The following is a 60,948-nucleotide window of genomic DNA, read 5'->3' on the forward strand; positions in this document are numbered from 1 at the left end:
AAGACGCCTGCTTCTTGGGAGAAAAGCAATGACAAACCTAGACAGCATCTTAAAAAGCAAAGACATCACCTTGCCGACAAAAGTCCGTATAGTTAAAGCTATGGTTTTCCCAGTAGTAATGTACGGAAGTGAGAGCTGGACCATAAAGAAGGCTGATCGCCGTAGAATTGATGCTTTTGAATTATGGTGCTGGAGGAGACTCTTGAGAGTCCCGTGGACTGCAAGAAGATCAAACCTATCCATTCTCAAAGAAATCAGCCCTGAGTACTCACTAGAAGGACAGATCCTGAAGTTGAGGCTCCAGTACTTTGGCCACCTCATGAGAAGAGAAGAATCCCTAGAAAAGACCCTGATGTTGGGAAAGATGGAGGGCACAAGGAGAAGGGGACGACAGAGGATGAGATGGTTGGACAGTGTTCTTGAAGCTACTAACATGAGTTTGGCCAAACTGCGAGAGGCAGTGAAGGATAGGCGTGCCTGGCGTACTCTGGTCCATGGGGTCACGAAGAGTCGGACACGACTGAACGACTGAACAACAACAACAACAACAACAACGACGACGCAGCAGAAAAAACTGCTTTGGTTTCCTGACTCGTCGGGAATATTTGACACTACAGAATAACAGAGCAACGGAGGGGTGGGACTTTCGCTCCATTGCCGGCTCCCAACAGAATATTAAAAACACGATAAAATATCAAACATTAAAAACTTCCCTAAACAGGACTGCCTTCAGATGTCTTCTAAAAGTCAGATAGTTGCTTATTTCCTTGACATCTGATGGGAGGGCGTCCCACAGGGCGGGTGCCTCTACTGAGAAGGCCCTCTGCCTGGTTCCCTTATGGTGGCAGAACCTACACTTCAGGCACCTTTTAAACAGGAACCTTTACTGTACCCTTTTCGGCATTTGCTGAAAATATTTTTGTTTAGGTAAGCCTACTTAGACCTGTAGACGTGCAATCTTTTACTGTTAATTTTAATTACCTTTCAAATGCTTTTAATTGCTTGTTTTTTAACTGCTTTTCTTGATGAATTTAAATATTTCTCGTAAGGCACTTAGAGCTTTACTACAATCAAACAGTCTATACATTTCGTTAAAGAAAATAAGGTGGGCCCTATAATATATATCTTAGATGTCAAATACCAGGTGTGAAGAGGTGTGTTTTTCTAGTCTTTGGAAATGGCAGTTTTGGAGAAAACAAGTTGGTAGTGAATTGGTTAAGTGCACCATACCTTCCTGCCCTTTCCTGTTGCAAAACTACCCCAAACCTTGCAACGGTTCCACAGTGCAGAGTTGCAAACAACTGCCAGGGCTTCTTTTCATATGGCTCCAGTGCCACATGGAGTTATTCTCTGACTGTGAACACTCAAAGGAACTGAGATTAAATATCTGCAAAACAGGTACTTGCTCTCTCCCTCTGTCGGCTCTCAAGGAAAACATCTGGAGTGCAGAGAAATCAAGAGATTAGTTAGCCCAATTAATATAATGATGCTCAGGCTTAGTTTCTTTTGTTACAGCAACAGTGTCAGCCTGTTTTAAGCTTTTCTGCATTGTCTCAGAAGTTAAGTCACAACGAATTTAAAAACAGGAAGTATTACACTCCCTTACTCTCTCCCATCCCAGCGTTTACAACTTTATTTATTTATTTATTTATTTATTTATTTAAAAACATTACCCAGCAAAATAGAAATATATTAGTAAAAAGGATATATACTTAGCTTGGAAGAGGGGTGGAACATGAGATTCAAAAAGCATGTTGTGTGCCCCATAGAAATGAACTGAGCAACATCCTCAGAACCAATTTGTTTTGGAGCAGATCTAGGTCAGCCTGTAAAACTTCTTCCTCCCACCCTTTTTACAGACCCAGGGAATCCAGAAAGTGATTTTCATATGATCATTTTAGGCAGCCCCTTTGTAGAGAAATTGGACTAAAGTAGTCCTGAAAATGGAAATGGCCTGACTGTTTATTAAGCTGCATGTTAAAGTACAGGTGGTGCTGGTGAAATCCTCTGGCAGGGTCATGTTTCTCTGAAGTTGAGCCAATTTATACAATTGTCACTGGCTCTCGAAGGAATCATTTAGCCCAACTCTTGAAGTGTGGGAAGCAGCCGTGTGGCTGTTTGCGTTGGCTGAAAGGGGCATTCCAGAAAACGGGATTATTTTTTACTTTTGCTCAAGGTGATGATGAATGCAGAGACAAAGCTTTGCCAATGGAATTGCAACAAGTCTGGGTTTGGGGGACATGGTGGGTTTTTTTTAAAAAAAAATTCAATTTGAAACCATCATTCCCTTTTCAAATTAATCAATGCAAAAGTTTGCATAGGATGCAAGGCCTCTAAAGTTGAACTACACCATCAGTTTTGTGCTGATGAGACATCAGATGAATTTCCTGTTATATATCCAAAGGGTGAACATCTGTCTTACCAGAAACTTGCTCAGCCTCAGCCAAAAGCTCTCATAGGCAGGGACACATGTCATCATTTGAGGCTACTGAACTGAAGCTCTGCAGGAGAAGAGACATGCCACTAGGGAATACTCAAACACAGCAGAGATTTGTTTTACATAGAAAGGACACAGAAGGGGAATGCACCCTTTTAGCATTATTTCTGACTTCTTCTTCATTGCCTTCCTCTGTCCTTAAAGTGCTACAATTCTATTAAATTCTATTAATTTTAAAGGTTCTCAGAGTGGCTTGCAATGGTCAATAATAAGACACTTAAGACAGTTTTTTTTTAACAATCTAAGGAACACAACAAAAAGGAAAGGGAATGAGATGTAGGAGGGGGAAATCTCAGGCATTACTTCTTAGAGTTACATAGTTCTTGTAAGTGTTCTTTCTAGTAGAGGTTAAAAAAATGTCCCTGAAGCTGATTCCTTCCTGGCTGATAGATGGGACCAGTTGGTCTTGTTGTTCTTCCTGAGAATCCTAAAATGTTTTATTTTATTAGGGATATATATATACCCAAGTTATAGCCCTTAAATGATGATGCATTTAAAATAGGGCTGTGTGATCTTCAAGTGATTAATGGGTTGATTAATCCCTTTGGAAGCAAGGCATTGGATAGAAGATATGTACAAACTTGCAACACATGAAGACATCACGTAGAAAAGTAGACTTACCATGGACAAATTTAATGATATTTGAAATTCATTTTTATAACACTGTATTAGGTTAGATTTAAGATAACTACATAATAATCATGTAATGTTTATAGTTTTTGTTTGGTTTATATGGGTGTTATTTTATTGTCTTATTTTACCTTGTGCACTTATAATTTTACACTTCTTATTTTTCAATAAAGAATGTTTAAAAGTTGGATTATGTATTCAGGTTTCAGAATTTGGATACTTTTGACCACAGAAATTTGGTATTAGCAGAGGCTAGCCTTTTCTGCCTGTGTGTTGTTCGCTGTGAGTAGAAGTGGCTGTTTTAAAACATTTTTTTAGAAATTCTTCTTCTAAAATATTTTTATATACTTTTATTTCTCATTTTGCTGCTTTGCCACCCTGAACTTCTTTGCAAGGAAGGCCAGGATAGAAATGTCATTGATATTAATCAACCTGCCACTTGTGCCTAAAACATTCCCAAGTATGCCTACCCTCCCTCAGTTTTGCCTTCTACGTTGTTGTTGTTGTTGTTGTTCAGTCGTTCAGTCGTGTCCGACTCTTCGTGACCCCATGGACCAGAGCACGCCAGGCACGCCTATCCTTCACTGCCTCCCGCAGTTTGGCCAAACTCATGTTAGTAGCTTCGAGAACACTGTCCAACCATCTCATCCTCTGTCGTCCCCTTCTCCTTGTGCCCTCCATCTTTCCCAACATCAGGGTCTTTTCTAGGGATTCTTCTCTTCTCATGAGGTGGCCAAAGTACTGGAGCCTCAACTTCAGGATCTGTCCTTCTAGTGAGTACTCAGGGCTGATTTCTGTAAGAATGGATAGGTTTGATCTTCTTGCAGTCCATGGGACTCTCAAGAGTCTCCTCCAGCACCATAATTCAAAAGCATCAATTCGACGGCGATCAGCCTTCTTTATGGTCCAGCTCTCACTTCCGTACATTACTACTGGGAAAACCATAGCTTTAACTATACGGACCTTTGTCGGCAAGGTGATGTCTTTGCTTTTTAAGATGCTGTCTAGGTTTGTCATTGCTTTTCTCCCAAGAAGCAGGCGTCTTCTAATTTCGTGACTGCTGTCACCATCTGCAGTGATCATGGAACCCAAGAAAGTGAAATCTCTCACTGCCTCCATTTCTTCCCCTTCTATTTGCCAGGAGGTGATGGGACCAGTGGCCATGATCTTAGTTTTTTTGATGTTGAGCTTCAGACCATATTTTGCGCTCTCTTCTTTCACCCTCATTAAAAGGTTCTTTAATTCTTCCTCACTTTCTGCCATCAAGGTAGTATCATCAGCATATCTGAGGTTGTTGATATTTTTTCCGGCAATCTTAATTCCGGTTGGGGATTCATCCAGTCCAGCCTTTCGCATGATGAATTCTGCATATAAGTTAAATAAGCAGGGAGACAATATACAGCCTTATCGTACTCCTTTCCCAATTTTGAACCAATCAGTTGTTCCATATCCAGTTCTAACTGTAGCTTCTTGTCCCACATAGAGATTTCTCAGGAGACAAATGAGGTGATCCGGCACTCCCATTTCTTTAAGAACTTGCCATAGTTTGCTGTGGTCGACACAGTCAAATGCTTTTGCATAGTCAATGAAGCAGAAGTAGATGTTTTTCTGGAACTCTCTGGCTTTCTCCATAATCCAGCGCATGTTTGCAATTTGGTCTCTGGTTCCTCTGCCCCTTCGAAATCCAGCTTGCACTTCTGGGAGTTCTCGGTCAACAATCTGCTTAAGCCTGCCTTGTAGAATTTTAAGCATAACCTTACTAGCGTGTGAAATGAGGCAATTGTGCGGTAGTGGAGCATTCTTTGGCACTGCCCTTCTTTGGGATTGGGATGTAGACTGATCTTCTCCAATCCTCTGGCCACTGCTGATTTTTCCAAACTTGCTGGCATATTGAGTGTAGCACCTAACAGCATCCTCTTTTAAAATTTTAAATAGTTCAGCTGGAATATCATCACGTCCACTGGCCTTGTTGTTAGCAAGGCTTTCTAAGGCCCATTTGACTTCACTCTCTAGGATGTCTGGCTCAAGTCAGCAACCACATTACCTGGGGTGTATGAGACCTCCATATCTTTCTGGTATAATTCCTCGTGTATTCTTGCCACCTCTGCTTAATGTTCTGCTTCTGTTAGGTCCTTTCCACTTTGTCCTTAATTGTGGTAATCTTTGTACGAAATGTTCCTTTCATATCTCCAATTTTCTTGAATAAATCTCTGGGTTTTCCCATTCTGTTATTTTCCTCTATTTCTTTGCATTGCTCGTTTAGAAAGGCCCTCTTGTCTCTCCTTGCTATTCTTTGGAAATCTGCATTCAATTTCCTGTATCTTCACGATCTCCTTCGCATTTTGCTTGTCTTCCTCTCCCCCGCTATCTGTAAGGCCTCATTGGACAGCCACTTTGCTTTCTTGCATTTCTTTTTCATTGGGATGGTTTTGTTGCTGTCTCCTGTATAATGTTACGAGCCTCCATCCACAGTTCTTCAGGTACTCTATCCACCAAATCTAAATCCTTGAACCTGTTCTTCACTTCAACTGTGTATTCATAAGGAATTTGATTTAGATTGAATCTTACTGGCCCAGTGGTCTTTCCTACTTTCTTCTTCAGTTTACAGCTGGAATGTTGCTATAAGAAGCTGATGATCTGAGCCACAGTCAGCTCCAGGTCTTGTTTTTGCTGAGTGTATAGAGCTTCTCCATCTTTGGCCTGCAGAGAATATAATCAATCTGATTTCGATGTTGCCATCTGGTGATGTCCATGGTGTAGAGGTCGTCTCTTGTGTTGTTGGAAAGAGTGTTTGTGATGACCAGATTGTTCTCTTGACAGAACTCTATTAGCCTTTGCCCTGCTTCATTTTGATCTCCAAGCCAAACTTGCCAGTTGTTCCTTTTATCTCTTGACTCCCTACCTTTAGCATTCCAATCCCTATAATGAGAAGAACATCCTTCTTTGGTGTCATTTCTATAAGGTGTTGTAAGTCTTCATAGAATTGGTCAATCTTCGGTTTCTTCAGCACTGGTAGGTTGGTGCATAAACTTGGATTACTGTGATGTTAAAAGGTCTGCCTTGGATTCGTATCGAGATCATTCTATCATTTTTGAAATTGCATCCCAGTACAGCTTTCGCCACTCTTTTGTTGACTATGAGGGCCACTCCATTTCTTTTACGGGATTCCTGTCCACAGTAGTAGATATGATAGTCATACCGAACTGAATTCGCCCATTCCTGTCCATTTTAGTTCACTGATGCCTAGGATGTCAATGTTTATTCTTGCCATCTCATTTTTTACCACATCCAGCTTACCAAGGTTCATGGTTCTTACATTCCAGGTTCCTATGCAATACTTTCTTTACAGCATTGGACTTTCCTTTCGCTTCCAGGCATATCCGCACTGAGCGTCCTTTCGGCTTTGGCCCAGCCGCTTCATCAGCTCTGGATCTACTTGTACTTGTCTCCCGCTCTTCCCCAGTAGCATGTGGGACGCCTTCCGACCTGAGGGGCTCATCTTCCAGCGTCATATCTTTTTATATGCCTGTTGTCTTTGTCCATGGGTTGTTCTTGGCAGGGATACTGGAGCGGCTTGCCAGTTCCTTCTCCAGGTGGATCACGTTTGGTCCAAACTCTCCACTATGACCTGTCCATCTTGACCTGTCCATAGCTTCTCTGAGTAAATTCGAGCCCCTTCGCCACGGACAAGGCAGTGATCCATGAAGGGGTTGCCTTCTACACTTCTCTCTTAATGCAAGGAGTAGATAGACCAAGACCATCATTGTTGTTCTACCTAGAATTTTTATGGCTCCTTGCAAAGATCATTGTATTAATGTGATATTAAGATGGGAAACACTTTGAATGCATACACACACACAAAACATCACAGATGTGACACATATACAGGGGAAATGTGCATTTGCAAATGCAATTTGCAAAACACAGCACATGGAAATTCACTAATGAACCAGGCCACTGATTTATGATCATCAAAAGATGAAAAGGGGTTAACCACTTGCCTGCGTAGGTTGTGTGCCATGAGTTCAGCTTTGCTGAATAGATTTATCAATAGAGTTAGCACTCTAAATTATGTAATGTGTTTTGCCTAATAAGGTTGCTCTTGCTGTAATTGCTGTTCTAGGATTAGGTGGTTAATCTTTTAAGTGAAGCCGTTGAACTCACCTTCTGAGAGATGATCTAGAGCTCACCAATAAATCATTCATGGTTTCATGCCCCCCATCCTGCACTTAAATCTATGCCAGCGGTTTCCAAAAGCAAAGAATTCAGCCCCATGTTCCACTGTGATCAATTAGACCTCATGCTTAGCAATCAGAGACTTCCGCTCAGTTGGAGAAATGTAGCCTCTTTTTACGATTTCGTGGGAGGTAGAATGGCAGATGGAATTTGCTTCTTTTATTCAAAGACTGTTTACAAGATTCATTTGGTTGAAGGATAATTCCTCCTGGGTTTTTTGTTCTTCTTCGAGGGAGGGAGACATCACCACGGGCTGCATCTCCTTAGAAAATTCATGTCAGAAAAGCTGCCATGCCCAAGGTTTCAAAATACTTAGCTTAGTGTCATCTTACTTACTCCAAAAACGTATCAGTATCTCTGCTTCTCTGTGTTTGTCTTCTAAAAAATGTCTCTGTTGTCCACATCAGCCCCATACTGGGTGTCAAGATTCATTCTAACCTGTGGGTAGGGATGCGCAGAATGGTACAGAATGGCAATGAGAGTTTTGCTTAGAGGGGAGGAGAAGGCTCTAAAGCCGAGATGTGGTATCTGTGGTGCTCCTGAATTTGTTGGACTATTGGACTGAAAAGTAGTCATGCTGGCTTGGGATGATGGGAGTTGGTTCAACAACTCTGGAGGAACAGCATTTAGCTACCTGAAGCAGGGATTTATTATAATTATCATCATCATAAATATTTTATTGGAGAAGAGGGTAGAATAATGTGGATAAACAAAATCGTGTTTTATAGTCCTTCTAAAAGTATGTTCTCCAGTCTTTTTAGTGATGTTCCTCTGCAGCCTGGTTTGAGCCCATAAAACTGCATAAAAATGAAGCCATAGACATGGTAGCACACATGTTTTGCCTCCAGAAGGCCCTTGGTTCAGTCCTTTTTCTAGGCAGGGCAAGGGGAACAAACTCATCAGAAATCATCAAAGCCATTGTACTCAGCATAGCCATAGAAGATACTAGGTTGATGTACCAGTGGTAGCCTCCTAAGTGAAGTTCTGCTCACACAATGAACTTTTCTTGCCTCCTCCTTCCTTTTGCAGTCCCTGCATTGCTCCCACTCACCTACAAAGCTTCCCCCAATAGGCGTGGAAATGGTATTGGATGAGGCAGAAGGGGCTCCTTGAGTAGAGAACTGTCTGATACGAGGAAACCACCCACATAAGTGGAAGTGTTACTCCTCACACCATTCAATCCAAGTCCTTAACATAGAATATTCTTTTGAAAGTGGTCTTTCAACAGGAGGTAGCTCCCAATGCCAAATCACAAACTATATTTGAAGAATCGTTCATCGTTTCAAAACTGATGTCCTATGTGGCCTGAGAAGCTGCTGCTCAAAGAACACAAGTCCAAAACACCTTTAAGCCTAGGTGTGCAGTAGAGGAGAGGAATGTAAGAAATTAAATAATATCGCAGATCAAATATTTCATTTTCATGCAAAGCTCATCAAGACAAATATTGTTAAATATTTACTTACCGCCCACCTGCATATTAATAATTTTCTCACCCTATACAGCTCATAATATAGAGTGTAGGAAGGAATGTACTGCACTGCATTTGACTAGAAACATTCCATGAGTAAAGCTCATGAGGGAACAAAAATGTTGTTACTCATCTTTATCAGGAGCAGCTGAATATCCCTAGTCAGTTGGCTTCCTGAAAAAGCTGCTCTTCAGTTAATCTCTCTCTCTCTCTCTCTCTCTCTCTCTCTCTCTCTCTCTCTCTCTCTCTCTCTCTTTCTCTTTCGTTCAGGGTTAAACATTTTATAAAACATCAGTATATCTGCACTATCCATTAAATACATTATCATACCACTTTTAACAGTCATGGCTTTGCCTCAAATAACCCTGGAAGTGGTAGGGTCCTGAGAGTTGTTAGGAGGCCCCTATTCTCCTCAAAGAACTACAATTTCCAGAGTTTCCTGGGAAGACGGATTGACTATTAAACAACTCTAACAATTACACCAGCATTGGGTGATCAATTGCAGATATGTCCATATTTTCAGAGACTGCAGGCTGTTGACATGTTCAAGAAATTGTATGCACACACACCATTGCTGATGTCAGGAAACAGCTTATTTATCCCTAAGGAACTTATATGGTCATTGTTACCACACATATCATTTCCATAGAGTACGTACTTTCTCCTAAAAGTAGTGCAGGAAGACCACTATGTGTGATGCTAGGGGGTTGTATAGCAAACATAAGAAAGAATGTCTAACTGCAAGCACAATAAACCCTTCTCTTCCCCTCCCCCCCCTGCTATGAATGGTTGTAACTCAATCTAGCCAAGGAGAGCAAATCTGCTAGTGAGTTATGTCTGCTCTTCCCAAAGGAATGAAAATAAGAAGTATATTACATTGCCGACTATTACACATTATATTTAATGATAGCATGATCCAAGAGGGATTTCTGTATTACAAACAGAGACCTAATGTTTTTGCTAATACTGATGTAGAAACAATATAATTTATTGCTTTTTAGAATGTCCCATGCTAAAATTATGCATATAAGGGAGAAATTAATGTATATGGTTCTGAAAAACAGACACAGCAAAAATGTGTAGAAGTAATTTCAAAGGGGCTGTCCCCAGTTTATTTTGTATCTAAGGCATCTTCCTGGTCAATGAACCTCTGTGAAAGATTAATGTAGTTTGAACTTTTATTGAGGAATATCATTTGTGCACTGTCACATTTAGCACAAATGGTGCTTCAGTCACAGTTCAGTAATATTCCAGCATATTATTTCCAAGGCATTTGAGAGTTTAGAGAATTATTGAAGGGCATGCTGTACTCATTTGGTAATAAGGCAGAGTACAGTTGCAGTCTCCATATGATTTCAACAAATGGAATCTCTGTTAATTCCGTTGCACATAGAAGATGGTTATGTGATAATCACCCAAGTGAAATAAACCCTGTTGGAGAATATGAATGGAATCGGGCACTCCACAAGGTCTTTGGCAAAAGCTTTTTTTAAAGGAAGAAACTGAACGTAGAGTTGTCAAAGGCTATTTGTAACAAAATATATCTCCCCCCCCCCAAGGGCCAAGAATAGCTCAGGGTATTTCCCCCCTAGCCAGTCTGAGGTAAAATATACCTCCCCCAGGTTATAAATACAGTGGACAGCAAAACACTGGTTTACATCTGAGGCGAAGACTAGACTCAAGAGCAATCAATGTATCCATGGCAGAAGACACAATTCATAGAAAGGCTGTGCTCAAGAATAGCGCGCCCCCCATGCATGCAGTAAATGCTGAGGGAGGGAGAGTGGGACTGTGTCCACCAACCCCTCCTCTGACGCAGATACAATCAGACACAACCTGACTCATGTAACCATTTTAAACAGAAGTGGGGTGGGAGAGTATTGCCTATGTGGAAGTCTACTCCCCTGGCCAAGACCAGTCCTACTATTAGACAAAGAGAGCCAGCCACCTCAGGCAGCAGATGCTGAGCAATAGAAACAGAGCTGTGCATCACACACATGTTCTGCCCAGTACCCCCTAAGCTAGTCTTCTGCCCTCAGGTGCAGTGGAGGACAAGTGCCCCATTGCCAGTGTCAAAATAAGATTCAGTTGCCAGTGCAAGATTCAGCTTTGAACATGGAATGAGGCAGGTGGACTGTGTTGTCTTGTCAGTTGCTTCAAGCAACACAATGCCTTTGGCTGGCCCTTCCCATAGCATCCTACCAATTTCTGTTCTCCCTTTGCTTTACTTTTATAATGCTACTTTGTTTTAATCCTATCCACTCTTCAGAGCATTTCTCTTGCATTTAATTGGGTGGCGCTGTGGTGTAAACCACAGAGCCTTGGGCTTCCCAGTTGGAAGGTCGGCGGTTCGAATCCCCATGACGGGGTGAGCTCCCATTGTTCGGTCCCAGCTCCTGCCAACCTAGCAGTTCAAAAGCACGTCAAAGTGCAAGTAGATAAAATAGGTACCGCTCTAGCAGGAAGGTAAACGACATTTCCATGCGCTGCTCTGGTTTCGCCAGAAGTGGCTTAGTCATGCTGGCCACACGACCGAGAAAAACTGTCTGCGGACAAACGTCGGCTCCCTTGGCCAGTAAAGCAAGATGAGCGCTACAACCCCAGAGTCGTTTGCGACTGGACTTAATGGTCAGGGGTCCTTTACCTTTCAAGGTAGTGCATAGGTTCTTCCCCTGCCCACCTTTCAATACGTAGAATAGGATATCCTGCTGCTATGCACTGGATCAGGGAAATGTGGTTTTCTTTTCCTTTTCTTTTTAGTAAAAAACTTTTTTTTTTTTTGAGGTGGGAGGAGGTTATCGGCTTTTTATCATCTGGAAAGACTTTAATATAACCATTTAGCAGGTGTGTGTATGACTTTAATTTTCTCTCTAAGTAAATGGTACAGGCAATCTGAAACAGTTTTTTCAGCTTCATCCAAGACCCAGATGGAAAACTGTGAAAGCTTAATTTCTGAGGGCATTCAGGCTGACAGCTCCTCAAGCAGGAGGCTTAATCCAACTTGTGTGAAGATAGTAAAAGGCTCTGCACAAATGCTAAGAATCCCAAACTGCTTCCATCTATCCATGAGGCTAACTTCAACCTCTAAAAATAAATAACATGACAGCCATTTAACAAGAGACAGGACAGGATGCTGTTGTCTCTTCAAAACTACAAGGGAAGCTTCGAGGCGTACTTGGATGCAGCCACCCGGACTGGATTGTTAAACTGGACGTAAACACAAATTACAGCTTTTCTTGGAAAAAGTATAATGGGGATAGCAATGATGTGAAGAGCCGCAGGTGCCTGGAGGGCAGTTGCTCAGCCTTGCACCACCCATTTGGTGATTGGAGATAGGAGGGAATCAAGGGGAGGATGGCGGCATGGTAGTGATAATCACAAGAGATGGATGAATATGTCAATCTCAGTTTCTCATTTTTCCAATCTTAAATTCCATTCTCCACATTTCCACGCCAGTTTGCATTTTTTTAAAAAATCAATTCATTGTGAAAATTGTGTGGCAGTCTGTGGTTCTCCAATTTTTGCTGGGCTAGAAACTCCTATCATTCCTGACAAAGGGCCTTGCCAAATGCAAGGTGGTTCTTTTAAAATGAGAATTAGAGGTAATACAAACACAAGTGCGTGAGAAGATTAAGTATTTTTTTTCTAAACGGCAAGCATTATATACATTACCAAACAAGCACTTCGATCTGCCACTTGGAAGCCCTCAAGAAGTGGCAAAGCGACTCCGCTAAGTAGCCTCTGTTTGCACGGCCCTGAGATCGATCAGTCCATGCATGAACTTCTAAAAACTATGCCCGATTTATAGATAGCTAACCTGTTAGACCTGCATGGCTTGCCTGACAGCCTACATGCTACTAGCTCCGTGCAGATTATTCATTAGCCACCTCTCCCAATGCCTTACTTTCTTCAAACAATGTCTAACATCAAAGAAGGTGAAGGTACCCAGTGCTATCACTTTCTTCCAACAGATTAGGAATAGGAAATTAAAGGCTGTTCTTCCGTCATCAAAGAGCTTAGAGAGGGAGAAAAGGAAGGAACAGGGGGCAGGAAAAGGGCAACCGAGTTAGATCACTAAACTCCTCAAAACACAAATATCTTCAGGATAGATTGCCCATACACAAAGCTATCTTGGACTGATGGGAGCTAGAATCCAACATCTGGGGGGCCACCCTTTTCCTCGTGGCCTGCATTATAAGGAACAGGGCAAGACAGTAGATCTTCAGAATATTTTTGTTTTAATCATTCATTCCTACTCCTCCACATGCAAGACATAAGCCACAACCATCTACATAAAATGCAGTGTTGTGCCTGGCCTCTCTGATTCATATTCTGCTATACATAAGCGTCTGCTGTTATACATCTGTTGTGGTGCAAGCGATTTTCTGCACTTTTATGATCTGACTCAGTATTTGTACTTCTGTCTCATAACTGTGCTGAAAACATCCCTAGCTGCACCGCTCTGTAATTGGTATCAAAATATTTGGTAGCAGAATCAACAACACCCACAACTTTCCACTTTGCCTTATGCCAGTATGGAACATTAGGGCTTCCTTGTACGTTTTCGGCAGGGTGTGGGAGTACCGCTGGCTTGATTAATTTTAGAGAACCGTCAGCATTGCATTGTCCCTGTGCAGTTTTGTGAAACTTATATATGCTTGCAGCTTTCCTAGGATCAAGTTTTGTAGGAGATCTGTCATGGACCACTGATCCCCAGAAAAGGTAGCGGCTATAGACTGAGCCCAACAAGAAGTCCAGCATTAAATCTATCAGTGACAAATAAAGACACATCATGAGGCTCTCATTATAAGGGATGAAATATATGTGCGCGCCCGAATAGTTCAGTTGGTTAAAGCATGGTGCTGATAACAGCAGGGTCACAGGTTCGATCCATGTATGGAACAGCTGCATATTCCTGCAATGATCCTCAGGGATCTATGATTCTATTATTCTATTTCCTTACAGCAACTTCATAAAATTAAAGTCAGGATGTGGAGCTGCATGATGAGTTTAAAAAGCTAATCTCTGACATATATTCCCCAACTATTATTATTGTTTTGTCATTATTATTATTATTATTATTATTATTATTATTATTATTATTATTAAAGTAAAGGAATCCCCTGACCATTAGGTCCAGTCGTGTCCGACTCTGGGGTTGCGGCGCTCATCTCGCATTACTGGCCGAGGGAGCCGGCGTACAGCTTCTGGGTCATGTGGCCAGCATGACTAAGCTGATTCTGGCGAACCAGAGCAGCACACAGAAACACCGTTTACCTTCCCGCCGGAGCGGTACCTATTTATCTACTTGCACTTTGATGTGCTTTTGAACTACTAGGTGGGCAGGAGCTGGGACTGAACAACGGGAGCTCACCCCTTCGCGGGGATTCGAACCGCTGACCTTCCGATCAGCAAGCCCTAGGCTCTGTGGTTTAACCCACAGCGCCACCCGCGTCCCTCTATTATTATTATTATTAACCATTATATGTATACCTCACCTTTTCCCCTGAGGGACTCAAGACTCAGCTTCACCTAGAGAATACAACTACATTACTCAGAGAAGGCATGGGGAAGCTATGGTCTTTTAGAAGTTGTTGAACTCCAACTCTAATCAGTCCCAACCATTGGCCAAGCTAGGTTGGAACTGATGTGAGTTGGAGACCAACATCAGGAGAGTCACAGCTTTCCTGTCCCTTTTTAAACACACTGATCTATATTATGTGGTGGTTGCATCTGCTCTATACTCTCCAAGTAGTCCCAACAGCTCCACAGAACACTTAGCTAAAGAAGAAGCCTAAATTATCTCACCTTGACAGGAGGACCAGAACCCCAAATACAGTGTTTAGTTTCCTCACCGAAGATGGTGACTACCCCTTTGAAATGCTCCGTCACCAAGGGAGACATCTTCCAGGCTTTCCTACCTGCTAGTCTATAGGACTCTCATCTCACTCCCCAAAACACACACAAATATATCTAGCAGCTAAGGAGGGAGGAAGAGAGGGGAATGCAAGTGTCTATAGCGCCTCCCTCAATATGCCCGAGTATTTAAATATGTAGGCAGTTTCAGGGGAGGTTTACCACACAGAGATATTATGTGTACACCTTCTTAATTTGAAAAAAGTGCTGCTGCAAAGCCTCAGAAGAAACTTATTGGGACCTACTGTAGTATATGTAGCTGCATATGAGAATGCTCACTTCCCATAGACATTTGTGCTGTGTGTGCAGCTGTCGTCGGCAGGGCTAGCTGGGGCACAAGTTGGGGCAGTTAGCCAGCACAGCCCGGCTTTCTTCCAATGCAATGAGGTGAACTTCCGAACAAGACTGACATTGCCACCTTATCAGTTGCTTTTGGAAACCAGGCCTCCTACCGATGTGTTTTTTACTGTCTTATACAAGCATTGATTTCTACAGGAGGTGAAACAGTCAACTCTTGAAACCCCTTTACAATCCCTTCTACACAACCTGTCTGGTCTAGCACTTGAGTACTTTGTGTACCATTCAATTCTGCTTTTTGGGGAACTGCCAGCGCTCATTAAAACCTCTTACCAAGTACCAACTCAGAGTCTGGGGAAGGAAATAAGATTTTTGGCTACCTCTCCATTCAGGAGCCCACTTTCCTAGTGTGCCAGAAAAAAGCTGTTTGGTTTTTTTCTCCTCTCAGTTTTTGATCACTAAGCACCCAACTGATATAAAATTCTAACCTTTCCAAAATCCTAAGCACAGATCTTGGAAGCCTTGAAAATATAAAGGAAACGGAGAACAAGACCCTAGATTTATTAGATTCTTTCTAATTATACGTACAATTAAATCTCAAATGTGTATATGGTACCAATTCCCTTTCCAGATTCTTTTTTCATAAAATGGTCGGATTGTACACCACTGGCCTATAAATAACCCCAGCATTGTACCCAAGCAAGGATAGCATGGTCAGAATATACTTTGATGTGAGAAAACGGCCCCAAATACCTGCACACAATTACCTGCTGTAAACAGAAATTAAAAGATCTTGGTAGTCAGTTGACTGATTCACTACCTCCTCCCAACGCAGGTTCCAAAAGTGATTAGACCACTCAGTTCATAACTGAGCAAAATCTGGACAAACATCATCTGCAGTTCAAGTTCAATAGCCCATCCCCAACACTCCACAGGCTCTCTAACATCTAAGGATGCAATCCTAACCCGACTTACCTGGGAGTAAACCCCAACGAGTCCAATAAGACTTAACTTCTAAGTAGACATAGTTAGGACTGTGCTGTAAGATTGGTGCAGAACATAAGAGGATGCTTTAGTAGCAAAAGCTACTAGGAGATATAGACACACACTAGGCAATATCTACCTACCAGGTTGCTCTTGCACAACTTTGGTTCATTTTTTAAAAAGACATTTCAGTTTGTTTAAAGGGAAATTGTGCAGGAAAAAAATATGATCGACTGCACCCATCATAGCCTTTTTCATGTAGACTTACTGTTGTATGATTTACAAAATGGTATAGACAACCCAATACCAAAAGTTTTGAATATTCAAATATTTTGCAGGTTACTTGGATAGGTGGATCGGAATTATGTTTTGAAATTATTTATCTTGTTATAAACAGTGTATTCAGTTGTGGAGTTTTTCCAACTCTTCCCATCTCAGCCATGCACATTATTCATTTAAAAAAAGAAAGGTCATATGAAAACCACACATTTCCTGTATGGGCTCTCTACCTCAGCATAAAAAAAATTAAAATTCTATGAGAACTCTAAAAAAAAAAACCCTGAGGAATCTACTACCAGATATTGATATTGAGAGAGAGAGAGAAAGAGACAGACAGACAGACAGACAGACAGACAGACAGAAGTGGTCCATCAATTCATAGGCCTATCCTGCCGCTAATCTACATATTGCAAAATGCCAGGATAAATCATCATGCATCCAAAAATCAAACCTAAGTGCAATTCAAAAGCTTGCAGTCCAGTCTCTTTCTCAGATACTAAGTTTCTGCAATAATATTTCTATGCTGCCATCTAGTGCAGCATTAGCAGAACATGTATGAAATTTCAAGGTGAGTTAAAAAGAAAAAGAGTGAACCCCAATATGGAAACTATTTATCTTAAAATATGATGCCTCCCAGAAAGCAGCTTTGGAAGGAAAACTTCAATTTGTGGGATGTCATAAAAGAATAGAAGATGAGAGTGCAGACCGTTGCAGTAATCCAGGTGAGAGATGACGTGTGAAGGTTGGCTTTTGCTGAGAGGGGTGGAAAAGTTGCATTTCTGCAATATTGGAAAAACAAGAGTTGGTTACAGGCTAAATACGTAGAAAGGAGGGGGGCAAAGTAAAGAGGGAGCCAAAAATAAAACCAAGACTTTGTGCTTGTCAGTAGATAAGAATACACAAGAATAAGGCTTAAGAGGAATGATGAGAAATTTCAACTCTAACACACAGAGATTTGGAGCTATTAAAAAGAGGGCATTACATCAGAATACATATTCTCTAGCAAATTAAATGGAGTAATCTGACTTTTGGAAGAATAAAGAAAACCGATGGCGTTTTGATACCAATCGTGACTTATCATTACAGTTTGCCAAGGGCAAGGGGACAAGGCCTTCAACAATGGAATAGTAAGTGGTAGAGCTGAATCAAGTCTCATATACTATACACTAAAATCCATACCTTGTTTCTGTTAACAAGCAGTACATTCTGTAGCTTGCATCCACAGACATGGCAACCTGAACTCTACTTCCATGGATAATTACAGTTTCTTGTTATCAATACACAGGCACCCCCAATACAAGGTGCAGTCCTGCTCCCTCAATTGTGACCATGAGCACATTTTGATCCTTATGAATTCTGAAAGCAAAAAGCACCAGCTTTAAAGAAAGGGATGGAGACTCTGTGGCCACCCAGATGTTCTTGGACTCCCAACTCCCCGTAGCCCCAAAGAGTGTCGCTGACAGGGAGGATGACTGGAGCTGTGATCCAGCAATATCTAGATGGCCACAGGTTCCCCGTTCATGCTTTAGAGACAAAAACCCTTAAAAACTCTTATAAAACTAGAGGAATGCCAGTTCATTATATTACACTTTTATTTTACAGTATTTCAAAAGCTCTTTTATAGATGCTTTAACTGGGAGAGCTGCAATACTGACCAAAGGGGGAAAATATACCTACAGATTGATTACACAAGTTTTAATATCTACTTGTACTGAACCATTAATATCCAAAGGGGTGTGTCAGGTAGTGTGCGGCAATGCAAATTGCACAGATAGAGAGAGATGTTAAAACAAAAAAGTAAACATTGTATCCATGGCTACACAACAGAGGGCTTTGCAAACACATTTGGTACTGTAACGTTCTAGACAGCAATATGCTTAGAAATACATATTTAATACAATACATGCCTTAGAAAGCTTGTATTCTGTGCGTGTAAACTTCAACCAAATAAACTAGGTACATTAAAAAATAAAAATAATAAAATCTGAAAGTAAGCTCTTTATCTCAAAAGTAGGCTGAATTTATGAGAACTTTGATTTATCATTTGAACTTTTCACTTCCCCCTGCAATTTTGTTTTTACTAATAAGCATCTTGAAGCTACTAATTTACTGCTACTGTGCAAGACACAGAGATAAGACCTCCAAAGGGGCAAAAACACTGCCTTGATACGTGTACGTCACTGATTTAAGTAAAAATTTGTATGGATCACACCACAAAACGAAGCACTGCAGAATCAGCTTTAGGGTAGCATCGCAGTGTCACGGTTGTATTCCTGTGGTGCAGTTGCGTACAAGGTTTTCTAACGCACTGAGAAAAATCCCAGACAATATTTCAGTAACCTAATTGCTATGCTTAATGTTTTCCCTACTGAATATTTACTTGCATTATATTTTCTGGAAGCTAGGCAGAGACAAGATGTGATGGTGCAAGCACCTTAATTGTCTACAAGATCGCCAAGTGAAGCCCATTCTTCAGGCGCAGGTTTCCTTGTTGTCTAGACTAGGTGAGTGCACTTACAAGGACTTTTTCCAGGATGCCCACCCCCCTCTGGGCATCAGGCACATGCTGGCTTTTGCCCTGCTCCAGGCTTCACAAACAATTTTCAGATTGCTCCATAGTTCACAGGGCATAAAGGTGGAATTGAAAAGCATAAAAGGCAACTGGGATTATACATGAAATTTCCACCAAGCAACAAAAGTCTAAAGTGTAGGGCAGTGGCACAATGGCATATTAGGCATTTAATTCCCTCCCACCCACCCACTGGCCACTATGTTACATTTTTAGCTCTCATTAAACCAATTGAAAACAATATCAGAGTAAGGCCAACATCACACTTTCTACCACAGACAAATTCTGCAACCAAGATGTCACTGGAGCAGGCTGCAACTTTTGAAACCAGAGCTTCTTTATCCAACCTAAATTGCAATCAGTGGTTTCTGATCATATTTACAAAGTCATAGGCATCATTACAAGCATTATTATTATTTTTTTACAGATTATTTACTTACACGCTCACATTTCCACCTTCATTTATTTACTAATGTTCAAATTGCGAGTGGTCAAGGGCTGACAGTTTAGAAGAAAAACAAAAAATCCCAGCACATCAAGGGCTGTAAAGTTCAAGTTTGAATCATTCTTGTTGCAATGCACCAAGTAGAATAATGACATACCAACTCTGAACCAAGTGTGCAGGGGAAGGGAATAAATGGTAAACAATTCAGGTTTCCCCCCATTAGAATGACCTTCCAGGGGAAATATATAATCTGAAATAAGGCAAAAGAAAAAGAAAAAAAGGCATTTCAATCTATGCAAAATTAAGGGCTAATAATTTCCTTGCACAGGTGTCCTGAGATTTGTACTGAATGGGTTCTGTATGTGTTTTATCACTAATATTAACTTAAAGCTCTATACACTCAACAAAGTTTGGTTAATCATGGACCCATATTAAAAAGTGAGGCAATAAAACATATGAGAACAGAGGCGAGGGCAAGGGCATTAACAAATGCCTCCATCTTTCTCACTGGCCTGAAAGACCAAATGTCCAACAAAATGTAAAAGACAGCATATGTTTTGTGTAGTCTAAAATTTTGTGATAACTTATTGCAAATTGCACTTGGCAGTTCACCACACCAATGGAAAACTGGCCCTCTGTTGGTTCACACAGTCCTGTAAGCCTTGACTCAAAGTCACCAGTAGAAGGATCTGGAGAGAAAGTTTGCAGCTGAGCTCAGCCAGCTGGCTGCACCTTCTGGGTGTGATCCAACCCGGGACACTGCTTTGTCTTGCTCCTTTGAAGGGCTTTCATCTTCTGGCAGATACTCAGGGAGGTCGGTATTCTGTTCCACTTCTACAGGAGTATCTTGGAATGGAACCAGCATCTGTTTAATGGGATTCAGAAAGTCGTTTTACCCAATCTGACCTTGCTGCGAAGCTCAGCATCGCTCACTCATTCATGCAACTGCTGTTTTAGACATAGTTCAGAGTTTTAGCAAAACTAGGAACTGTGACATGCAAGATAACTTTATAGGTCTGAAAAAAATAACTCCTCCATTCACTTCCTAATAAGCATGCCCCTCAACTAATGGGAAGAGTTTACCTACGCTGTAGCAGGCTTTGGACCAAGCTCTTGGGAGACCTGTGTAATTAATATGAGTTCCCCAAATGTTTGTGCTTAATATAATCACTGTAATTCAGAAGGTTGCAAACACTCTTAGCAACATGACATTAATGTCTTCATTGCATAAGGCTATTTTGCGCCTCTTGCTAACTGAAATCAATATTCTACAAGGCTAAACCTATGACACACTTTCAACTTCTACCAGATTTTCCATGTACAGTTGGCATGAAAGCTCCACACAAGCAGAAGCTTTCTCTTATTTCAGGAAGTGAGGTGCCCTGTATGAACACACTGCTGCTTACATTGCATAGATATAATATAAGGTACCTTGATTCAAAATAGAAATTAAAGAAGACGACAACACCCCCCCCCCAAAAAAATGCCACATCTGCATATAATTTCATGTATGTTCAGCCAGTGGACTACTGCTGCACCCAAAGAATGGACGGATTGCATTAAGTTGCTTTTCTTTAATTGCCAACGCTACTAACAGGCTTGCTTTCTAAATTACGAAGCGTTCTCTCACCTCTTCTCCACTTTCACTTTTCACAACTTGCTGGGCTTTCATAACTTTGGTTGATGCTATTGCTGTTGCCAGTGCCTATACAACAAGAAAATGGAAAAATAGAAAAGAAGAGCAGGTGAGTAAGTCTTTACTCAGCGTCAGAAGAATGTAAAAGGCAAACCGCTGCAAATCCTTACCTCTGCTTTCAAATCTGATCTGATTCGGACTACACATCTTTGAACTGCCATTTGAAACGTGAAGCTGATGACCCCTTTAATCTTCAGCAAGGCCTCTTCACAAAGGTTTCTTCGGGACTAAAAATTAACGGCACTAGTTATTTGCAAACACCTAATAAATAATTGCGTACGTTAAACACAGATTAGTTAAGAAACAAGACCCATGAATTGAAGCAGAATGATGCTTTCTAATATATATATTTTTAATAAAGAGGAGAGGGAATGGCTCTGAATTTAGCCGTAAGAGAATTTAAAAACAACATTCCTGCCTACATTTTGACGACAAACCAGAATGGATTCAACTGTGAATAATGAGGGGAAAGTGCTGAAAAGCAAAGCAAGCTTTTCTCCGTATGATCAGCTAAACAGTCCCCTGTGGTTAAGTTCTGACTGACTGCAATGCTCATTGATGAGCAGTTAGTGTTTAAGTTGCTATTTATCAGACACCTTGTATCCATACTGACTGAATGCATCAAAGCAGCTGTTGTATCCTTCAGCTACCTCATCTGTGGCAGCTCATGGACATCACTGCACTGCACAAACTGAACTCTGATTGCAAAGGAAAATGTCCGCTCACAAAACACACAAGTGAACGGTTACGTTTAAAGCAAGTGACAGGGCCTACTGTGCAACAACACGACACTGACCTGTGCTAGTTGCACCTGCTCTACGTTAGCTCAGCGTGCTTCCGTGCATTTACTGAGTGTCTCAAAGACACCAGCATACAAGTAAGTGGCCCCTTAGAACTACCACAAGTGCAGTATGAAACACAGCCTGGCATACATAATCATGTATACGAGCTGCTTGCTTGGTGTCTTACGACACAAACACGTTCTTCTCAACCGGCACTACGTTCTTAACTCCCTCCTCCAGCCTAGCTCCCCATACCCAGGGTTTATGGCTAAGGCAGCAGGTTGGCTCAGATGTAACAGGAATCCATGGTGTTTTGCCATGTTAACAAGCCTACACAAGCCTCAGCCTCACACACTTCCCTCTTCCTCTTCTTTTGCATGGCCACCACTTTCCCATTGCATCCAAATTTGGGAATGCAGGTTCCTTAAGAGCAAGAAAGGATCAAACCATGATTTCAGAGCCAAAGTGCAGATCCAAGTCCATACCTTATGGGGAACTCCCAGTCTCCTCGCAGTCAACACAAGATGTGGGGTGCACACAAACATGAGACTCATTCATAAGTAGTATCAAACTATGGTCTGACATTACATGAGCAACTTTCAGGTTTATGTATTCTCTCCATAAATCAACAATTCTGCCTTATACATTCTGGTGCTTGGCAAACAATAGTCTGATGGGACAATCGTCTGATTCATATGGGGAAAGCTGTGGTTTTTAAAAACCAGTACCATAATTGTCTGCAAAACCAGAACTGGAAACCACAGTGGAACATAGGAAGATGCCTTGAACAGAGTCATACCATTGGCGCATCTGTTAGCTCAGTACTATCTACAATGAGTGTCAGTGGCTCTCCAGGGTTTCAGGCAGGACACATTCCCAGCCCTACCTGGATATGCCAGAGGCTGCAGCTGAGATCTTCTACATGGGAAACAGGTGTTCTACCACTGAACCAGAGAATACACCCATTGAAAAAAATATGTAAAACTTCAGCATGTACATCAGGCAACACAGGTGAAATAAGATTAGTCAAATGTGCTCCGATTTTCAAGGTGTGTTTTTTGCTTCAAAGCAGCCCCATACAGAGAGCATCATTACAGTGATCTAGCCGGGGTACAACTAGGGCATAGATAACCAACACCAAGTCCATCCTCTATACAGAGGCCCAAAGGTTTTAGTAAATATTCAGAAAAGCTGGAAGAAAAAATGAACTAAAATCCAACAAGTTCATGTTTGGCAAGGTTAAGTCAAACTGCTGAATTTTATCAGGGTTTCAGCCAGAAGAGTAACATGCAGATACACCTGAATATGCATTAGAAGTCTGTATTTATGAGAAAGAACAGTTCTCCATACACACACACACACACACACAGAGAGAGGGGGGGGTATTGTTTAGGGGTTGTTGTGATTGTTATTGATATTATTATATTAATTTATTTTTACATTTTATAATGATTTGTGTGGAAATGGTTCAATTATGGCTGTGCACTTTTTGATGCATTTAATTTATTGTTTGATTATTTTTGTTATGCTTGTAATTACGCAAATCTTTTCACGTGAGCTGCCTTGACCATGGTTTTAACTATAGAAAGGCAGCATACAAAATAAATGATGGTGATGATGATGATGACAGAGCAAGCAGGAGTGGTGACAAAATGCTTATGATGCCCACTAAAGTATATCGCTGGGATTTACATAGAGCTTTAGACAGTAATTACATAAGATTTCACAAAGGGAGGCCAATTTGCACAACAACAACAACAACAACAACAACAATAATAATAATAATTTTTATACCCCGCCCATCTGGCTGAGTTTCCCCAGCCACTCTTGGCGGCTTCCAATCGAGTGTTAAAAACAATACAGCATTAAATATTAAAAACTTCCCTAAACAGGGCTGTCTTCAGATGTCTTTTAAAAATAGGATAGCTGCTTATTTCCTTGACATCTGATGGGAGGGCGTTCCACAGGGCGGGCGCCACTACTAAGAAGGCCCTCAGCGCTGGACCTCCTTCAGGTATGCATGACCGAGGCTGTTTAGGGCTTTAAAGGTCAGCACCAACACTTTGAATTGTGCTCGGAAACATACTGGGAGCCAATGCAGATCTCTCAGGACTGGTGTTATGTGGTCCCGGCAGCCGCTCCCAGTCACCAGTCTAGCTGCCGTATTCTGGATTAATTGCAGTTTCCAGGTCACCTTCAAAGGTAGCCCCACGTAGAGCGCATTGCAGTAGTCCAAGCAGGAGATAACTAGATCAGTGTTTTTCAACCTTTTTTGGGCAAAGGCACACTTGTTTCATGAAAAAAATCACGAGGCACACCACCATTAGAAAATGTTAAAAAATTTAACTCTGTGCCTATATTGACTATATATAAAGTAATTCTCTTGAATTTTTCAATTTTTCCTGCGGCACACCAGGCAACATCTCGCGGCACACTAGTGTGCCGCGGAACAGTGGTTGAAAAACACTGAACTAGATCATGCACCACTCTGGCAAGACTGTCCACGGGCAGGTAGGGTCTCAGCCTGCGTACCAGATGGAGCTGGTAGACAGCTGCCCTGAACACAGAATTAACCTGCGCCTTCTGTGAAAAACGAAGTACAACTGTTCAGTTATTATTGTCCTTTAGGGTTTGCATTTGCTTGTTTGTTCTTCTGGGTTTTTTTAACTGCCTAAAATATTTTTAAGAGAGGCAAACATAACATGATTATCCTAGTTTTTAATAACAACAACAACAACAATAATATCTGTCTACACTTGAAGATAGCTTAAATTTCATGGATGGGTGTAGGTGCCCGTGTTAGAAGCACCTCTCTGAAACTCAGAATTGCTGCAAGTGCTGACTATAGTTCAAGATAGCACTTGGAGGTCAAAATGATTTACAAACAGTGTTTTTCATTGCCCTTTGTAGACTGAAATGGCATGCTGTGCACAAACTAAAAAGCAAGTAAAAATCTCCCTAAGAGCAGAGAAGGTTTTGAGGACAATTAAAAAAAAAAAACTTTAATACACATTTCCCCCTTTTTGCTCTTGAAGGAATATGTTGCCAGGCCATCAACATTTAAGGAAGCCTTCCAAATTAAGTATGTCTACATTTCTTACTCCATGCTGGCTACTAGAAACAAGCAGCTTTACCCTCAACGGAGAGGAGTGAAACTGCAAGGATCTGCATTAGCATTGTTTTAGGAGAGCAATACAGGCAGCTTTGAGATATGCTGACCACAGACCATTTACGGTGGTAACGCGTATTTAAATTGGCAGGCAAAATAGAAACAGGCAGCATTTTTCTGGCTTTTAGAGAAGCTTTAGAGACAGTGATGGGCAAACAAATGAGCTACCAAGTCAGTAAACATAATAAGGACAAGACTCCTGGAACTGATTAAACCTGGCTTAAAGAAGCGGGTCGGGGAGGGGAGAGAGAAATATAAGGAGAGCACAAAATGGTGGTGGCAAGAAGAGGAGGAAAGTAACTCTGGGAGAGGAAGGGTATGCATATGCTCATTATTCTTCAGATTAACAGCCACTGGCTTTATTAAAGGAGATGGGAGATATATAGACCTGGTTCTCTTAAAATGCTTACTTAGCTCCCCCCCCCCCAAAAGTAAGCCAGTACAGCAGATGATCAGGTTTGATAATTTAAAAGGCTACAAAACTGAAACCCAGAGACCTGAGGGCACTTGTGGATAACATGCTCAAACAGCCTTGCATGCTGCTTGGCAGCCATAAAAAGGCAAACATGACCCTGGGGTGTTATCTACAGGGGAATGGAGGATAAATTTATAGAAGTTATTCTGACATTGCATGGAGAATCCACTGAGACCTCATTATTACAACAGTTATCCAATAGCCAAGAGAAATCTCAGGCAATGAGAAAAGATGTTAGGAAGAGCCAGTTAAGAAAATTCAACATTTCTTTAGGCCTGAGCAATAGGAAGTTGATGAATTGTTATGAATGTCTCATGATCTGAAGAAGAAAAAACACCAGGGGGGAATTACCGTTTATCTGATGGCTTAGTTGATCAACCTTTTCCAGTATAAAGTATCACTTGTTAGGTAGGGGAAGGGATGACTGCTACTGGAGACCCTGGAGAGATGCTGCCAGTCAGTGCAAACTGTACTGAACTAGAAGGACCAATGATCTGACTCAGAAAAAGGCAGCTTGTGATGTTCTGATGTCCAAACTTAATGCGGTCAATTATTTAATGTGATCTTTCTACAGTCAGCTTCTGAGGGGTGTTTTAATGTTTTGCATCGGTAAATTCTGATGCATAGTAAATTCTACTAAGATCAACTCCTACAAGTCACTGGCATCTGAGAGATTGGTACAGACTTCATATGTTTATGGCATTTAGTACAGAGCAGTCTAAGATGTAAACTCAAGGAATGCTTACAGAAAACAAGGTGCCCTTCACACACCTTGATACGTAAGTGTGCATTGTATGCCCCAAAGCACTCTTTTCTTACCGAATCATCAAGGCCATCTATGTGTAACACGACTGTTTTAGCACGTTTATTTGTACTTCCCAGAAAAAACTGAGCTTTCCGGCGCCGCGAGTTCATCTCGTTCACATTGTCAACGTCCGACATTGTGGAAGACTGAAGAATATCATAGATTTCAGAAGCCAACAATTTTGTCTCTCCTGGTGTGGTGGTCCTAAGGCAAAGCAAACTGAGGTTAGTATGGATTTTGCATTACAATCCTTTGTATTCTAGTTTTGTTAAATATATTTCTTAACAGCTTAATACAGTCTCTAAGCAATTTACAAATAACACAATATACATAACTCAGAAATTAAGAGTACAATGCAATAAAATAAAATAATAAAATCTGAAAGAACAAAAACATGGCACCATATTTGAAACACCTTTCGAGTCATGGATCCCTTCCCCCTTCAGTCTTCCTCTTATCAAGGCACATCCTGACTCACCAAATACTACACATCACACTCAAGTGTTGCCTCACATCTAGACAAATCAATGATACCTACTACACTTGTCCCAACCTACACCCACACCAATGATTCCAACACCTCACACTCAATCACCAACCACTTTCAAAAAGTGTACTGCAAAAAACTAGGGAGACAATGAAACCATTCACTGACAGAGCAGTATAACTAACAAGGCAGGTGGCCACTCATCAGTCACACAGATGAACTGCACCTCCTGCACCTGGTAGTCCTTCCTCTCACCAAGAATTGCCCACAGACAATTCAAACCACACAAGAGGAATGAAAAGAAAAAGAAAAAAAACCTTGAAGGAAGGCACCCACATCACAATCCCAACACCCTTTGCCTCAGCAGTACTGGTTTTATAAATTTCCAAAAATGCAGGTTCTCAATATGAAGCTAAGTGATGCATTAACTTCCTCTTATGCTGTCTGGTTATCTTTAGCTGAATTAGGAACCATACATACATAATTTTATTTGTATGCCGCCTTTCCACAGTTCAAACCCCTGCTCAAGGTGGTTTACAACATTAAAAAACGCAGAACTACAACGTAACTAAAGTATTTATAAACATTAAATACAGAACCAAACTGAACAGTTTCCACATAAAGCACAACAAAATATAAAGATACCAAAAAAACCAACAGCGGCAACAAAAACAACACCCCCCAACACAACCCTTCCCCCCAAACAACATGAAAACCAGGCAGATATCCATGGCTTCCATACCTTGTCTGAATGACCCTTCTAACGCCCCAATATGAAAAGTTTTCATCTGACTATCAAAAATGTATGCACCGACTTAATTCCAATTGCAGGCTTCTTGCCCATACTATGCAGAGAGCCCCAGCTGACTAGGAATTATATTGAACTGGGCTTCTTCACCTCAGCACTACACCCTGCAAAGTTTTCTCCAGAGCTCTCTCCTCTCTCCAATATTCCTCTTGTTCTCCCTCCTCTATCCATAACATCCCGCCAACATTCTCATTCTCCTGTCTCAAACCATGGATCTCCTTGTTGTCTTCTCCCCACAGATACTCTGCATTTCACAATAAGAGTGAACAGCAGCCACTAACTTTTGACAGAATGCCGTCCAGCAGCACCATGACCAACAGAAACTTATCTGCACTGCCCCAACTAGGGTTTTATTTCTTGCTCAGAGAAGTGGGGTGGTTCTTTATTTGATCAGAAAGCAATGGGTTTTGCATTTTAATTTACTGAAAATATGACGAGAGGGGGGAAGTACTTAGTGACACAAGCAACTTTTCTGCATCAGCTGACAACAGAGGGACCAAGGAATTTTGCTCTCCTTTGGGTAACTGCAAAAACACCCTTTGAGTCAAAGAAGTAAGAGGAAAAGAAGCAAGGCCACTGCCAGTCTGGCTATTTCCCTCCCATAGGTACTGACCTCAGCCTGCAATACTGTCAGTCTGGCATCTTTCACATACACTAACATCAAATTCAAATATGCTGCCCCTTTTAAAAATAGCAGCTTGAGCAATCTTTGCTTTTTATTCCAGCAAGCTGTCAAGAAAGGACGGCATATCAGACAAGAGCCTGTTTCAGCATTTTCCCTTCATAGCTCTTCGATTTGCACGGAAGACTACAGCATTTCTAACATCTAAGAATTCAGACAATGCCCAGCTATCAAGTTTAATGGATGCTTTAAAATACTGCTTGTTCCATCATCGCCAACTATTTCCAATTCTATGCGATGAAGCCCAAAATTATTCAGATGGCATATTATTTGAAGGCACTTGTGGAGGGGGGGGGGAATCATGGTTTCCACTAAAAAAAAAATGGAGTGACATGACTGCTTAAAGCAAAGAGTGAATTTCAGCACATATCCTCCCCTCTGGAAAGTGGAGAAATGACACCCAAATTTGCAGGTTGTGAATGGGACAATGATATTCGGGGAGTGTTTTGGTACAGCTATAGATAAGCCCCTAACCAGTTTTGAATATTTAATGTTTAGCATGATTGCAGAACATAATATTTGTATAAGATCACAAAACAAGCGGTTTAAGTTGTTTTGCAAAATGCTTACTGAACTCTGAATTCCTGAAATATTTTCAATTCTGAAAATATGTAGTATGTATGTATTTCCTTCCTACCAACAATTATAATTCTGACAAAACATATAACAAGACAAGGTGTATCTTCTGATCAAGTAGAATTATTTTGGTCTGTTCTAATTTGACACACTAGATGGCGTTATTACCTTTTATAAAGATGTCTTGCAATTAATCCAACACTGCATTCCCAAACTCTTAGTGTGCGTGAATAATTTATCTTTCTGCTAAGTGTATAAAATGTTCACAACCCATTTAAAAGTATACCACATAATCCTGTTTGTAGTATCAGAGAGGGCAGCTTTTTCTTCAAATATCCTTTTATGGGGAAGGTGTCATAACAAAGGGTCCAGTTTTAGAAGACTACTTGTAACCTTCTAACCATAGTTAATTATTCATGAGAAGTACAAGCAATTAAAATTGTGTGAAATCAAAACTGAGGGAGTGGCTTGGTTTACAGGATTGTGTGCATCTTATCATACCTGAAAGGAACTCCTGCGCAATTAAAAACATATTGACTGAGCTAATCATTTTAGGCAAATAAATTGGGGGGGGGGGTAGATGGGTTTAGTTCAAGTAGTTCAGCATGAGACTCTTGAAAAAGCATACTAGAAGAAGAGTTTGGATTTGATAACCCGCTTTAAGGAGTCTCAAAGCAGCTAACATTCTCCTTTCCCTTCCTCCCCCGACAACAAACACTCTGTGAGGTGAGTGGGGCTGAGAGACTTCAAAGAGGTGTGACTAGCCCAAGGTCACCCAGCAGCTGCATGTGGAGGAGTGGAGACACGAACCCAGTTCACCAGATTACAAGTCTACCACTCTTAACCACTACACCACACTGGCTCTCCAGTGATAAATTATGTATTTTTACTATATCTTGGAATAGAGTGATTTGAGCTAAGTAATTGGAATTCTGCTTTCGTTAACTAGCCACTTAGAATCAAGAACTACTGAACATATCAGTATCCTCACAGTGTTTTCAATGTTACATGCAAAGCCAGAAATTCATGTATTGAAGATTATGAAAGGGATCTGCTTGAACCTACACAAGGAAGCCACCTTTGCAATCTAATTCCCAGGTCCCTTATTCTTAAAACAATTTTAAGACAGAAACACACTATATACCGCAATAATCTGATAGTTTGTAAGGGGGTACAGACTCCCTCAGAAGGTGGTGGTAGGAAGGAAATACGTACATACTCCAACCTTCAATGGAAGATTTTAAAGCAAAGGTTGGATGTCATGGATGCTTTAGTTCAGATTTCTATATTGCAGTGGGTTGGACTAGATGACTCTTGGGGTCCCTTCCAACTCTACAGTTCTAGGATTCTGTGATAAATTATGTACTTTTACTATAGATAGCACACTATACTTACTTTTGCACGACGGTTTGTAAGCTCAGCATCATACCTAGTTCACTTTTCATCTTTTCTCTGTTGGCACGACATTCCGCCAAATAGCGGAGAGCCTGTAAGAAAGGGCATGTTAAGGTAATTTAATAGAATAATGCTAGTGTTTCTAATTTTTTCTTTTAGACATCTCTCAAAAATAAACTATCAATTTTGAAGATATTTTATGTAATGGTTAGAACATATGCAAATTTTAATTTAATAAGCTGCATCCCAAAATATATTTGGTGTATTCTTGTCTAGAAAAAATCCAGTAATTATATAAATATGATTTTGACTAAATGTTGAATTAAGAGAACTGATTCTTTCAGTTGTCTATCAGCAAATATAGTATCATATAAAACTAAGTTAACATTTCCAGCAAGTTGCGTATAATGGGATAACTCAAAACATGAACATTAAGTGTGCAGCTGTCCAAAGCATTGTATTTGCATTGTTGCTGCTGAAGGTGTGTTATTGTGTTATATATATACCAGTATATAAAACTAGGGGCTGCACTCCTGCTCACTCCTCTCATCAACCCACCTACCAGCTTCCCCATCCCAACTATGCAACTACTAAGCTCGCTTTCACCTTCACCTCATTTCTGAAGCCACTTCTCTCTCGTTCTGCAGTCCTGCTTTACACCCATTTTCACCTCCACCCCATGTCCTTGCCTCCTCCCCCTCCTTTTGCACAATTCCCCTTGAACACCTTCATGGTAACTTCCTGCACCTTCCTCCTCCCACACATTGCACCTACAAAGCACCCTTTTCACCACCTCCTCCTATTCTTTAGACCTTCCATCCCCTTTCATCTTCAACTCCATTCCCATGCCTCTTACCCCTCCTTCTTTCAACCACCTTTACACCCCCATTTTCACCTTCACTTTTTCCTCCACCCTCCTCCTTTTCTCAACTCTTCCTTGACACAGATCACTTCCATTTCCATGTCTCCTCCTCTCTCCTATTCTGCAACCCTTTTTCCACATACATCCCATGCCGATAGATGTTACTGAATCTTTAAGAGCAAGCCTGTCAGCTTGTTCAGTTGGAGAAGGATAAGTTTAGTTGACAGATGTTGTATGTACAGTCATACCTCATGCTACAGCCGCTGCGGGTTACGTCTTTTCAGGTTGCGCTCCGCGCCAAACCCAGAAGTACCGGAACGGGTTACTTCTGGGTTTCGGCGCTTGCGCAAAAACACTAAATTGCGCTTCGTGCATGTGCAGAAGCGCTGAATTACGTCATGCGCAGACACGGCACTGCAGGATACGAACACTGCGGGTTGCAGACGTGCCTCCGTCACAGATTATGTCCGCAACCCAAGCATCCACTGTACTGTACATGGGTGTTTGCTTTTGGGAGGTTGATTGCTATCATACAATCAATTTGGGTTTTTCATTGTTCTACTTAGCAACATATTTTCTCTGAGCTCTAAAACTGCATGTGTCACGATTAAGTGACACTCAGATACAAGAGGACCTTGAACCAGTTGTCATTTTGTGTAATTGGTCTTGTGCCAACGTTAATGTTTGCTTAGTTTCTAACAGCTCTGATACACCATGTCCATTGCCCTAATACTTGCTGAATAGTATTTCTGTTATGTTTCATTATTAATTAATTTAGACAGCCAACTTACACTTTATACATTTACCTGGGAGTAAGGCCCACTGAATTCAGTAGGACTGGATTATGATTTGGAGAGTGGGAAGATGAGCACTATGACTACTTTTACCTTGGGGTGGGGGCAGGACCTGGCATCAAACAAAATTAAAACTACTCCCAAACTGTCATATTTGATATACATTGCTAAACTTTTTTATCGTTCAAACTTGCATCAATAAATTTCTTTCTTTTTAAAGAAATCCTCCACTTCAATTCCACAGTTTCTCAGAATGTGCCAGAGTGACATGAGCATAAACTGCATTTCAGTTTTGCTGCATCTGGGATTGTCACGTTTAGGTGATCCCCTCTGGCTAAGAATCTGTGCTGTTACAATACATATTTTCCTATTCAGTAAAATTTTCTAAGATGTTTTGTTTTAAGATATTTTATGGAAAAACACTAATGTAAAATATGGTTGCAACAGCTAGTGAGTGATTTGTTGTTGTTTAGTTGTGTCCAACTCTTCATGACCCCATGGACGAGAATCCTGAAATTTAGAGTGCCAGTCACACAGTCATGCTATAGAATGCACAGGAAAAAGTTGCACAATTAGGAAACAGATGATACTTACCAGTAGGGCTGAATGGACAACTGGGGGATTGGGATGATCCATAAATAAAATAAGGCCTGGTAGACATCCCTGATCCTGGACAATTGCTCTTCTGTTTAGGGGATCAGCTGCAAGGTCCCTCAGCTGATTAACTACAGATAACGCATCAGGCTCTTCGCTCATGGTGCTGTTCATTTTTGCTTGTCATACATAAAATTCTGCTGGAAAAGAAATGTTATTAGTAATATTGTTGAGTTAATGGCCACTGTCTTTAGCTTGGTGTGGTTCAAATTGGATTTCCTTAAGCAATTCTTTAGGAGTCTTTAAAAGACTACATGTAGACACTAGTCAGCACATGCTGCTCAGATCACTATTCAAAATTCAACAAAAAAGCAAACCTAAGACACAGTATGTACTGTTTTAAATTTTAGTACAAACGGATTCTTTTTAATGCACTCAAAGTTCCCATTTCCTTCCACCAAAATCAGACAGCAAGTTAAAGAATCTAAGTTCTAAGAGAATACATTGCACATCTTATCGCTATTTCAGCTATCAACACCAGAAGTTAGCCATTCACTCAGTAACAGAATAATTATTGCTGGGCAAGAATTATTCCTAATCCACAGTTATCACCATCTAGTACATATAAAGTTATGTAAAGCTTGGCAATGCTCGACCCTTTGACCCATCCCACTATGCAAGGACTCCCAGCTTTACCCCAAAAGGAAGTAAATGGGATAGGTGGGTGAAATAATCACCTTCATGTACACACAAAGCACAAAAACATAGTGAGAATTGGCCCCAAGTTTTTAATATTGTGAAGGCTTCAGTCAAAATCCAAAATGCTATTTTAGATATAACAAGGGCTTCCATGCATTGTGAACATAACATTTCATATGCAGCTTTCAAAAGTGCCTAAAGGGACTATTATACAGTAAACAGAACAGAATTCTCTTGGGTAAGCAAATGAAGGCATGTGGTTCTTCAGGTCTTGACCAGTGCCCAAAGAGCTTTACACAGCATATGTATTTATCAGTTGGAATGCTGGATGGAATATTAAGGTACACAATCTCCATAAGGATCTATTTTCCAAAATTGTGCATTGGAATTATCATCTGAATAAAGGAAGCATGGCATGATTAGTGGAAAGGCAACCTTCTCAACTGCTGCATGCCACCCCTGGCAAAACAAAACACAAAGCACTGCCGGAACCTAAATTCAATAACTACATTATTAGAATAGCAATTTTCAAACTTTGCTCCTGAGGATCCTCTTGTGCTTATCATAGGTTCCTCAATTGAAAGAGCCATGACGACAGTCAAGGGATTGAATCCAACCAAGTCATACTCAGAGTAAACCCACTAAAACAGACTTGTGAGATGAGCGCCGCAACCCCAGAGTCGGACTCGACTGGACCTAATGGTCAGGGGTCCCTTTACCTTTTTACTCTAAGTATGGCTAATGTTGTCAACAACCCAAGCTTCCTAGACAGACAGCTTGCCTATTTCTCCCTGCATAGTATGAGGACATTGTTGAGTATAATCCAGGGTGCACAGCTCACATGCAGCAACAATGAGGACCAATATGGCCGGTGTTCTCAATGAAATGTCTGTTCACCTTAGTAAATATGGTCCAGAATATTCTGAATGCACAAGGTTCTTGAGGATAGACACCTTCAAGTTCTGCAGCAGACAAAGCAATGCAGAAAGGGGTCCTTGAAGGTGGAATTTGAAAACCACTGAGATAAGAATATGAGTTACCTCCACCATGAATAAAGTATAGAGAAACTAAACTGGTCTAGAAATCAGGATACAGTGGTGCCCCGCTAGACGAAAATAATTCGTTGTGCGAAAATTTTCGTCTAGCAGGTTTTTCGTCTTGCGGAGCGGCAATGACAGCCGCGCTCCGCAAAACGAAGAAAAAAAAAGACGAAAATTTTTCGTCTTGCGAGGCAGCCCCATAGACTTTTTCGTCTAGCGGGGCAGCCTTCCGCTAGACGAATGCCTTCGTCTAGCGAGTTTTTCGTCTAGCGAGGCATTCGTCTAGCGTGGCACCACTGTATTTGTTTCCATGAAGCTAACTCAAAAGCTGTGCTTAGGATCAACCCTAAATACTGTATATGGCTTTTACTGAAATTGATGGTACTTAGGGCCACAGACAAATATTTGTTCTATTTACTGATTCAGAATTACACAAATATCACAAAAGAAACCTGATACAGCTTCTGACCACAACCTGAGCCAGAGACTGACAACATGCTCATATTAAGAATTATATGTGATTCATTAAAACAAATGTTGTTGTTGTTCAGTCGTGTCTGACTCTTCGTGACCCCATGGACCAGAGCACGCCAGGCACGCCTATCCTTCACTGCCTCTCGCAGTTTGGCCAGACTCATTTTAGTAGCTTCGAGAACACTGTCCAACCATCTCATCCTCTGTCGTCCCCTTCTCCTTGTGCCCTCCATCTTTCCCAACATCAGGGTCTTTTCTAGGGAGTCTTCTCTTCTCATGAGGTGGCCAAAGTACTGGAGCCTCAACTTCAGGATCTGTCCTTCTAGTGAGCACTCAGGGCTGATTTCTTTAAGAATGGGTAGGTTTGATCTTCTTGCAGTCCATGGGACTCTCAAGAGTCTCCTCCAGCACCATAATTCAAAAGCATCAATTCTTCGGCGATCAGCCTTCTTTATGGTCCAGCTCTCACTTCCGTACATTACTACTTCCGTACATTACTACTAAAACAAATATGCCTCATCTATTTCACTGTTGTTGTTTTTAACTTACTTCAGTGCATAGCACAATTCTATATGCATGTTTATTCATAAAGCCCACTCTTCCAGTAGGGCTTGCTTCCTGGTAAGCATGCACAAGTTCATACTCAAACTCTGCCAGGTGTATTCATGTCTTCTTAGAAGTCCTACTTGTTTCAATAGGACTTACCGGTACTTGCAAGCATATGCACAGTCTGATAAAAAAAAAAAAAATCAAGACCCAAAGAAATCACTTTTGTTTCTCTTTTGAAAAACAAAAGCAACTCACCATATAGCACTGTGGCTATATCCAAACACCAAGTCTTAGCAAGCCTTTTCTAAAATGAAACAACCATTAACCAAATAGTCAACCAAAAGTAAATCTACTTCACTGCAACAGAACTTATTCCCAGATGTGGACATCCAAGGTGCTATGTTGGACATTTGTACTATTTCACATACTGGTTTGTATCGCAAAAATATTGGAAGTTCAATACACAAGGGATTGCTACCTTACGTGCCAACGCTTAAACCTCCACCCCATTCCCCAGGGCCAGATAACTGAAATCAGCTTCTGCTGCAATCATATCCCCAATTACCTGGGAGGGTTGCCCATTGAACCCAATGGGATTTCCATCTCAGTAGACCCACACAGTACCACACTTTAGGCTAGCAGGGACTAAGCCCCACTAAACGAAACTGGCCTTAATTCATAATTCATAATACTTAATTCATACATAAGCTGATACTGTGAGAGAAAGGCAGCCATTAGAAACCCCTGATGATTTGGTGATTTAAAATAAGAGCTTGTGATTGGGGTGGAAAGAGGTCAGGGGACTCTATGTTACCCTGCCCAGGATCACCCCACTTGGTCTGGCTTTCCCTGCCTTCAGTGGCCCAATACCCCTTAACCCTCACCAGCCTCCTTCTCTCCACCCACTCCCCACTCCGAAGGTCCCCCCATTACCCGCCCTCACTTTCATAGGATGCGAAAGGGGAGGCGCTTTCTTGCTCCCGCCCCGGCAGAAGAAGGAACGGTCCAGGTCACGTATCTGCTGCCGCGGAGGCCGCCCTCGTGCAAAAGGAGGCCGGGCGGGGAGAAGGCGCTTTGCACCCCGGGGCGCCCGGCCAGAGGTCAGCAGGATTGGAACCTTCTACCCCCGGAGACAACATTCACCCAGCCAGGCGGGCGCTCACAGGTCTCCGGCACCTCGGCGCTCCGGGGGACCCCATTGGCTGCAGCCGACAGCACCTCCTGACCAGTCGCGGCTCGCCTTATTACGCGCGTCTCTAATTGGTTAAATGCGGGAGTTCCGCGGCATTGTGGGTTGGAGCCGGTGAGGCTTTTTTTTTTAAGGTGGATATTAGAAACTACAAGTCCCAGGGAGACCTTTCTCGGCGTCGTGAGGTTTCGCTGTCACGCGAGAGTATGACGCGAGGGGGGGTTGTTGGCAGAAAGGGTAAACAGAGCACTTCTGTGCGCGCTTATGGGGAGCGAGTCCCGCTTCTGTTCAGCGAGGTTTATTCGTGGGCGTGTATGTGTTTCCACTGGGGTTTGTTACCGCAAGTTGAAAAGGAAGTGTTGCAGCGCAGTCCCGTGTATGTATACAGTATTCGGAAGTAAGCCCCGCTGCGCTGAATGGCTCTTCATCTCTAGTTTAGGAATGCAGGCAGCCTTATTAGCCAGTTCTACTCAGGAGTAAGTAGTAGTGAATTGAATGGGGCTTACTGCTGGGCATGTGGGGCTTGGATAGCAGCCTTAACTTCCTCTTTCACCAGCATGCCGTGAGTCTGAAAAAATATACGAATTTTGGAGTACTTTCTGAATAAAAACGTTTTTTTCACTCGTAAAAACCAAAAATAAAATTTTAAAAAATGGAGCGTGCGGTGACCCTGTTCACTACCCTGAGCTCCCTGGAGTAACGGCAGGATAAAACTTAAAACAGATAAACAATTACAAATTGGATCTGTTCCACAGGAGTGCTCTTAGGCCAGGTTGGAGCAGGAAGAATTGAGGGGTCGGAGGAGAATGCCCTAAAGTCTTCCCCCTGCTGTACTATATAGCAATACAGTAGAGGGCTCCTAGCTCCTAACGTGGGTCCCTGTATGAAATAAGAGTGGCGGTATCCAGTTCTGGAGAGTGGGAAAGAAAAATGGTATTCAATTTCATTGTCTTGTAACACCCCGTAAATTATTCCGGGGATGGGGGGGGGGGAGAGGAAGTCAATTCCCTCTCTTCCCCTGCTTTCCATCTTCCTTATTTTCAAACTGACAACATAAACAGCATTGCATGCTATAAGCTATCTTAACTGATAGAAATCAGGCAGACTTCCTAAGTCTTGAGTTTTTTTGCCATAAGACTTTAACAAATCAGTCAGGAACAGGGGGCCTTGTGGCAAAGCGGTTGCCACCCTGTTGGACTCCCATCAAAAGCTGACCACATCAAAGGAAGACTAAGTGCGGTGTCTTGACTAGGATGCATTCTTCTGTAGCAGCATGCATTTTATCAATTTCCATACTTATAAGATGTTCTATCAGTGGTATTTAACTCCCCATAACTTTATTGAGAAATGGGCTTTTTCTTGATGTATTGAAATAGGAAGTATAATGACAACACAACCATATGTTGTTTTCAGTTTATTGTAAAGTTTTTAGTTGGGATTTTTGGTTACTGTATTGCAGAGTTACTGTTTATTGCAAACATGCTGCAATCTTTAAAAATACAAATAAAAGTAATGAAATACATTTTTAAAAGGAGATAGATACCTGGATAGCTCGGTTGGTTACATCATGGTGCTGATAATGCCAAGGTTGCAGATTTGATCCCCATATGGGACAGCTGCATATTCCTGCATTGCAGTGGGTTGGACTAGATGATCCTCTGGTTCTCTTCCAATTCTACGATCTATGATCTATTTGGATTGTATAGAATAAGAATCCAAGCCTAAACATTCTTACTTGGGAGTAAGCCTCATCAAAGTAGTAGGAACTTAGGAAGCTGTCTTATACCTTAGGCTTAGGCCACGTTTAGGCTGTTCACAAGGCAGCTTACAAGACGTAAAATTCAATACAAATATATAATATAAAATCAAAACAACTACGTATTTAAAACAAACGCTGGACAGCGCATCAAGCCATATTATTGCACAGGGCTACTGCAGTCCTAAGATAATTTTTAATTTGCCTATTGCAATCCATTTTATAACGACAGTACTGATAAAAGCGAGTTGCGAAATGCTACCGTCGTAGCATCTAGTTCGGACGAGAAGAGAAACAACAGTTGTACAGCTTTACTACGCTCTGCTAAGTAATCATTGGCGGTTGTACCGAGCGCTCCGTACCGGCAGATGGCGCTCTCACGCGATCCTTCAGTACTGTTCACGTGAAGAGCAAGAATTTCCTAGCTTGTCCGCAAACCAAGTCACCCGGCTTCTTTCCCGTCTTGATGGTAGGCTAACGTCTTGTGACCCGGATAAGGCGGGAGCTGAAGCCTCACCTCCCGCAAGGTTAAACGATGATTGGCCAAGAGCTGTAGCCGGTGCAGCTGGAGGATTGGTTGTTGAAGGAGACGGGCGGGGGAGAGATGAGGAGCGTGTGTGGGAATGAACTGCCGGGACTTGGCGGCTGCTGAGGTGACTGAGAAAGGAGTATTACCGGCAGGGCGAGGCGGTGAGTTTGAGCGGCGGCGGCCCTCTCCGTTCGTGCTGCGGTCCCTGGGTCCGCTGTTGCGGTTTTAGCACTTCGCGCGGCCCTTGGTACGGGAGGGGCTTTTGAACCGGCTTCGGAGGGGGCTGAGGGAGAAGTTGGCCGTCTGGACTTGAGGATGCCCGCACAGGCGCCTGAGGGGACCCGCCAATCTCACCCCGGTGCGGCTGGGGATGGGAGCGAGTGACGTGGCGGTGGCCCCAGAGCTTCTCGCGCCGGGTGCCGCTTAGTCCCACAATTCGTTGAGAGCACTGTTGCTTTCTCTCCGCTTTTCCTTAAAGCGGGCCTTGATCCGAGGCACATTCCAACCTGGGAGCATGTAGTACTGTAGCGCTAACAGTAAAATAATAATAATAATGGGGGCGAGGGTGCCTCTGAGCATGTGCCGTGCCCCCCCCCCTTGAGTAAACGCAACCAGTCATCGCGTTGTCGAGGAATAAGGGCACACTGTCGGCAGAAAAGCCTGATTTCCAGGGTTAGGCCTAAATCTGGCCGCTCCTTGGGTTACAAGATAGGCACTGCTTTTTATTTATTTTTTTGCAGGAGTCAAGTGAAAGGTCAAAATGCTCCGCCGTCTGAGTTCTCTTTTTCTCCCGACACTGGTTAGACAGCGGCTAACCTTGAGAAGCTCTGTTCTCTTCTCCTACTGCGTCCTAGTAAACAACACTGTGGGCCATCGTTGCTAGCACTTTGAAACTTGCCTGCCTGTGCCAGCTCAGTGGTGACTGCTGTAAACAAAAAGCAGAGGCGGGGAAGCAAGGCATTTTGACTTTTTTGTCAGTACTGAGTTCAAGATTTGTTTTTGCCACATTTGAATAATTCACACACACACACACGTCAAAAACTTGTATCTAACCTAGCTAGACCTTGTTCATTCTGGTGCTTTTTACATTGCTGGGTATATAAAAGCAAGTTTTGCAGAGAATAATAGTGTTTAGAAAACATAGTTACGTTTAGGTGGAAGTCATTTAGAAATTGCAAGTCTTGTAATGTTGATGCTTTGAGAGTGGCTGGGGAAACCCAGCCAGATGGGTGGGGTATAAATAAAATAATAATAAGAAAGACAAGTATTTTTAAGATGACATAAAAATGAGGACTCTTTTTCTTCAAGATTATGTGGTTTGTGTGTTCTGTTAAAGCTCAGACAGCATTTTGGAGAAGGAGCCATAGACCAGTGGTAGAACACATGGTTTGCATGCAGAAACTGGAATCTCCAATTAAAAGGATCAGGTAGCAGGTGATGAGAATGCCTGAGGCCCCAGAGAGCTGCTGTGAGTCAAGGGAGATAATATTGGTATAGATGGATGTACCTGATCTCTGATACAAAGCAGCTTCCAGTATACTGTGCTCATTGTGGCAACCAGTGTTTGTACCGCAAACGAAAATTATCTGCACCTATAAATTAGGCAAATATTTTTAAAGGAATATAAAAGCCTTGCATTTCTATTTCATTATCATAGGTATTTGTAGGGCTTTAAAATATGAACATTATTGTTTCAGACTATCTAGCTTAAAATGGGGCTTGCCAAAATAAGTGGCAGTTCAAGAAAACATATTTGTACTGCATACAGAATAGTTGCAACTGAGTAACATGTGCAAAACTGGAAATTTTGAGTAGCAAACCCTCACCTAGCCAGGTCATTAGGTTGATTCATCCTCAATTAGTGACCACAAAGTCAAATGGAAAGTGAATAGGGATTGCTTATGCACTCAGATATAATGCATAAATTATGTTCCTGGTATCTTATGTATTACTGGGTATACTTTTGTTGTTCTTCAGTCGTGTCTGACTCTTCGTGGCCCCATGGACCAGAGCACGCCATGCACACCTATCTTTCACTGCCTCCCGCAGTTTGGCCAAACTCATGCTAGTCGCTTCAAGAACACTGTCCAACCATCTCATCCTTTGTCGTCCCCTTCTCCTTGTGCCCTCCATCTTTCCCAACATCAGGGTCTTTTCTAGGGAGTCTTCTCTTCTCATGAAGTGGCCAAAGTACTGGAGCCTCAACTTCAGGATCTGTCCTTAGAAAATACTGAATAATATTCTAAAGCACATCAGGGATCTAGGTGCTACAGGCTTACAACCTACTTATAAAAAGAAGAGGTGAGGGAAGGAATGAAGAAAGACAGGAGTGTAGATATTTAAATCCAAACTGCACTTGCTGGCCACTGTATGCAATGAAGGTTAATTGTTTGTGTCCCCTGTTGCCAAATCAGCCATTCGCATTTTGAGGCATATTAATTGATTTTTCCATAAGTTTGGGGTTTTCATTACACTGGCCTAGTTTGCATGTGAATGTGCCTGTCACATGGTTCCCTATGTCATTCCCCCTGTGCAGCACCCACACAGCTCAAATAAGCAATAACATTACTTGCTGTTTGATTTAGGATCATGCTCTATTTGTTTCAAATAAACCAAATGTAGTAAGCATATAGCTCAGTCGGAAGAGCATGAGACTCTTAATCTCAGGGTCATGAGTTTGAGCCCCACATTGGTCAAAGATTTCTGCATTGCAGGAGGTTAGACTAGATGATCCTTGTGGTCCCTTCCAACTCTGATACCAATATTTGTTCCTGTGCCAACCCAAGATGACTATGAGTTGTATTTCATGAATTTCTACTCAGAGTACACCAATTGAAATTAATTACTCCAATTGGTCTGTCATTGACTACCATCCTATATGTTTCCTCCTCCTGGAAAGAACATTTTAAAGGTCAGGATAAAATTACTTTAAAATTGTTTTTCTTAACAATGCAGCCTTGCTCAGTAAGCTGCTTTTCTTAGATTTAAAGAGCTGAGGAAGCACAGTTAGGTGTCAGGATATTTGTACATGCCTATCTGCTTTCTCACACATGTGATGTTATTGTACCTTACTTTCACTTCTGGCTCGAGAGATGCTGGACATGTAGATGCACAGTTCTGACTTACTGAGCTGACAAGCAGAGACACACTCTGCATCTTATCTACAATAAAGTAGTTTAGCCTTAATGGCTTGTGTGTGTTGTTCTTCACGCTGGGGAACAGTCGCATATCAATGTGCCCCTGGACTCGAGTAGCCAGGAGTGCACCCAAGCTTCGTCCCTACCTGGGGGGGGGGGGTCAGTCTCACAACTTGCCCCAGCGGGACGTTTGCTGACATTAGGATAGTGGCAGATGAGTAGAGGCCAAGGAGGGGATTTGTTGCTCAGTGGTAGTAGGGCACATACTTTGCATGTATGAAGTCCCCATTTTGATCTCTGGCATCTTCAGTTGAAAGGATCATGTAGTGGAAGAAAATCTGTCTAAGACTCTAGAGAGCCAGTTCCAGTCAGATAGGCTCACCTGGAAGACTGTTTCATCTTTTCCTGTGCAGATAGGTACAAAAATGTAGCCATGTTAGTCTGTAGCAGCAAAAGCAGAAAATGCCTTATTATGGCATGAGATTTCATGAATATAAGTCCACTTGCATCTGATGAATTATGACTAGAGTCTAATCCCTGAAAGTTTATGTCATAAACTTTAAATGTTAATGTGGGTAGGTGGCATGGGGGGGGTGAGGAGATAGGGGTAGGGGGATAATCACAAATAAGTGGCAGTAGAAAGCTATGCAGCTACCCATAATAATTTCAGATTGCTTTGTTGAGAAGCCAAGGGGAAGTCAAAGTTTGCAAAGAGGGCTCCTGGTTTTTCCCCTTCTACGGCTTCCAGAATGGAAACATAGAATTACAGTACGTATTGTCATGTTTAGGTTTGAGAGTGGGTGATACATTATTTCCCAGATGGGTCAGAGAATAACTTGCTGCTAGCAGATATTTGTGCTTTTTTAAGCAAGTATGCTTTAGTCTTCTGGAATGATCCATCTAAGTCTAAGAAAATGATTCCAGGTTCAAAGGGATACAAAATCAATGACAGCCCTGAACTGCATACCGTGTACTGCATGTGAGAAATTCAGCTGAACAGCTGCACCAGCATCTCAAACATCCCATAAACGGTAAACCCCAAGGCAGTGCAACTGAGGTTGCCTGTGCCAAGTTCCCACATGAAGATATTATTACTTAGGAGTGGTAAACTGTTGACTAAAACAAGGTTGTAATGAAAGTACTGGCAATGAATTAACTACAACAGTTCTTGCTAGAACTGTCTCAAGTGTCTTATAGTCTGCTGACTTGTCGTTTTTTAAAAAATTCCATTCAGTTTTTCCATTTTGTAGCTGACTAAGAAGTTTAACAAGTTTCCAAAATGATCATATATGTTCACATCATCAAATTCATCTTGTTCCTTTGAGGGACTAAACTGAGAACATTAGGTATTTGTGGTTTTTTTTGATGATGCATGCATTTGATTCAAAAATCCTGAAATACACCATTTTCAGGCCAAGGGCATATTGACCCTTAGTCAAGTTGCCATGTAAATGTGGGTATGTGAGACTAAAGTGTAAATGGAGACATGGTGAGAACTGCAGCTCTCCAGGCTACTTTCTGAAATACTTTATCATTAACTATTTCATGCTGTCTTAAATCAAGTTTTATCATTCATTATTTGTTTCTGTTATAAAAAAGGACAAATTTTGGGCATTTATCACAGGACTGGAAGCAGTGTAAGATTTCTAAAAATGGAAACATTGTGGCTTAGATGTGCACAAGATATAACCAATGTTCCTTGTGAGAGGTGTTTGAATGAAATACAAGCTTCTTAAAAACATAAGCTCTTAAGAATCTTCTCTTTTATTTGTCACTACTTTCTTGTAGTGGTGCTGTGGGTTAAACCAGAGAGCCTAGGGCTTGCCGATCAGAAGATCAGCTGTTCAAATCCCCGCGACGGGGTGAGCTCCCGTTGCTCAGTCCCTGCTCCTGCCAACCTAGCAGTTCGAAAGCACGAAGTGCAAGTAGATAAATAGGTACTGCAGGAAGGTAAATGGCATTTCTGTGAACTGCTCTGGTTCGCCAGAAGCATCTTAGTCATGCTGGCCACATGACCCAGAAGCTGTACGCCGGCTCCCTCGGCCAGTAAAGCGAGATGAGCGCCGCAACCCCAGAGTCGTCCACGACTGGACCTAACGGTCAGGAGTCCCATTACCTTTACCTTACTTTCTTGTCAGTTATGTTCCATAGATACACAGATACACACAAACAGAGTGGAACCTTGGCAGCCACATTCTGAACCACCTGAAGTTTCCAAAGGCAGCCCCACATAGAACACATTGCAGTAGTCTGGTTGGGATATGACCAAAATGTAGGTGACTGTAGCAGAGTCATCCCATTCATGATAGGGAGCAGGTGGCATACAAGCCAGTGCTGGTAAAAGAAAAAACAAAAACACTCCTGGTCACTGATAACTTACTGGGTTTCCCCAGTCAGTGCCAAATTCATGTGCACTCCCAAACTGCACACTTCTATCAGGGAGAGTACCAGTCCATCCAAAACCAGTTGTAAACTATCTTCTGGAACTGGGTAACTCCCCACCCACAGCATCATCTTGCTTTATTCAGTTTTAGCTTGTTTGCCTGCATCCATCCCAGAACTGCCACCAGGTACTGGTTTAGGATTTCAACAGCCTCCTTGGGAACTGAACATGGAAAGGAAAAGTAGAGCCAATTGACATCAATGTAATGATGACACTGCTGACCAAACCTGCTTGCCCCCAGAACTTTATTTTCAATTTATGGAAATCCTACTTGACTGTTTTTACAGAGCCTAAAAGTGAGTTTACAAATTACAGTTAATAAATACTGATTGCGTACTAGCAGTGAAAATTATGGACTTAGCTTTTTTGATATGTTTTCTTCTAGATCATTGCTCATAATTTGAAAGAGTTGCATACATGGTTTCACACTTGTGTTTTTTCCCCCCAGAGTGACTATGGAACATCTGCATTCCATCAAACTGAGGTGGTTAGCTAACAAGATTGTGGAAACCCTGCATTGTTCCAGATGATTTACTGGATTAAGCACCTATTTAGAGTGATATTTGAGCAAGCAGCATTGACTATGGAATCAGTAAGTGTTACAGTGAAGTACAGACCTGCCTGGGTGTTAGGATCAGTGTGAGATACCCTATTGACAGTGCCACCCTTTTGAGGGTCATGGAGCAGTAGTGTTTGAGAGGATCCTTTTGTGCCTGTGGCCCCCAGGTTATAGAACTCCCTCCTCCAAAGTGCATTTGGCCTTGTCATTGTACACTTTTTGTCAACACATCACAGTATGCTTTTTTGCCCAGGAGTTAGATGAATGTTACATTAGAAGGGGTAGTCAAATCTCTGTATTATAAACACATTAATTTTTTTATTTATTCAGGCTTTTATCCCATCCTTCACCCTAAGGTTCCAAGGAGGATTACTTAAAATTGGGAGACTAGATTAAAACAATAAAAGCATCAATTAAAATATAATTTAAAAGAAAGTGTAGCTTGAAGTCACTACTGATCATCAGTAACTTCAAGCCCTGCTTAATTGGGCTTGTATTTCTATTTTTAGCATGGCTTGTCATGCTACAAAAGAGAAATGACTCACCTTACGTCAAGGGATTGACAAGTGAGTGGGCTTGCTTGTCTGCATCCATTTCAAAACTCAAAATGGCCTGGTGGTGGTGGAGGAACTCAAAGTCTGGCCCACTGGCCAAATTTATTTCCTTATCCTTGCTCTAGTCTTCTGTCCATATGAGAATTCCAGTGTAGATCACATCGTCCTTGTTAAAACATAATGCATGAAATCTCATGGTAGCTGTTCTGACAGCCGAACAGATTTCCTTCCCCCCTGCACATCCCCAAACCTGCCCTGTTCCTTTTTTTGTGGGGTGGGGGTGGGGGGAGAGAGAGAATGAAAAAGTTCCATTGGACAAGTATTTGTGTGATGATGGATGATGTTGCACAATGTACTTCTCTTTATACAGCGGCATTGCAGTGCACATCTGTGCATATTTATTCAAAAGTGCATTAACTGGGGCTTACTCCCAGGTGATCTGGATTTGCAGTGAAACTTAAGGAAACAAATTATTTCCATGATAGGCAGATCATGTTAGGCAGTAATAAAATTGTTTTTCTTTTATTCTTCCAGTTACTTTGGTCTAGTAAGCCTTATGGTCGCGATAGAAGTATTGTAAGGAAAATTGGCACCAACCTCTCGCTGATACAGTGTCCAAGAGTTCAGTTTCAGGTAAGATTTTAAATATTTGTTTCACTTTCCAGAGGGAAATTAAATTAATCTTAGTGGTCAGAGCAAACTAATGGGATCTGGGTCTAGACTGTTGGTACGTTCTTGCATCTGTGAATTTGTAAGCTGTGTCAAATAATCTCATAACCAGAATACTTTTCTCTAATAGAAAACTACTACAACTGTCTAGCAGTTTAAAACAAAACAGTAACCATCAAAATTTAATCAGTGATCATTCATTCATGCATTGCATTCATATATACTGTACTGCCTTTCTGCCAAGGCAGTTTACAATTTGTAAGTATGAAAAGAAACAATATAACATGGCGAGTAGAGCAGGCAATGTAGTTTGTCAATGCATGCCTCCCTTGATCTCTTCTTCCTCACAGGACAGATGGTTTCCATCAGTTCAGGGGTGGGCAGGGAGAAGGGGTAGTGTATGTGAAGCAGACCTTGATGTTTTACATAGGGGGGAGGCTTTTGCAAATAAAGAGAAAAATATTCTTTAAAAAAGCTTGAAAGGACCAGCTTTCAGGATGTACTAATGTGTAAGGTGAGGTGTTGGGAGTCGGAGAGAAAGAGTGGACCTGTTGAAGCACCTAAAACTTATAGCAAATGTGCTGGTGAGCTTACAATACTCACCTCTTTGTGCTATACATGACTTAGAAGGTCTGAACAGACCTCCAAGGATCCTCCTCTTAGGAGCTGGAAACACACTACAGCATTTTGTTGAAGGTTCTGTATAATTATTAAAAATTACCTTTGTCATTATGTTTTAATAGTTTACATTCTCTATCTTCTGAGCAGCCTGCTAACCCAACAGACAGGTTTTGCAAATTGTATAACTTCCTTTAAAACTGTACTTCTTGTTAGTTGTTTTTAAAATTGTTGAATCTCATGGGGAAACGTCTTAAAATGCATCTTGTTAGTTGGAAGCTTAATAGTATTGACACTGGGGAGTAGTAGAGATAGGTGTCATTAAACATCTGCCTACAAGTCCAGGGAACTCTTCCAATGAATATTCTGGTGCACTTCCTAGTGTAGATCTATGCTTTGAAAAGTTTGCTTTCATGAAAATAAAGTTAAGTAGTTTTAAAACTTTGCTGTGTGTCTGTCATCTTAGAAGAGGGATTTGTCCCAGTCTTCTTCCTATTGTAGAGTGGTTATGCATGTTGTATTAACTTGCTGTAGAGTAACTTTGTGGAGCAGCAGAGCCTATTACTGCAAATGTTGAGTGAGTGAGTGTCTCTAATGCAGCTAGAAATTGGCTCTGAACTTGAGAATTTTTTTATTGAAACAGAGCTCCTTTTGTCTACAGCCCCAGGAGTCACATCTATGACTTTTTAAATCTTGGCATGTTGACAGAGTAAATGGTAATTATCTTCTCGGATGTTTCCTTCACTGCATACCCATATTCCCATTCTATGTTATTGTTATGAAGCTTTGGAAATGGGGTTCAGCAGTGGCTTGTTAAGGTGTCACTGTGAGTTGAAAAAAATCTGTATATGGCCAGCTCTTGCACAAATACTTTCTATATGCTTAGAAGGGAGAGCTCTAATTGCATTTACTCAACCCACACTTTGCCATGTAAACACTGCTTGTGATTCAGCTGTGTTAAGAAAGGTCAGACAAAGGATAAAAAGTATCAAGAAGCTTTTAACATGATGTGTTCTGTTGTGTTTTCATATATTCTGTTGGAAGCCACTCAGAGTGGCTGGGGCAACCCTGTCAGATGGGTAGGGTACAAAAAATAAATAATTTTTTGAGAGTCAGTGTGGTGTAGTGGTTAAGAGTGGTAGACTCGTAATCTGGTGAACCAGGTTCACGTCTCCGTTCCTCCACATGCAGCTGCTGGGTGACCTTGGGCTAGTCACACTTCTTAGAAGTCTCTCGGCCCCACTCACCTCACAGAGTGTTTGTTGTGGGGGAGGAAGGGAAAAGAGAATGTGAGCCGCTTTGAGACTCCTTCGGGTAGTGATAAAGCAGGATATCAAATCCAAACTCCTCTTCTTCTTCTTCTTCTTCTTCTTCTTATTATTATTATTATTATTATTATTACTAGAGGGTTAATAGGGACACAACTCCCTTGTTACAAGAGCTTCACTGGCTACCAGTCTGTTTTCAGGCACAGTTCAAAGGGCTGGTTATGATATCTAAAGCAGTGTTTTTCAACCTTTTTTGGGCAAAGGCACACTTGTTTCATGAAAAAAATTACAAGGCACACCACCATTAGAAAATGTTAAAAAAATTAACTCTGTGCTTATATTGACTATATATAAAGTAATTCTCTTTAATTTTTTCAATTTTTCCCACGGCACACCAGGCAACATCTCGCGGCACACTAGTGTGCCGCGGAACAGTGGTTGAAAAACACTGATCTAAAGCCCTGTACAGCTTTGGTCCAGGCTATCTGAAGGATCATATTTTTCTATATGAATGTCCAAGCTCAGGTCTTTGCGGGAGGTTTTACTTTTAGTCTTGCCACCTTCACAGGCATGTCTCATGGGGATGCAGGAGAGGGCCTTCTTGGTGGCTGTTCTGAGACTTCGGAACTCCCTAAAGAAGCTGGACTAGCTTCCTCCTTGTCCTTTTCCCAGCAAGTTAAGTCTTTTTTTTCAAGCTTCTGGGAACTGGCTGTTCTTAAGGAAAGGGGTCTTAATAGTGTGCTGTATGGTTTTTTTTTACTATCTGCATTTTAGTTTTTTACATTGTTTTAATTCAAAATACAATTTAATTACTTTTTAACAATAACCATTTATGTGTTTTTAGCTATTTGTGTTTTATTGGTATTTTTTTAAATTTTTGTGAGCAGCTGTGAGTCCTACTTCTGGGGGAAAGGCACAGCATAATTACAACTAAATAGAATGTATGAATGAATGAATGAATGAATAACAGCTTTGTGGCACCTAAAAGACTAACAAATTTCTTGTGGCATAAGCTTTCATGGACTACAGTCCACTAAATCAGATTAGCTTACAAAAGTATATATTATAATGTGTTAGTTTTTAGGGTGCCACAAAATTCTTCATTTTGCTTCCCAGCTGGAGGATTAATATATACAGGCATACAGTTTCATAATTATTTCTTCTCAATGTTAGCCTGGAGTTGTATAAGTGCATTATTGAGTTGTGGAAACACAGTTAAATGGGATGGAGTTGGATGAAGAGTCCTAATGTTACATAGAATAGTAGACACTTTTATTTATAATTAAGTGAAAATCAGATGGAACAAAATGGCGAAACAGGGCTGGGGAAGAAGTGTTGGCACTTCTTATAAAGGTGGAGAGAAATAGATACATAGAATCTTTGAAGGGCAAACAAATGTAATAGAAATACATGTTTCAAATATAAAGAACATTATTTTGACTTTTAGAATAATATGTGTTCATTCAATATAAACAAGTGTAACATTTTTGGAATCTTACCGTAGTTCTGTAATAATGCAAGTCATATTGTGATTATATGCCAAATGCCAGATAAGTGTTTGTAGGCTGAGGGTACCACTGCTACCCAGGATTCTGGTTTTGCATATGCTTGTTCTTCTGCAAAGTTTCTCACAATAGTTCCACAGATTTTAAATAAAACTGTGTCCTTGTGATGCATGCAGTTCTGAAGTTACTGTTTTAATTAAACATGATTTACAATAGCATTCATTCTTCAAATTTGAAAGTGGGAGGAAAGAAATCTTTCAGAGAATTTTACATTAGTTGTGAATTCTGTGTTTTTATTGTAGTCGTATGACAGTAGCATTTAATTTTACTGAAATCTTGGGGGTTCTAAATTGTTCTTGAAGAGAAAATATATTCAAGTATAGTAATGATTTTAAATTTATGACTACATTGAATTTAGCTGTTTCAAAATAGGCTTGTATGATACATTAAAATGAACATAGTTTCTAGCCTTTTTATAAAAGGTAAAAAGAACAGATGTTTCCTTCCTTTGTTGAGCCACCTGCATTCAAACTTCTTTGTTACACACTTACCTGTTTCCAGTTAAAATGGGCTTTGAGGTTTAGATGTTACCTCTTAACATGAAAATGGACTGCGTCAACAAGCTTTATTTGGGAAAGAAAGGGAGGAATAATATTTCATCTCTCTATCTGCAAAATTTTCTCACTGGCCTGCATCCATAAAACTATTCACCAGGAATAAGAGCTTTGGCCCTCTGGTAAGCCAGGATTCCTGATAATGGAGAGTGTGGTGTAGTGGTTAAGAGCGGTAGACTCGTAATCTGGGGAACCGGGTTTGCGTCTCCGCTCCTCCACATGCAGCTGCTGGGTGACCTTGGGCCAGTCACACTTCTTTGAAGTCTCTCAGCCCCACTCACCTCACAGAGTGTGTGTTGTGGGGGAGGAAGGGAAAGGAGAATGTTAGCTGCTTTGAGACTCCTTCAGGTAGTGATAAAGCGCGATATCAAATCCAAACTCTTCTTCTTCTTCTTCACTGAAGTCTGTTATTTGACACTGAGCTTTTGAGCCTGCTTCTATTGCTTGAAAGCTCGGTAGGACATGAAACCTCTCCTCTCACTTGCAGAAGTGGGGAGAGGTTGGTTCTTTCTGTGCTGCTGACCATGCAAAAGCAGCACAAGGGATTGGCTTCAGCCTGCTCCAGAAGCCCAGCACCACAGAGACAAACACCCCTCTGTAAATCCTTTGGCATGTGTGGCACAGAGGATCAATGGTGAGCACAAATGATGGCTTTCTCTGGAACTGAACCAAGAATGTGTGAACCCTACAGATATTTCCAACAAAAGTGGGAAGCGGCTAGAGGAGAGAGTACGCAAACATATTCTCTGGGTACAGTTAATGTGGTTCCAAGCTGAAAAGGAGATTATATCCATTCCCTAAATTCCCTAAATTGAACAGCCTTATATTACTCAGTTGTGAGGATTTGATATGTGTCACAGCAGCAGAATCAGCTTGTGTGCCAAGGTTGAATTCGTGCTTTTTTCTAGATTGTTGATACACTGAAACTTTTCTATAGTGTTCTCTCTTTCCCTCTTTTTTTCTTTCTTTCTTGCTTTAGCTATTATATCACAGGATCGTGCACTGAACCTGCAGTAAGTCAGTTTTGTCCTTTCTCATTAAACTTGATTAAGCTATTAGTGCATGCTTGTAATCATAATTAACTGCTATTAAGAACCATAAATCAAATTAACTTTTAGAGCCTTAATTTTCTGCTTGAGCTTACATAGGGGGCTTTAGCTGCTGCAAGTTTTTGTTCTGCAACTGTAGGAGAGAAACTATTGAGGCAGTCCTATGCACACTTACTCAGAAGCAAGACCCACTATATTCAATGGGACTTATTCTGCTCAAGTGGGCATACGATTGCGGCTTTAATAAGACGTTGTGACTTTAAAGTTGTAGTGTAGTTGGACAAAGAAATGTGTGGTGGGTGATTTGGATGCTTGCCACAGATGGGGATATGGGACACTTGTACTCCCATCAGCCCTAGCCAACATGGCCAGTGGAAAGAGATAATTGGAGTTGTAATCTAATATCTGGAGGCTTCCATGTTGGCTAGCCATAACCTAGAGACTGAAGCACTAAGATGAAAAGCTCTAAACCAGCACTTCTCACGTTATCTGATGTGATGGATCAGCTATTCCCTCCCCTAATGTGCTAAGAACTAGTAACATATTTGGTCCCTGAAATGCCCCACCCAACCTGGGCTGTGTGGAGTTGCCAGGGGCCAGCAGCTGATGACTCACAGAACAGCACCGGTCCATGGACCACCACTTTACAATAATAATAAAAAAATTATTATTTATACCTCACCCATCTGGCTGGGTTGCCTCAGCCACTTTGAGTAGCAATGCTCTAAACCAATATGTGCCTGTACATCTGGGAGCTCAAACATGGTTTGCATTAAACTACTGTTAGTGTGAGTCGCAGTTGAGTGTCATGTCTTAATTGAGCTTCAACTGTAGAGTTTAAAGCTATACTTCAACTTGCTATTTTAGTCATCTTGGAAGTCATGTCAGAATAACCCACCGATAGCCAAAGGGATAGGCTGCCATTACACTGTATACATCTCTCTCTCTCTATGTCTTTCTGTCTGTCTGTCTCAACAACTAGATCTACACAGAATATGTAATAGCAAACCTCTGCTTAGGTCTGTAAAAATTTGGCTCCAAGTCTTTAAGGCTAGAAAAATATTTTGTATATTTGGAGTTGGCGTAGGGAAAAAAATCAACAGTTGCTAGACAGCAGTATCAACCCTTTTGTATTGATGCTGGTGCTTTCTTAGCTTTGTTGGCAGATCTGGAAACAGATACTATTTGACATTAGAACTGCACCCACATCATTTGGCCACATAGTGCATATTCCCAGTGTACATTTTGCACTTTCTATCTTTACTCCTATTTCTCACCAAAGTATTACTAACTGGGAGAGCACACTGAATGCAGACCAGGTTTCTTACTAGCTCTGCCATGTAAAAGATTATTCCCTTTTACATTAATCTTTAATCTGAACCTTCTTTTGCATGAAAACATTCCTTTTTGGCACTTTTGAAAGAATGGCACTGCTAGATGCTTGGTGAGATTAGTGAATTGTCCATGGACTGTGTCAGTAACTATTAGCTTAGGTAACTTTCCAACTTGCAACTAGTGACTTATGGTGCAGCTTAAAGTGAAACTTGCCTGATTGTACACATCGGAAAACATAGGTTTATTTGCAATTTGTTGTGCTGTATTAGTTCATGTTTTGTATTTCATAGATTAGTTGTGCTAATACTAAAATTTCTGTGTTTAGTTCACAAGCAGTATTCTTCAAGGCATTGTAGGATTTAACCCTGATGTGAAATCTTTCTCCCCTTTTCCATCTACTTCTCTCCAACGTAATAGGAGGGTGTTTCATCCTCCCACTACCCTCAAGGAAGCAAGACTATGTGTGAAATCATTGTCAACTTAATGCTATTTGAATTCTAATATGTAATCTTGTCCACTCAAATCTAGCTTCCATCTCAGTCTTCAGAAGGCAATAATTCTAACCCACTGAGAGATGATGGAGTGGTCTCCCTTGCAGATGTGGGGTGGGTTGCTGAAGAAGAAAGTGAAGTCTTTACACGGCTCAGGTATGTTTTTTGAAGCTGCCCCTCTGTGGTTGATTCTTTAAGTCAACCTGATTCAAGGGAAGAAGCAGTGTGTTGAACTGAACTAGATATCCTGTTCATTTGAATGCTGTTAAGTGTTGTTTCCATGGGTAGAGAAACAGCAGAGTCACAAGTTTCAGCACCCATGGCACTTAGAAGATAGGGAATGAACAATGCAAAGGCAGGTGCTTCCAATGTTTAGATTATTGGGTGCAGGCTAGGACTCTGTAATTTGACGTAAATTACTGCCTCTGAGATGCACCAGTTTCATTTTGACAATATGAGAAGCAGAGAGTTAACATATTGGTGAAGTGGGGTTGGGAAGACATTGGTTCCATTTTGCATTACTTAATGATGATCCTACAGTCCATAAAACAAGAGATGACTGCAGAGAAAGCCACAGTATTGCCAGTGCTATCTTCCATTCCTGCAGAAATTGATATGCTGTTATGAAGTGTTTCACATTAAGTGTGACTATAGGTTTTTGTGCATTCCTGTGTTGATAGTGACACATGAAAATATTTTGGCTGCCATTATACATTAAATTTACAGAAAGATGAGAAAGGGGTGGCTGTGTCTTAATGAAAGAAATCAGATTTGGGGGATTCAATTTGAAGTGAGAACTAGCTAGTTGTGGCAGTCTTAATAGCCTATGCAGCCATTCCCTGTACAAAGAAGTAGTAAAAAATAAAAAAAATAAAAAAACCATGCCTATAGAAGGTTTAGGCTGCATAAGATGCTGTGCACATGGAGTTCTAGTCACACAACAGGACTCCCCTCCCCTTCTCCTCTCCTCACCATTGCTCCCTGTAGCTTGTTTAATAATGGGGTTTTTAAAAACTAAGTACTACTGTATATTGTTTTGTTGATTACAGATCAGATGTTTGGTCAAAATCCCAAACATATCCTAGAGGTGAAGGCTGCTCAGGAAGAGATCAAAATATTCAAGTACCTTTGCCAAAGCCGTTGCAAGAAAAAGAAGACTCCAAGATTGCTGTGTCCACAAATGATGAAGCTCTGCAGAAAATCAGCGTGCTAGAAAATGAACTTGCCAGTTTAAGAGCGCAAATAGCCAAAATCGTAAGCTTACAAGAACAGCAGAATATGACAGCAGGTATTTTTTTTATAACAAAGCTAATTTTATAACTTTTCTCTCAAATTGGCTTTCATTCCAATAGGTCTGATTATTATTTGCATTAGAAGTGGTGACTTCCATAGAATGAGTTGTGGTATCTCACTTAACTCAACTTGATAGAAGAGAACTAGAAGTGGGTCACACTTTGCTGTTCCATTCACTGGACTATTCATACCTTCATAAACAATTGCAAAAACATAGGCTCAAGGTGACATTGAGTCATTGCTGTGTTATCTGACATTGTTGACTTTAAAGGTGCTGAATGGCAGTAGTTGACAAAGCTTGTCTGATTACTATTCTGATGACTAAAAACAACTTTATGAAATCTTCAGTTAACACATTTTGGGTGTTAAATTATTCTTTAAGCCATATTTCCAACTTATTCATCTCTGATTAGTGACTGCTAAACATGAATTGGAAGACTGCCAGTACTTCTTGGAAGAAGTATAAAGACATTGACTACTTGATTGCCTTGCATTCCCTTTCCTTTTTCTCATTTATCCCCTCTTAATAATCTACTTTTTCATAGCAATCTGAACATGACAGCGGAGGGTATTGGAAGGACAAGAAGAACAACCTTGTTTCCTAGCTGGCAAGGTCTTTAGTGTTGCACATTAAATTTTCTGAGACTGCTGCCAAAATCAACCCAGCATCTGCAGTTGCAAGCTCTAAAGCACTGCTGCACTGTTCAAATATGTCTGATTTGGTCATCGTTTTATAATATGGTTGGTGATGGCTTTTCATTTATACATTTGTCATACTTAAGACTTCTAGCATTCTCTAGTGGCTTAAACAGAATCCACACCCATTGGGTAGAAATTTTAAAACTTGTTCAACACTAGTAAGCCTAACCAGAGACTGGGGTTCCATTATTTACTGAAGAATATTGTTGCATAATTAAATGGACTATTTTGTTGCAGCTGGAATAAGTTCCACAGCATCTGTTCCTGTCCTAGCAGGAGTGCCAGCACTGCCCCCGCCGCCGCCGCCGCCCCTTCCACCTCCACCACCGCTCCAGCAGAGCACTTCTGCCATTGATCTTATTAAGGAGCGCAAAGGAAAAAGAGTAAACTCCGGACGAACTTTTTTAGATGATGATTCGAAAAAGCCTGAAATACCAAACATGCTAGATATTCTCAAAGATATGAACAATGTAAAGCTGCGATCTGTGAAAAGGTGAATCTACTACAGCTCTCTGTTCAGGAAGGTTGGGGGGGGATGGGGGAGGAAACTTAACAATGGATGGTTGCTTAGGTTACATACAGAAGTAAGTATAGCCATTCATTTGCTTAATCAAGGTAACACATACAACCCCCTCTTGCACCATCATGCACTCTTTCGGATTAGGAGGAACATCACATCCCTCCATAGGCTAAGTTAGCAGCTCAGGGCCAGGAGATGTGCTGTATCAGATAAAAGAGGCTGGAAGATGTGTTGTAGCTGGTAGTACTAACCCTTTCGGGTTGGGGGGGGGTGTAGAGAGAGAGAGGAAGCCAGTCTCTTTGAAGACATTTAAATGTCTACAACTCAACAATTTTGCTCTATTCTTTTGAAGACCAGATGAGAGCACCAAACAAAAAGCAGCCGACCCAACAGATCCTGCCGCACTAATAGCTGAAGCTCTTAAAAAGAAATTTGCTTATCGATATCGAAGTGAGAGCCCAGATGAAACTGAAAAACAGGCTCCTGAATCTGAAACAAGGCTGGTAAGCACTGCATCCAAATTATGATTCATTGGACTCCAGTGACTAAGATTTTAATCCTCCCTCCCAGTTCTCCCTTGACCTTTAAAACTCTAGTTGTAGCCAACAGCATACATCTTAAGGATCATGCACTGGAAGTTGACCCAGCTTTCCACTGAAATGTGTAGAAGTCTCTCTGTCCCCTATGCACACAATTTCTGAGGAGAGCTTTTCTGACTTGGACTCTTTCTAACATGTTCCAGCCAGCTGATGCGAGGGGCTGGCCTGTGTGGCTGTGAAACCCTTCTCACACGTGGAGTGTAGGATTATAAAATGGGTCTATCTACAGAAGATGCAGGCTGCTAGTCTGTTTTATCTTGTACCAAACAGACTGGTGAAGTTAGCATGATGTCATGATGTCCATTAGCCTTCTTGTTCACTTGCATGTAATTCCTTGCTACATATGGACTAGGAAAGTTGTTAAATACTATAGGGCAACCTTATTGTTAAGCCCATAACAGTTACTAGCCTGCCCAAAAAGCCTAATCCTGCTTTTTTTTCTCCTAAAAGGAGCCCTCCTTTTACCAGTTTGCTACAAATTTCTATCATTTTTACTATTTATTAAATTTGTATATTGCCCTATACCCACAGGTCTCAGGGCAGTTCACAGGATCAGGCTAGCAGTGCAGCAGGCTGGCAAAGGGAGAGGCGAAGCACTCCCTTCCTTTGCCAGTCTGCCTTGCTACCACAGTAGCTGCAGAAAAGGAGTCTGTCTCTTGAAACCTGCTCATCCTTGAGCAAAATTCACATACCCACGTGCAGATTCTTGATCCCTATTGGCAACCAGAAAAGTAGTTAAATACAAGCCTTCTATAGAGCAGCTGCAATATAGTGCTAGATTACTGAGGGCAAGGCGAGCAGGAAGCTTCTTTTCAAACCTCAGAACAACACTTGCACTGGGGAGAGGGGATTTCCCAGCTATGAAGGCCCCCCAATATGTTTGATTGTAACAGTCACCTACCACCAGTAACTGGGCTAACTTGCAGTTTGTCCCATTGCTAGTTGGTCTTTAGGCAGAATGGCATCAGAGGGTATGTTGCAACTATTGTTCATTATTTCAGTTGGTGGTCAAGAACAAGTACGTAATGAAATAACTGGTCACTGTATTAGAGGTACATAGAATTTGGAAGGCAAGATGGACATGATGGTGAAGCCTAATTCTAACTAGAGAGCTTCTTGCCAAACAAAGGTTTACTTGTACTTCAAGAATGCTGAACACAGGATTGACTCCATTTGGTGCCCTGGTCCTAACAGAAGTGCTTTTGATCCTGCAGGTGCCTCTGCTAACAGAAGATGAGGCCCTTTTTGCCAAATCGCTCTTCTCCTAGCACCTGCAGGAGATTGGCCCCAGAGAGTTGAGAGGCCTTGTGGAACAGCAGGGAAGGTGTAGGATAGGGTTACCAGATGTCCCCATTTCCCGGAGACAGTCCCTGGATTTGCAAATAAGTCCCCGGACAAATTCCATCCCCAGAATGCATCTAATATCCCCAGGAAATGCAGCAGCGGCAGTCTCAGTAGCCCAGAGCAGTTGGCTCTGGCTGGCTTCAGGAGCTGCTTGGAAGTCCCCATATGATGGTGGTGCAGTGGCTCTAAGATGCAGCTTCTGGGCTGCCTCCACCTTCCCTGACCCTAGCAACTAAGCTGTGAAGGGAGGCTTCATGCTGCCTATCAGAGCTTGCATGCAAGCAGGAGGGGGCAGGGATCTCTCAGTTAGGCAATGGAAGCTTCCCTTCCCAGCTGAGGGATCCCCGCCCCCTCCTGCTTGCACGCAAGTAGGAATGGGATTGGGGCTGCTCCGATGGGAAGGGAGGCATCGTGCTGCCCAAGCCTCGCCGCCACCACTGCTCTCAGCCCTCCTTCTCTGCCTTCTATGCCTGACCCACTGCACACCGCTTCCCTACCACCACCACCGAAGAACCAACAACTCAGGGGCTGCCCAGGCTCATGGAGAAAGGAGATAGAAGCCTCAGAGGAAGGGGAAACGTAGCAATTGAGGTCAAGGTGGCAGCCACCCCTCTGCCACTGCCATCGCTGCAGCATCAACGTCCCGAATGTGTAGTATTTAATTAATTAATTAAAGTTTCCCCGGATTCATTGAACAAAATCTGGTAGCCTTCGTGTAGGAAGAAAGTGGATTTGTCAAAAACTTACCCACATCATGCTCTTCTGTCAACAAATGTGTCTGCTGCATCAAATGCCCTTATACAAGTGCAAGGCCACTAACTGAATTCCACTCTTTTATTTATTTGACGAGATTTATATACCACTGAATCAACAAAAACCTCTAAACATTCATATAAATAAAATCATTAGTTTTAAAACAAATGTAAATATTTATAAACCCTATTTGGGTTTTAAGCTCCATTATTTCACTTCTGGGTTTGCTTCTTAAATTTCTCAATTTTAAAATTGATCAGGAAAAACCACAAGTAGAAGAAATGTGTAAGAATGATATTTGAGTACATGCTAGCTGTAGCCTGTAGCCTTGGTGTATGAACTTACTCCCAATATGTGCAAATCCTTGAGCTTACTCTCATTCTCTTTTTATAGTTTGGTCCACACATGCTGAAGCCTACAGGAAAAATGAAGAATCTAATTGAAAACTCTTAAGGGGGTGGAATTACCTCACTACAAAAGGACTTTTTACAACTACTTCTGCTTTGTTGAGAAACAAATGTTTTGTTCTTTTTAAAAAATCCAGGGGCCTGAATAATAGGTTTAAGAATATAAATATTGTATTGTGGTAACACAGCTTTTTAGTACAGAAATTCAATGTGGTATTACAGTATTAATATACAATACTGTATAAGAATGACTGACACTCTTAAACACCATGTGTACAATAATTAACTTTAAGTTATTATAGTTCCAGTGCAATAACTGGTATAATGTAAGGGGAATTTTTAATGACTTATTTTTAGTTTGTTACACATTAATTTTGAACTACGTTTTGCATTTAGAAATCTCATGCTGTGTTTTCAGCTTCTTTAAATGAAGCACTCAGACTTTACTAAAGCTACTCTACCTCTCAAACACTAACCTTGAAGGAGACATGGCTTTAAAAACCTTATTTATTCTCCAGCAATACAAACTTCTAAATTCAGTAATTATCTTTCAATAAAGCATTTCATTTTTGCTTCAAAACACGTTACATTGCAGCATATTTATAGGCAATAAATTAGCCAAAGTTTGGACTATATTTTTGTACAGGACTAAACACTGTAACCGCAATAGAAGTAATGCTGCATATACTGTGTTAGGAAACTAGAGCAGAATACAGTGGTACCTTGGGTTACAGATGCTTCAGGTTACAGACTCCGCTAACCCAGAAATATTACCTCAGGTTAAGAACTTTGCTTCAGGATGCGATCAAATTGCGCGGCGGCAGCGGGAGACCCCATTAGCTAAAGTGGTACCTCAGGTTAAGAACAGTTTCAGGTTAAGAACGGACCTCCATAACGAATAAAGTTCGTAACCCGAGGTACCACTGTATATAATTTACCAATGGAAGGATAAGCAGGGCTTCTTCACCTCAGACCTTAAACTGTAAAGTCACAGAGCCTGGGTTATATTTTTCTTCTTATTAGTTGTTCTTATGATCATTCTTGTCAACATCAGCAGTATTTGTCCCAATTAGTCCCAGTAACTTTACAGGTACCAAGTCCAGTCAGTTCAGTAGGAGTTTGCGCTTTTACAGGGAACAAGCAACTGAAGATGTAGAGCAAGACCCATCCTGGCTAGGTTTTTTTGGGTGGGGGAATCAACAAACAGAAAAGTTGTATTTGGAAAAGGGTACGGTATAGTTCTGTTTTTGTGCTGCATAAAATTTCATTTCTAGAAATAGAAGGCAATTATTTTGTGAATGCTTGTTACTTAGATTACAATAGCAAGATCCAACATTGCAACAGCAGATAAAGTGACACTTCACCTCCATCCCCTGTAGCCCATCAATGTGCTCCAACCCTCAACAGCATGTTTGAGGGGGGTAAAGAACTGTTTTCATGTGCAAGTCCACTGACACCCCATGTGGTCAAACAATTATCACTGTTTTTCTATGAAGAGCTAATTTAATCTAGGTGGTATAGTGTCCCTGAAAAGTTTGAAAACTTTCATTTTAAAGTTTTTTTTAATTTAGAACTTTGTTTTATGGATTTTTTTTTATCTGATCTGTAGAATGCTGCAAGATGCCTTAACGCCAACTGTTGTTTCTCTACACTCATGTGCATTTAGCCCTGTACCACCAATGTAAAAAGTTAAAATCAGAAGATACTTACTGGCTCTTGATTTCATTTTTCGTTCATCACATAGCTCAGTCGGTAAAGCATGAGACTCTTACTCTCAAGATTGTGGGTTCAGGTTCCACGTTAGGCAAAAGATTCCTCCGTTGCAGGGGGTTGAGTTACATGACCATTGTGGACCCTTCCAACTACAATTCTGTGATCCTGTGACTAATGTATGCAGTTCAGTGTTGAGGCAGCTGCTACAAGTACACTGGGAATAGCATCTGGAAAGATCCGATCCATTAAGGGCGTACATAACAGAGAAAGTCCCACTGGACTGGGAGGAATTAACCCTATTGAGGCACAATTAAAGACAGACTAGCCTTGTATGATACATTTGAGTAATTTGAAGAACAAATTGAGTACACCTTAGAGGACTCATCAATGCTTATAAAACGTTTATATCTACGCTTTGTTTTCTTAGCTGGTTTGCTAAATTTTGGAGAGCATTTAACTGGGTTGTACTATCTACTTAGAAAAATACTGGAATACATTGTTCATCTGAAAATAAAGTGAGGGAGAAATAAGAACGGAAAGAAACGGAAAGAAAGAGAACAAAGTCCAGTATTGATGCTTTTTAATAAATTTATATGCAGTCTGTAGGCACCACTAGTTGTCATATATTTGAAAGAGTACCCAACATGAACACAAATTACTGCTACTTGGCAGTCTTGGATAGAGGTGTGTATATTT

At 41.3% G+C, this 60,948-nt stretch overlaps 2 protein-coding genes across 3 annotated transcripts; one reads left to right on the forward strand and one right to left on the reverse strand.

Annotated features, from left to right (window-relative positions):
- Window positions 1-17,881: 17,881 nt before the first annotated feature.
- ARMC1 (armadillo repeat containing 1) lies at window positions 17,882-36,423 on the reverse strand. Of its 2 annotated transcripts, none has more exons than XM_033155309.1 (7): window positions 36,152-36,423; window positions 32,447-32,643; window positions 30,197-30,288; window positions 26,263-26,452; window positions 21,128-21,244; window positions 20,952-21,026; window positions 17,882-20,186 (listed from the first exon to the last, which is right to left on the reverse strand). In XM_033155309.1, exons 2-7 carry the CDS (start codon window positions 32,618-32,620, stop codon window positions 19,995-19,997), a joined length of 840 nt encoding a protein of 279 aa, XP_033011200.1. In that variant the 5' UTR covers window positions 32,621-32,643; window positions 36,152-36,423; the 3' UTR covers window positions 17,882-19,994. The 2 variants fall into 2 exon arrangements, with proteins under 2 accessions (XP_033011200.1, XP_033011201.1); XM_033155310.1 differs by having other exon boundaries at window positions 32,447-32,646.
- A 2,231-nt stretch (window positions 36,424-38,654) lies between these two features.
- MTFR1 (mitochondrial fission regulator 1) lies at window positions 38,655-58,590 on the forward strand. The gene is made up of 8 exons (XM_033155311.1): window positions 38,655-38,843; window positions 44,713-44,854; window positions 45,910-46,008; window positions 52,962-53,080; window positions 53,974-54,212; window positions 55,154-55,409; window positions 55,789-55,939; window positions 58,526-58,590. Exons 2-8 carry the CDS (start codon window positions 44,789-44,791, stop codon window positions 58,583-58,585), a joined length of 990 nt encoding a protein of 329 aa, XP_033011202.1. The 5' UTR covers window positions 38,655-38,843; window positions 44,713-44,788; the 3' UTR covers window positions 58,586-58,590.
- Window positions 58,591-60,948: the final 2,358 nt, after the last annotated feature.

This window comes from Lacerta agilis, chromosome 7 (assembly GCF_009819535.1).
Source record: "Lacerta agilis isolate rLacAgi1 chromosome 7, rLacAgi1.pri, whole genome shotgun sequence".
Lineage (NCBI taxonomy): Eukaryota > Metazoa > Chordata > Lepidosauria > Squamata > Lacertidae > Lacerta > Lacerta agilis.

Excerpts from the sequence above, each read along its gene's own strand:
- MTFR1 (XM_033155311.1), top strand. The coding sequence starts at position 44,789 with ATGATTTACTGGATTAAGCACCTATTTAGAGTGATATTTGAGCAAGCA. Across the intron at positions 46,009-52,961 it reads GTCCAAGAGTTCAGTTTCAG|CTTCCATCTCAGTCTTCAGA; the intron begins GTAAGATTTTAA and ends ACTCAAATCTAG. Across the intron at positions 55,940-58,525 it reads CTGAATCTGAAACAAGGCTG|TTTGGTCCACACATGCTGAA; the intron begins GTAAGCACTGCA and ends CTCTTTTTATAG.
- ARMC1 (XM_033155309.1), bottom strand. The coding sequence starts at position 32,620 with ATGAACAGCACCATGAGCGAAGAGCCTGATGCGTTATCTGTAGTTAAT. Across the intron at positions 26,453-30,196 it reads TTACAAACCGTCGTGCAAAA|GACCACCACACCAGGAGAGA; the intron begins GTAAGTATAGTG and ends GCTTTGCCTTAG. Across the intron at positions 21,027-21,127 it reads GATCAGATTTGAAAGCAGAG|GCACTGGCAACAGCAATAGC; the intron begins GTAAGGATTTGC and ends CTTGTTGTATAG.